General features: G+C 35.8%; 2 protein-coding genes across 6 annotated transcripts; one reads left to right on the forward strand and one right to left on the reverse strand.

Moving 5' to 3' along the window:
• Positions 1-3,439: 3,439 nt before the first annotated feature.
• On the reverse strand, positions 3,440-18,693 carry LOC105228974 (fatty acyl-CoA reductase wat). 2 transcript variants are annotated; one of them, XM_049458483.1, is made up of 11 exons: positions 18,536-18,693; positions 15,779-16,380; positions 15,580-15,708; positions 14,432-14,551; positions 13,913-14,011; positions 13,171-13,327; positions 10,702-10,891; positions 8,218-8,361; positions 6,115-6,234; positions 4,180-4,440; positions 3,440-3,723 (listed from the first exon to the last, which is right to left on the reverse strand). In XM_049458483.1, exons 1-11 carry the CDS (start codon positions 18,558-18,560, stop codon positions 3,612-3,614), a joined length of 1,959 nt encoding a protein of 652 aa, XP_049314440.1. In that variant the 5' UTR covers positions 18,561-18,693; the 3' UTR covers positions 3,440-3,611. The 2 variants fall into 2 exon arrangements, with proteins under 2 accessions (XP_049314440.1, XP_049314439.1); XM_049458482.1 differs by having other exon boundaries at positions 4,180-4,536.
• A 13,820-nt stretch (positions 18,694-32,513) lies between these two features.
• On the forward strand, positions 32,514-50,933 carry LOC105223655 (RYamide receptor). Of its 4 annotated transcripts, none has more exons than XM_049457785.1 (8): positions 32,514-32,767; positions 43,599-43,820; positions 43,879-44,081; positions 45,097-45,245; positions 45,807-45,928; positions 46,641-46,867; positions 47,708-47,899; positions 49,960-50,929. In XM_049457785.1, exons 2-8 carry the CDS (start codon positions 43,760-43,762, stop codon positions 50,470-50,472), a joined length of 1,467 nt encoding a protein of 488 aa, XP_049313742.1. In that variant the 5' UTR covers positions 32,514-32,767; positions 43,599-43,759; the 3' UTR covers positions 50,473-50,929. The 4 variants fall into 4 exon arrangements, with proteins under 4 accessions (XP_049313742.1, XP_049313743.1, XP_049313744.1 ...); XM_049457786.1 differs by having other exon boundaries at positions 32,514-32,719; XM_049457787.1 differs by having other exon boundaries at positions 32,514-32,711.
• Positions 50,934-72,089: the final 21,156 nt, after the last annotated feature.

Genomic DNA, 72,089 nt, shown 5'->3' on the forward strand with positions numbered 1-72,089 from the left:
TTTAAGTGATGTTTCATACTTGTATAACTACCAGAAAATAATATACCAACATAAACCGTATGTGGTTCGTAAGAATAAGTAAAAAACAGTGATTGATTTTCGTGATTATTTGGCTTCTGGAAGGTTATTTTGAGTCTCCAGCAATAATTTCCTAGCATTCCTGCGTTCCATTTCCTTCGTTAGCGCTTCTACCTTAAGGAAAGTCCTGGTAAAAACTCATGCCTTGATCGTCACACAGAGCAACCAAATTTTTCATTAAGAAATACAGATGAGATGGCGGAGTCTTTGCATTTTTGAGGACATACGACACCTCACAGCTTAATAACATTATTTTACATTATAAGTTCAATTATTAAGTCTTCATAATTTTCCCATCTATGATTTCCTTCAAAATTTTGGGCAATGATCTCAACATATTTCAAGGCAAGTTTTTCCTGATTATTCAATTTTGCTTCAAAGCTCTTATCCTATTTCATCTGCCGAATTGTAACCTACAATCATTTCCTCTTTAATTTTTACCTCTCTGAGCTCTTTTTCTCTTTCAGATATACATTTGGATGCTTTGACACTGGCAGTTCGGCACTATGTAAGCTTGTTAGCCGGAAACAAGTTTGTATACTAGGTGATGTGTTTGGACTTGCTTTTAGTGCCTTTCGTTTGTCTCACACAAAAATAACAATCACTTACATGATCCGTTGATTCGATCCAAATCATTGGTATAGCAAACATGTCTTGGTCTATCCATCCAACCCAACGTATTTATAATAAAATATTCCATTCACCTCGAAAAAAAATTTACATTTTTTAGTTTCTATTATATTATTATTTTTATGGCCTTTTCTTAGTTATTAACGGTTGTATTTTACTTTAACATTTTTAAAAAAGCCTCAAAGCATTTTTTCGCAAAAATAAAAATACTTCTATTTAATACATAGAATGTGCTGAAGCGTTACATTTTAGTACTAAAAACCTTAAAAACTAATAATAAACTTCTAATTTGGTAAATATTACACTCCAAAGGGTTCCTGGGAACTGACTGAGACATCAAAACTGCCGATTGATTTATATATTTGAGGAAAGTTAAATTTATCAATCACTTACCATGCATAAGTATATGTAAACAAATAACTGTATAAATAACCGCGGCAGCAAAAAAAAAAGTGAATTCATACAAATTGTGCTATTGTTTAAGTTACCGCTTAATTGCTAACACTTAATTGCTGGAATTGCGAACAATTGCGAAGCACGTACGATTCATTATTTGTTGTTATTTATGGTATGTGCTTGTGTGCGTGTATGTGCGCGTGTTCGCACGCCGCAAACTATGCCATGATTAATTATAGTTATTGGCCCAATTTGCCAACGCGTTAACCTGCTCCACCACAAAATACATTATTATTATTATTTCAAATTAATGAATGCCGGTGAAAAGAGCGATAATGAAATATGGCATTTGTAAATAAAATAGAGTGAATTTCCAGTTTTTTGTGCAAATATAAATGCAAGCGCATATATTTATTTGCCGATTGCCACACATTTAATGATCTATATATTTACGCGTACTCGTGGAAGTGAAGCAGGGGCGCTGTGAGTAAGGATATAATAATTACAGATTTATTATTACTCAGTATTAGAACTTTACAGAAATTAAAACACATTTTTTGAACAAAAATGTTTTGTAAAATTTTTAATAATTTTTCAAGACATTTTAAACATTTTATGATATTTTGCTAACTAAAACTTCAGTTTTTCAGAATATTAATAACGATTTTTTATAACTAACGAAAAAAAATGAACACTTTTAACAAAATTTTGATCCTTTTCACTTCATTCCCGCCATCGCAGTGACTCCGCTCCTGTATAACAACATAATGCACCCATAACAAAAACCAGTTACAATTTAACTTGTTTTTACAGTAACTTCCTGTCATTTGTATTGATTTGATGCGGTAAATTGCATAATTAAATTTTGGTCATTTTATTCAACGGAAATGGTATTTATAAACAATTAGTGACTTTCTCTGTAATGTAAACCGCTGACTAATGCGGTGAGTGGACCTAATTTTGAAGTGAAAAATCATTATAAAATATTAATGCATGCTACTTAGTAAACTGATTATGGTATAATGTGTAGATGAAATGGTAGATTAGCACAGTACAATGGCGAATATTAATTTTAAATTAATTTTAAAAATATCGGGCTTTTATATTTGTTAAGTCTGAGCTTATAGAAATTGAATTTTGAAATTCTACTACAACTACGAGTTTCACTGAAGCTGGATAGCATAAAGTAACCGCAAAACTGTTAGAAATTTTAATGAAATTCAAAAGGAATTTTGATGTAAAAAATGTTTAACTAACAACAAGTAGTAGGTTATAGAAGTTTTATTGCAAAAATGCAAAAGAGCGCACAAACAACTTAACGCAAAGTTTCACAAGAAATTCTCGACTCTAATTATACATATATAGCTTTATCATTAGTCTGAAAGGTTTTGTCGTATTGCACTCAAGATTTTCATAAACATAAGCGACTTTTTCTATGTCTTTAAATTCCATTAATTACCTAAGACTGCCAGTAAAACAAGAAGAGAAAATCACTTGTGAAGTGGGAAGTGATTAATGTGAATTCTGTTAAATGCAGCAGGAAACGTTGCTACATATGAAATTGAATTTGATTACTTTTGCTAAGCGTTACGTCATTATTTAAGACTGCTGATTTTCAGTTTCTTATGTAGAATGTGCTTGTTTGTTTACTTACAACAATACTTTTAATGGAAAAAATTAAATGTACAGATTTTAGCGTAAAAATATATACAAACTTTAATTTCAAAAAGCGATATAAAAAGATGTTTCAGAAGATGGGCCTCATCCCTGAAAACCTTAATTTAAATAATACGTTTTAAAGATTCTGAGAGATTCTCCATTCCAGTACCAATAATGTTAATCAAAATACAATTTCTGTAAAGTACATTCTGTAGATTATGTTTTCTCAAATCAATCCATCATCGACAGACTTGTTTTCAGTTGGGTAACTTGGAGCCATAACAATCTTTCTTTAGAAGGTTCTGTTTATCCTAAAGTGAAATAACTAATGAGCTCATGAGATGAATTTATATTTTCTGCATACATTGTATACTATTTACACATCGGTTGATTTAACTGAACCTTTGTTAAGGTCATATGAGAGCAAAGGTGTTGATAATAATCAGACTAAAGCAACTTCATTTTGAGAAATCATGTTCACAAATTGTGTGACAAATATTACCATATTAAAAAAAATGCCGAAACGTAAATAATTAATTTAAGAAATAAAATCGTCTGATAACCATTTTTCTTGGTATCCGTTGAAATTATTCCAGAAATAAAACTCTCAACTTCAATTTCATTTTAAATACTTCTTATTTATTTCATTGGTCTCACACATAAACTCGCATTTATATACCTATGATCTACTGAAGAAACTAATGCTTGTTGACTACAAAACTTTCACTTCGCCCATATTACTCTAAGTACATATGTATGTATGATGAAAAACGAAAATGAATTTTATGCCTCAGCTCCTGCTCTGCTACGATTTAAGTGAAAGTGTATTCTACTCAGCATTTCGCCAGTTAAAATGCAATTTTCGGTATAATCTTAAAAATTTTGAAGTACATCTTCAAAAAGCATGCAATTAGGGCAAGTCCAAAAGTAGTTTTGAGTAGCTGATGCAAGATTTGTAGCCTGTGAAAGGAGAAATGAGAGTACTAAGTACAAATGCGATTATTTTCAAGTATCTTCCTGCTTAAGCTAAGTAAGTGTGGTATTTATGCAAGTTCAATCAGCGAATGCTTCAAATTTTTTTCATAAAGCTACTCCTCAACAAACTACAAAATCTGTTCATAAATACCAGAAATTCAAAAAAAATAACTCACATTTAAAATAAAATACCACAATAATATTTATTGCATTGCCACATCTTACTTTACTTCGGGTCAAAAGCCAATGTGAGTTGGAATGCTCATAAAGTAATTAAAAACTACTTAAGATAAAGAAAAATAAAATCTCTTTCTCTCACACACAAAACCGCAGTACATTCCTAACTTACGTTTTTATATGCTTGCACACTCACACACTCCCATGCACACAAACACACCTACACTTAAATGAGCAAAATTATGGTTAGAGTGCTGGTCGTACCTGCGATAAAATGCACGCCGCTTCTGCAATTTATTATCATTATCCTTGAAGAAATAGCGCCGTATACCACTCAGATATGAGCGAAAATATTCCCTCCAATTAATCGTGGCCATATTGAATTGCAGTAAATTCCTTTCTTGTGTCTTGCAAAGCATCGCATCCAATTCATCAATATTATTGTGGGCGAAACGCCAGTCTTTCAGACCAAACCAAGACATCATATAAATGACGCGCGAGATTTTACGATAAGCTTTTATATAGCTGAGTAATAGCGCACACAACGGTAGCAGTAAATAATCGCCAAAGACAATAGAATGTGAAGTGGTTGAGTTGTAATGTTTGAGAGTAATTACGGTGCTTATAGATATAAAATAATTATGTGTGGGTATGTTTATGAAATTTTAAGTGGTTTTTGAGGGAAATGGTTTATATGTGTTGCGCTTACAAATATGAATGATCTTTGTGATTTAAATGTCTTATACTTATACTTATACTTATACTTATACTTATTCTTATACTTATACATATATTTATACTTAAGCTGTATTTATACTTATACTCATACTTATACAGAACTATATTCTTTAGAAGGCCGAATTCTCGCACAAAATTCAAATATTTCGAAATAGATTATACTCAAATATTAAGTTTACTTAAATTTAAGCTAAATCAAGTTACCTACGATACGAGTCTGCCCAAAAACATATATGGTCAACAAGCCATACCCATTTTTTTTAACAATAGAAAGAAGGTACGGTACAAGGATTCCTGATCATTTCAGTGCCTTCCACCCAGAAGTAGCGATAGACTGGTTAAGGAATGTCTCGACCTTTTATTTCCGGCATTGAGTTACTTCATCGAAATTTTAGGAAACTGTAAGACTGATGAGCTCGCTGGGCCAGATACTCCAGTCTTACTAGCTGAAGAATGGAAACGGGTAGGCGCTTCATCGTCTTGTCTCAGTGTGAGCTCGATATGCATTCGCAAGGTCTTGCATAAGCTGCTTGAAAGGGCATGAAATAGGATCAGCGCAATACTTCCTTCCCGTATATGCCGCCTTTGGAACTAACACATTTAGTCATCCAAGTAAAATAATGAAAATTGAATCTTTTTCGAAAGTTCATATCTCAATACCGGAATTCGTAACTAGTTTATGACTTAATGTTTGAGTATATATGTGATCTTTCGCCATCTTTGGCAAACAGTCGTTTATAGCTAAGCTAGTATTCACAGCTCAGTCGTATTACTTTCAGAGTTATAAAAGATTATTTTCATTGAGACTTCAATATAGAGGCTCGTAAGTAAATTAAAATCCATTTCTGTTTTTAATTCATAACCCTTATTAAATGTTAATGTGTATGAGCTTGTTACTTGGCTGCAACACTGATGCTTGGACAAAGCTTCTTGCCATCAACCAACCAATGTTATGGAAGCGTGTAAATTACTCCTTACTAATCAAGGTATTCCTCAGGCAACCATTGATTTGTGATTTAAAAAACGATCTCTACTGTTCTTTATAAAGAGTCGATTCCAGAATAGAGGGTACATGAACTCTGCGGACTAGATTAAACATGGAAATTGAACTCCGAATGATTATTTAGCATTACTCATTTCCTAACGGTATATCAAAAAATATTTTATTCATTTTATGCAAGGAAGGAGGTGCGAATATCAAATATATTTCTTAATTTCATAATAGAGAATATAAATAGTAAACCAAAATAAGGACTAACAAAAATAGCTAAATCGTAAAATATTATATTTATATTTGCTACCACAAAATGAGTAAATATTTGAAAACAGCTAAAGTAAGTATAATAAATATAAACCCAAATTTTACGCAAACATAAAAACAAATAAATAAATGCAAATGCAAACAATTTACAAACAACAGAGCTCAGGCCACACTTCCACACACACCGCCTTCATACTTACATGCGCTTTCGTCCCGTTACCAAGGCAATGAAATCTAATATATAAGCCGGTATATTGTGTAGGAAAAATGCAACGGCATAATGTAGTGGCTTTGATGGAATTATAACGTAAGAGAAACACCTGTGACAACAATAAAATTTGAACAAAGCCAAATGTACGGCCATTGCACGTAGTGACCATATGGATGCCAGTTGAATGGTTCGAATGCGGTCAAGTCAATTTAAATGGCCGAAATACCCGCACAATCGTTGTAAACACAAGTGTACACACACACGCACATACACACACACAGCCACATATATATAATTGCGGCGTGGTCGCATAGGTAAGTGCATAGAAGATAGATGGCAATGCGGTGTGTGGGTTAAATGTTGCTCATACGCCATGGCCACCGCATAAAAGTGGTATTTGTTGAATTGTTTTTGTTTCAGTATTTGTATTTGTATTTGTAATGTGTCGTTGTTTCGGCATTGTTTTTGAGTCAGTTTTGCGATTTTCGTTGTGTTTTTTCACCGACAGCAGCATTGCAGATAAAATGCATATACCGTTATTTAGGTTATTTTTACCAGCAGTTAAACAAAGCCATAAATGCAGCAGCGTCCAAACGGGAATGCATGAAAAATAGTTGAAGTATTAGAATTAAATATGGGCTTTTGTTTAAGAGTGTTAGGCATGAAATGCATAAAGAAGTGTTTATAAAAAAATTGTTTTGAATTTCAATGCTGAATTGTAAGGCATTTATATATACATATATACAACTACATGAGAGTGCGATAGAAATTTTGTGCTTGAATATATAAATAGTGTTTCTGGTAACTCAATATGAGCTAAGCTACCTGCAGTGATATTTTTAAGAACTCTGAAATATACTTATATTTTAAATAATCAGTATGTAAACTGTTCACAATGGATTAGGAACTGAACATAAAATATTTGTATTTTGAGGATATTTTTTTAGTAGAATAATTTCTTACAGGTTATTATAAAGGAATGCATTTCTCACAACATAAAAGGGCATAACAACTTTTTTATGGAAATTTTACTGGTGAGTTTGTATGGCAGCTATATGGTATAGTGATGCGATCTTAACAATATATGCAGAGATTATAGTGATACTTTCGAAAATAATTCGTGCCAAATTTCATGACGATATCTTGTCAAATAAAAAAGTTGTCCATACAAGAACATGGTTTTGACCAGTCAGTTTGTATGGCAGATATATGCTATAGTGGTCCAATATATGCGATTCCTACAACTTAGCAGCGTTTCAAAGAGAAAAGCACGTATGCAAAATTTCAGATCGATATCGTTTATTTATTGACTGTTTATTGAGGAAAATTTCATAACAGATAACCCAATATAATAATATGTAAACTTACAAATATGCATTTTTAATTTAAAAAAATTCTAAAAATTAAATGTTCCAAAAAACTATTTTTTTTAATTTATCAAAGATTTTTTTTTTTTTTTGTTAAAAAAATACAAATTAATTTTTTCGTAGCCTTGAATTAAAAGCAACACACTTTTTCAATATTTTTTTTCTTGGAATAATTGCTAATTTGGTGTTATTAGCAATTTAAATAAATATTTTAAAAATTCAATAATATTTTCAATCGATTTTCAGTTTTATTTCAGCATTTTTAATACAAAAACAAAATTGCGCTAAAACATCTCGCAATCATTAAACATCAACACTTTTCCCCTCAGCTAAACGTTGAAAGACAAGAAATGTTATATCCCAACTAGAAATCTTCACACCACCATTAGACTTCTCAGCAGAAAAATATCTGCGCCATTTGTCCACCCAGCTTACATACTTGCAGTTGACTTGGCAGACAGCTCACAATGGACAGAGAAAAAGAAACTGTTGTTAAGCGCTACCACTAATACAGAGATGGCCAACATGTCACTGCTCAAACAAGAAATGCACCGCCAATGCACAAATAATACTACTTACACATACATACATGTACACATATATACATATATATAACTGTAGTTACAACTCGCTATACATACACTTTATTTCTATTTTTGTTTTTGTTTTTGTTATTTTACTGCTTTTGGTTGGGTGTGCTTCTTATTGTGTGCAATCAAACTCACCACAATGCCTTGTCAAATGGCTCGTGAAATCCCTCACGCGACATGCGCATATATTGGCCCCATGTTAAATTGTTCCGATCGAAAATGTAATTGTAGACAGGTAATTCCTCCTTGGATTGTGTATCACTTTTGCGCAATAAAAATCTGTCCGAGCAACGAGAAGATAGAGTAAATAGTGAAGTAAAGTAGAGAAATGTTGCAAAGGTTAAACACTGACAATGGCGTTGCGAAATTACTCGAGGGTAAATGTCCAATTGTCGTAAGTAAATGCTGTTGTAAATGTGTGCATATGTTAACGTTAGTGCATTGGTATGTGTGTGTGTGTTTGTGTGTGGACCAACTTGGCAGTTGTAGCTATAAATTTCACTAACTGATAGCAGACGTTGCAGCTTAATTTGTTGCATGTTACATCCTGTAAGCGCGCATAAGACAATTTGTTTGGGTTCATATGTATGCATGAATGTGTGTTCGTAAGCAACTGGTATCCGAGCATATTACGAGCTTGTGTATATGGTATAGTATAGTGTATATGGTATATGTACTCAGCAGTAGCATCCTACTACTGAGTTGAAATCGTGTGGAAGAGAGGTGCGATTTAATGGCATTTAACTTAAAAACTTAAAAAAAAAATTAGTTTTTAGTGATTACTGGACGATGAGCCGAGTTCATATCAGATCGGAAGATCTTATTATCAAGTGATTATCGGAAATTGAATCAAAATGAGCCTCATATTGTATGTTGTAAGTTAAACTAGATTTTGAGGCATATTTTCGAAGTTTAATAAGACAAAAAAATTATCGATTTTAAAACTCCTAAACCTCATAACCCATGTTCGATATCCCTTCAACGGTTTTTTTTCAAAAGACATAGAAACCATTTTGTAAACCAGTAAATTTCCACAAAATCCATTAAAAAATATTTTTTTCAAATAATAAGAAAAAAATAAAGAATTGTAAGGCGGAGAACCTTCACCTTACAAATAAAAGCTCATACTTGGATAGACTTTCTTAGAGGTGTCTACGTACCTATTTTTCAGAGTACCATGCGAGCTTTTTTTCACCCTCCGTAATATGTACATATATCTTGGCATAGTTTTTTGTTATTTTATCTCTAATTGTCTTAGCAAGTTGCCTGTTCGATTCGCTAGTTTTTCAAAATTATACTTACTATCGAAACTGGATAAAGTTGAAGTTAACTTATTGGAGACTTATTTCATGCTCAAATATATAGTATGATATAAAACAAGTCAAAAATTATTCGAAACAAAGGAACATTCTGCATAAACTTCTCTCTTATATGTGGGAGTTTAAACGAACTCTGATCTCTCTTCTAAAATTTGTAAGTAGTCCAGTCTCAGCTGATATAAAGTACTACATAGTGAATATCTGACATCGCAGATTCTTAGACTTTTCAAGTTGTGTATTATTGTTAGGATTTGTTGATATCGGATATCTATATACGATTAGGACCCCGTAACCTTTGTCTACGCCAATAAAGAAGAAGTTGATGTCGAGATAACAGTACCATATAAATTAAAAAACTATCAGTTATTCTGCTCTTCGTAAAAACTTGGACGAGAGTGCCAAAAGAGTTTGATTCGCGCTTTCTATCTAACTCTTTATCCCTCGCTCTCTTTAAAAAGTGAAATCTTAAAAACTATCTCTTCATGATTTTTTTGATAATGAAATTACTAGCTTGGGCATATTTAAGACATGAATCGGCTGCAGCTGTCAACTTTTGGGTTCTCGTGTGTATTTCCAGTCAAAAAATTGCCTCTACATATTTCTTGCCATGTTTCTTATGTCTTGAACTTCCACTCAGGAAACACTGTTTGAATTTATTGGCCAAAAAAAATTAAAAAATTTAGCTATAAAATTTTTCATTGAACCCACCAAACACAACATGACTTTCAAATTTAAACCAAACAAGAGCAAACTTTCTTTAAACGTAATTGTTTCTACTATGAAAGTAGAGTCGTCTCTCTACTATGAAGTCGTCTCCATTTCGTCTACGTTTACCCAAAAGATTACACTTTAATAAACTAATGAATACAAATGAGTCTCGAATGTGTGCATGTAAGCCTCGTTGCGCTCACACTATTATTTACAGTTAATGCAACGGAAAATGCCCACTAGTTCACAAACACTTTTGACTAAAACTTCTTATCAGTTTTTGCAGAGTTTTTGTTATTTAACTACATCGTATCTTCATTTCACTCGTTGCTCTTTTTCTGCTATTTTTCTTATTTTCTTACAAAACTTCGACACAGGCAATCAAGAATCTGAAGCCAATTTGTTGGCACACACACACGTGCACATACACATACAGCAGCTTACGAATGTAAAATGTACGAAAACGCGTGTGGGTGTATGGGTGTATGGGTGTATGTGGAAAACTGCTACCCACAATCCACTATTTGCTCTTCAACTCGCAAGCACCGAACTCTTTAGCAGAAACTTGGCTCTTCGCGCCCACTCCACTCACCTTCTGGCTATGTCCCATGCACTGGCAATCATTGCATTGACACAGTAATCTGCCGGCACCATATTGGCCTTGCAGTTAGCCCGACCGTAGATGCAGCGCACTAGACCGCGCGCCGACCAAGTGCACAAACCTGATGGCCCATACAAATTATCAGTCCAGCCGGGAAATGGATCCTTGTAGGTTGACATAACTGAAAATAAATGAGAATTAATGTGTTGCTAAGAGTTTGCAAATACTTGTATGTATCACTCATATGTATGTATATATGTATGCGTGTGTGTGTGAGTACAGTATACAAAATTAAAGTGATATTTATATACGGAGTGCATGCAAGCTTGCAAGGGTGTTCCATTTGTTCATAACATAAGGTATTATGAGCTTATTTTGGATAGCCAGATTTTCAAGCTCTTGAATATTATATGTTTCCTAGAATTCTGTGAAACGAATATAGTACCATTCCCGCAATGGCGTCGATTCTGGCTCCAGTAGCCTAAAATTATGAGCGGTAATTCAAGCATTGCATCTTACTTCACTTGAAAATGGGCCAGATATCGGGTATAACCTCCTGAGGCTTTGCTGATGTAGCTTTTATCTATTCCGGTTCCGGTTGTTCACTCCGGTTTTCTTTTGAGCATGCGATCCACGATACCACCCCACCATATATTGATATGGGACGATTGGCACTTGTATTTAAGGAGCTTTAAAGGCTTATTCAAAAATAAAGAATCATGGAATGTTGCCTACGTTTTCCACAATACTGAGATCAGTAGCGATACGTAATACAACAAACTAATATAGCAGTAAACTGTTCAACAGTTGCCTTACAGAATAAGAATGTTAGAAGTATTCTTCTATAGTCATGGAAGAGAACTAAATAATACTTCCCTCGTTTTCACTTTTAATATCTGTCTTAGACTGACATAAGATACTCTCAACGTTTCAAGCGTACACCCTAATGCAAACATATATACAAGTACATACATATTTATCTCCGTTTTCTAAAAAAGTTTCAGCTAACAACAAGAGTGTAGTAAACAATAGCGATAGTCAAAACCAGACTTTGCCAGCTCAAGCACAGTTCAGTTGATCGTTTTTTTTTTTTCTCCGGAGTCCACAGCTTTGCGCTCTCCTTTCAACTCTCTACTTTTTTGCTATTCAAATATTTTCTTGCTTTATCTATTGATATTCTTTGTCATTTAGTAGTATAAAATAGTTTAACAACGCTCTGGGGAAGCAACTTGTGGCAGTGTGAGGCGAGCTGCAGCAGCAAAATGGCGGTCATTGCACGCTCTCGACTGCACCGCTTGCCCTCTGCACCGTTATTTAAGCATCAGTGATTTTTGTCACTACAAATATATACACATTTATAAACTGCATTTTGCACCTCTGCCGCCTTCACTTAGCTTCCTCGGTGCTCAAAATTTGGCGCTTTGTTTGTCTGTTTGGAATGTTGCAACTTTGAATATGTTTATCTCTGTTTATGTTTGAAGAAGTTTGTTGTGCATTACCTTGTCGATTTGGTGTGTAGCTACAACTATTTACAGATAAAGCCAAACTCTGTCCTTATTGCGGCAAATATCCGTGTACTCAAGCTACTGTGCTTGCCTTTTGTGCAGCTTTGCATTTGCGCATTTGTGCACTTTGCGATTTCGTATCTCGAACAAATGTGTCCTCTGGGACATTTATGTCATTGAAGTGTAAATGCACGAGCTTTTTCGAGAGGATTTTGAGTTCGTATCTTTATTAAGTGCAACAAAGAATTTGTTGCCATCAAAGTGTAAGGCTAAGTATTAAATATTTTCTTTTAACATTTGTGCCGCAGTTTAAAAGCTTTAACAGATGTTTAAACTTTTTTAAATTTTATATCAACAGTGACGTGCATGTCTAGTCGCGAGTGCGATGACTGTCTGTTCGATGATCAGACATATTTCGGCTTGCCCTCGTTCACTATCACTACTTTGTGCCATCTTGAGAAAGTAGAACTAATTATTAGGGATATGGTATAATCTTGTAGAAAATTCTGCAGCTCGAATTGTTTTGGAGGATGAAGCCAGTGTAGAAGTTCACGAAAATAAGCAAAGTTCTCTGAACGTTATACACTTGGGAGTGGTGAGAAACGATTATTTTATATAGCTCAAGCAACTCCCGCCTTCCTGTATAAGACCAAGTGTTCTTTTGATAGCGAAGCTAAAGTGAGTACCCTCCCCTGTGCTCCGAGAAGGTTTGGGACCCTTCACGTAGATAAAACACCTCTAAATTAAAAGAACAAAATAGCCTGAAAGACTTAGTTGAAGGAGGGAAATATACTATATCATATATATGTATTTATATGAGCCGCAGGGTCTTAATACCTTTTAACAACATACCTATGTACCAAGTCAATAAAACCGTAATATCTACTGCATAAATAAAAATTTCCAACAAAGCAAGGCATACTTTTTTTTAGACTGAATATAACATTAAACTCACCGATGGGTGGACGAAAAATACCCGCTGGCATATAAAAAGCTCGATGATTAACTAAATTCTCAGCGCACTTTTTGGTCATTGTGTATGTATTGGGCATGTCGCCGATCAGGCAATGACGAAATTTTTCCAGCGTCTCATCGTCGAAGATGCGAAAGATCTATGGTATAAAGGCAGGCATTGTAGAATAAAATGTTTTACAATGTTGTATTTTTTTTTAATAAAATGAAACATTCTGTCATATTCCAGTTGCTGGTTAGTCCTTGCTTTTATCTGAACTAGTTGCAATGTATGAAAAAAAAAAAATATTATTTTTATTAAATTTTTATTTCGTCGAAATTAAATCGTTTAATATTTGCATTAATATTACAAAAGCAATGTTATCAAGGCTTAATACATATCTGGAATAGATTATATGTTTTGCGTCCGCGAAATCATTTCATGTAGCACGTGAACAGTGTTAAAAATTAATGTTATGAAATGTTAGAACACAATTGTATGTATTCCTTCATACAAAACTACAAAACTCTATTTGTTCAATAACACTTGAAATATTTCAATTAAAATTAGTCACGTGTCGCATACTTTTTCGTAATATTTTTACGAGTTCAAGTGTTTTGCAGAATTTATGATGAAATGTGATTCGATTTGCACAAATTCAATTAAAATTATTCAATTCCCCAATTTATTGATTTTTTATTGTTTTTCTATTTTTATTAATAGTTTACATTCCCATGACAATTACCTGCATGATTTTTTCATAGCCAATATCATTTTCATATACGCGCTCCTTGATGTATTTCCGATTGCAATTGCAGTAGAGCGTTGAAATGTGCACTAGTGACTGAAAAGAAAACAAATATTTAACAAATATTACATATACATATGTATTTGTTAATTATTTTATATTTTTTAAAATATTAGAAATTATTTTCGAGGCATACTTTAAAAAAAATCCTTGATATAATAAATCATAGAAAGGAGAGAAAGACTGTGATTTGATTTTAATCGCTCCCATAGTGTGAGGCTATTGTATTGTTGTACTGTTTTGGGAACCTACATATGTATAGATTCGTTCAATTATAGAAGTACTAATGTAAACTCATTTTCAAAACTGAACTGACTTCTTCCTAACATAACAATCAGCTCGCTCCAGCTGTTACTTGCATGTCTTAGAATCGAAGTACTTTGTAGAATTGCGATTGCAACTTTAATTGAGTGGAACAAACTTAAATTGTAATGAGACCAAGGTTCAACTACTCACCTTTAGTTTCTTCATTTCCATGCATAAATCGAGTATCTTTTTTGTACCCAAAACATTGATGTCAATTGCATCGCTGAGTTTCTCATTGAACTTTACCGAAGCGACAACATTGAAAATGATCTGAAATGAAGTAGAAGAATGCTAGAAAGTGATAAAATATCATTACAATTTTTTTCAAGAAGTCCTAGCCCTAAGTAAATAATTTTCAAATATCTAATATTTCCTATTTCTCAAGTGTCTTAATCGATAATACAAAAGAATCACAAGGAGGAAGCTATAAGTTCGGATGCATACGAACACTTCATATTTTGGCAATTTGAAAAATGAATACTGGGTTGAGGAACCATTTTTTGGTTTTGGTAAAATCTTATGATAAACAAGGAATGAGGAACTATATACAAATATATTGGCACAAATTACTCAGGGAAGGTCGAGAACCCGGTAACGACAAACCACGTCCAGGACGGCCAACAATTTCAACTAATGATCAACACGTCAATAAAGGAACTGCTGCTTGAGAATCAACGATTAACAGTCAGAGATCTTACTGACATCGTTGGAATATCGGAAAGATCAGTAAAAACCATTTTGAAATAGCATTTGGAACTAAGAAAAATTAAGGCACGATTGGTTCCAAAGCCGAAGCCTGTCAAACAATGCTTTCAGATTACGAAAACCAAGATGAGCCGAAGCCGAAAAAAAAACGGTAAAAAATTCAAGGGTACTTGACAGTTTTCTTCGATTATGGTTGAATCCCTTTCGACCGGCCAAACTACCATATTTGAGTATTATGCATCGTTTGCGCGAAGCTATCCGACTACTCTTGATTTTTTGACCCAAGTAATGCACCGCCTCATACTGCGTTGATTCTTCTTCGCTCCGCGGAAACCCTTTGACTCAATTGAAGACATTACATAAACGTGAAATTGTCTTAAGCAACTATTTCGAGGATTGAAAAAACGCTGGCAAAAGTCTTCCGAGGCCAAGGAGTAATACCTTTTGAAGAATTTATAAATTACGAATTTTCTCTCATCTCACATCATAATATCATATGTAGACTTCGAATAGTTGTTATTTTCAAAAACAAATATTCGAATTGCGAAAACTATATAACTATATAATATCAAACCAGTAGTAAAAACCCTTACCTCAACCTCATCACATAAAATTTCTCTGTCCTCCGCTGAAATGCCCAAATCAATGGCACTGTAGTCCACACGAACTGCATGCACCTTACGAAAAAGCTCCGGCTGTTCCGCACGTATGGTGTCAAAAATCTGTAAAGTTATATATTTTACCAAATAACTCTCACCAAATAGAAATTTGTTGATATCTTGCTGCAACTACCGTTTCTTTGAAGAAGTTCTCCAGTCGCTCCTCCACACACATATTGTCCTTGCAACGGATGAGCATGTAAATGCGGCGCAACTCGAAAGCGCGCAACAACTTCTGTGTGAGCACTTTGCCAACGAAGCCGGTGCCGCCGGTGATAAGAACGGTGGCGTTTTGATAAAAGTCACTAATTGGTGTTGGTGTTGTTGTTGCAATGGAGCTTTCCTCTGCGGTTGTTGCTGTCGCTGCCGCTTCACTTGGCGTTGTTGCGCTTAATGCAGCTAATGATTCACTGCAATGTGGTGTTGTGTTGTAGTTGTGTGTGTGGCAAATGTTTGTCATTGTTGTTGGTTTTATCGTTCCTGCGCTTTTATTAGCATCACATGATGTGGCTGCAACGCTGCACTCCAAATTGTTTTCGGTTTCTTTGTGTGGGTGTGCAGTGTTATTGGCGGTTTGCTCAGCGCTATTGGTTGTCGCTATTGCTGTTGTTTTTGTATTGAATGCACTATTAGCAACACAACCGTTGCTGTGTTTATTCTCATCGCTGGCAACGCCATTGAGCGAATCGGTTAGTGAGGTTGCTGAGTTGATGTGGGTTTCCGAGTCGGGTATTTCTAAAATAAGAAAATGTATTAAGTGATTATTCGAGAAAAATAAATTGACAGAAGCAAGAGAAACAACACATTTAAATTCAGCAAATGTTGGATTTAAGTGTGTTGTGTTGTTAGACAGCCTAAACTATTATGAGCAGAATTACATAGATAGACTATAGAAACTCATTGATAAATGAGCTGTTTCCAAATAGTTTTTAACAGATCTTACAACATGAGTTCGAGCGTTATCAAGTCGTTAAAATATTGATTCGTGTCCAGTAAAAATTTCGGCAATCGCTTCCCTCAATTTGATAAGTTTTAGTCGGTAGCATTCCTCATAAATGATTTCACTCGGATTTAGAAATCTGTAGCAATGTCTGTGGCGATTTTCAAAAAGTGATAGTTAAAAGAGACACAAAAGTGATGGTGTTATTATTTCGGAACGAAAGCATAGAACCAAGACTCATCGCTAGTAATAATACGTTTTGTGACATCCTGCTAGTCGAATAGCATTGTTTCCCAGGCGTTAATGCGGCGCTATTCTTTCGAAAAAATTAAGTAATTTTGGATCACGGTTTCACCTTCTTAGGACCAAATGATCTTTAGAAATGATTTTAACTGATCCTCTCGATATTCCAACGATACCAGTAAGATCTCGGACTGTTAATTGTCGATTCTCAAGCATCCGTTCTCTTGTTTTATTGACGTGTTGATCATCAGTTGATGTTGATGACCGTCCTGGACGTGGTTTGTCATCAACGGGTTCTCGACCCTCTTTGAATAATGTTTAACAATCAAAGACACTTGCTGGCAACAAACAACTGTCAGCGAAGGCCTTTTTTAACTTTCTGAAAGTTTCCGCTGCAGAAATTTGATTCGGCACAAAAAATTTAATGGAACTTTTTCGTAAAAAAGTGCCAGGTTTTATGAATAGCATATTATTTTATCGAAGGAAATGTTACCTCATTATATGGCAACATTGCGTGAAAGCAAAACTGTTTATTTTCTTTTGAATTGCAATAATAATTCGATTGATTAATTTTCAAGTGATATGATATGTTTCAAAATCAAAAATCAATTGTTTCCTTGCTAAATTCTGCTCGTTTTCGCTCTTTACTTATTCTTTTTTAATTTTCGCATTTTTCTTCTTCGGCATATCTCGTAGATCTAGCACTTCTAAAACAACCCCACTGTTTTTACATTTTTACCCATTTATTTATCTAATACCACCACTTGTGTTACTCAAAATTATGTATAACATCTTGCGAACGATAAGTTATGGAATATATACTCCTACATGTATATTTTAAGGGTTAAATCTAGTTGTGTACAAGTATTACGCGATTCAAAATATCGATTTTTTTTATTATCTTATTAAATTTTACCACATCTCTAAATTTTCAGGTTTATCTGAGTAATAGTTTCGGAGATATAGCTTTAAGAACTTGTACGCGCTCCAAGCAAGCTAGGCTAAGTGTCCCCTCTCTAAAAGCGTTTTTTCTTGAAATTGTGTTTTTGAAGTCGGTTGACAAGATTTCTCGAGAACTACTCAACCTCATCTTCAGGAAATTCTACACAGGTCTTTGAGGTACAATTTTTAAAGACTTGGAAGAAGGATTTTTTTCCAATTACAACTATTTGAAAAAAAAAAATTCGCGAAATTTTCACTAAAATTTTCATTTTTTTTGTAAAAGAGTCTGACAAAATTTCTATTTTCAGTTTTTTTCTTCGTTCAAGTTCTAAGTTAAGGTTTTAACATGTATTTTTCATTTTAGGTAATCCTGTAAGGAGTTAAACTGCCAACGCGGGTGCATCTTTTCTCGGAAGGGTAACCGGAAATGGTGTCAAATGGCTGAGTGTAAAATATTTTTTTCCAAAAATTTCAGAATTTCACTGTTAATAATGTATATTTGTAACAAAAAAAATCCTAATAAAATATTTCGTTTTTATATGAAAAAAAATTGTTGAAAAAGGCTGTTTTTTACTCGAGTAAATTACAGTGGCGATTTTGTTAGTTTTATGTATATGTAGTACAACAATAGCTCAACTATAAATTTATATAATAAAATATATGTAATATACTGTCACAAAAGCCTCAGCTAAAAACTGATTGTTGATTAAATTTAAACTAATTTCATAAAACTGTTTAGATTTATTTTCATTTCTGTTTATATACCTTTAACACTATTTGTACTATACATTCTTCAAATACTTTAAAGCAACAATTTTCAAACACTTTTCTTGGAATTTAAATTTAATACATCCACCGTGTAGCATGACCGTTTTGTCACTAAATGCATTTAATAATTTTTTTTCTCATAACCGAGTTCAAGTGGCGGCAATTGCCACACATTTAACTCTTCATTCGACCGCTGAAATCAATAACTGGCAATGGATATGTTTTTAAAATTTTCCCACCATTACAAAAGTTACTCGTATTTATTTTAAGTTTTCCTACCAACCCTCAATACCACCATATACCATATACTTATGCGCCCTACGTGTAATTACACATCAATACGAGTATATGTATATATTCATACATGACTATCATAGTTGTATGTGGCTTGAAATTATGTAGGTGAGTGGACAAATGAAAGTGATACCCTTATGCCTGAATTTGGATTGCCTGATGAACCTGATGTCGAACAGGAATACTTAATTACATCAAATACATATGTATACAGTTACAAACATACGTGTGTATAGATTACTTTACTATCCCCTTCGCGGTAATAAAATTAACAATCACTCATTGATAAGAATATACATATGTATGTGAATGTGTTTTTTCCATGTTTATGTAAAATAAAATTTATTGAAATTTAGTTTTCGTTATTTACATGTATACATGCGTGCACATTTATTTACTAGATATACATATTGCGTTTTTATATGTTTTGTTTGATGAGAATAAATTTTTTTTCAGTTTCTGTATGGATTGCATTCGGATATATTTAGACTATATTTTCGCATTAACCTTTTAACAATTTTCACGGAAAACCATGATTACCAAGAATACTTATGGAAGTCGTTGACTTTTGCTTTGTATTAGAGAATTTAGATTGGTTGCTTTTTTGACAGAACTGCATATATTCTACTTTTATTGCAACTGTTGTGATTTAATACAGAAATTAAAAGCTAATTATCTAATTACTGTCTAGTTAGTTATTAAGAAACACACCTAGTGCGATTCTGAAATAAAAAGTAAAAAAAAAAACAACTCACGCGACGCTCGGTTTTCTCAAGCGAAATCGCTTGGCTCTTTGGGCTCTTGAAAAATTTTAAAAAGATCCGAACGTTTACGAGCCCATTTTTGGCTCAATAGGTATATAAACAAGCTAAATTGTCCCATTTCGGACTGAGAACAACTTGAGTAGATTCAAGAGCTGCCATTTCATCCAGAAAGATAATGGTTCGGTGTGGTTTGTGGTCCGGTGGAATCATTGGTCCACATTTCTTCAAAAATGTTATAGTAATATAACAACTTTTCCTTAATTATAAAAAATATGCACTTATAAAAATACTTAGGTCTTCTGATTCACCCTGTATAAAAGAAGAATTTACATTATTTGGATGTTCATCTGCATCAAAACACTGTAAAACCTGTTTCTCTTTGTCCAATAACCAACACCAACAGCATTAAAGCTACCATTAAAATTCACGCATGTATCGAAAAGCTTCTTTCTTTTGCTCTCAACTCGCTGCTAATACTCGTTAGAGCAAAGCTTTTTGAATTAACCTGAACATACTACTTGTCATATATATGCTGTTTAACTTTTTCCGGTTGTTGTGTTTGCATGAGCTTTGCAATCGGACTACAGAAAAGCTTTTCAACCAACATTTGCTTTCATTTTAACTAAAACTTTTGCACAGAGCTTTTTTATAGCAAGTTGTTATTGCTTATACTATATATCAATAGTGGTATAGAATTATAGCGTTTGTCTCCATACAAGCATGCTTGAGATGATATCGCTACCATTTTACGTTTTCTGGTGAAACAATTAGACGAAATAAATTTATTGAAGTTTAATATGGTATGCTTTAGAACTATAGAACGCCGAACAAGTGGTTGAAGCTTTACACTTTGTACACTTTATATTAAGTTAAGCTAGCTTGCATTCACTTCAATTTTAACTGTGGCAACACATTTATATTGCAGCCACGCCTGCTTCCCATATAACACAATTTTATATTCCGTTCGAAACTTTCACTTTCCGGTACGAAATTCAAGAATGAATTAACATATCAGAACACTGAAGGAATGGTGCATTTGAGATGTTCCACCTTATCACTGAAAATTGCGGAAATCGAGCAAAAACGGCTCAAGCCACTCGGTACCGAATATTTGGACCCTAGTACCTATAGTTGAATTTTTACCGAAAATGTCGGTCAATGTGTGGGATATGTAATTATATTTCAGATAGAATCATTTCCTGATAGTAGTATTTCTGTGTACTACAAGTGGGTTGAATCGAGTCATTACTTCCCTTAACCCTTATATATTTGATATAGAGATTTTGGAACTTCTGGTTGACATATACGAGTATTCTGCATACATCGACCAATATGGGAGTTATCTTAAAGCTTATTTGTGCTTAAAATTATTAAAACGAAACCGCCCTATACCCCAAATAACTAACAGGCCTTAGGCAACTGAAAATACTTCCTGGCTTCAAACCTTGCAAGTTTCAAGACTATGAACTGCTCGGTTATACCCGAACTAACCGCATCCTTACTTGTTCTATTTATTTTCCTACAAATAGTACAAGTTTCTTCTCTCATCCGAGGCTGTTGTTGCGTTTTCATTGGAGTGTTTTTTACGTGGTGGGTCCCAAACCCAGCGCACAACCCTATGCAGGGGATGTTTCGCCTTCTCACTTTAGCTCGCCTTCAAACGGGTGTTCTTAGGCTGCCCAGAGGATACTTAGTCAAAGACCGGAAGTCGTGAGCTGCTTGAGTCATATGTAAAAGAATCGTTTCTGGCCATTCCCAAGTGAATGGCGATCAGAGAACTTTCCTCACTTGCGTGAACTTCTACACATGACTCCATTCTCCGCTGCTGCTTTCGACAGCACGAAAAGGAGCTGTCTTTATGCCGCGATGTCTGAATTTGGTATCCCCGCAAAACTAATACGGCTGTGTAAACAGACGTTGAGCAATATCAAAAGCTCCGTCAGGATCGGAAAGGACCTCTCCGACCTCTCAATAACGGATATGTCGACGTTGCGAGTTTTCGAAAGAAAAGTTCTGCGTAAGATTTATGGTCCTTTGCGCGTTGGCCACGGCGAATATCGCATTCGATGGAACGATGAGCTGTACGAGATATACGACGACATTGACATAGTTCAGCGAATTAAAAGGCAGCGGCTACGCTAGCTAGGTCATGTTGTCCGGATGGACGAAAACACTCCGGCTCTGAAAGTATTCGACGCAGTATCCGCCGGGGGGAGCAGAGGAAGAGGAAGACCTCCACTCCGTTGGAAGGGCCAAGTGGAGAAGGACCTGGCTTCGCTTGGTATATCCAATTTGCGCCACGTAGCGAAAAGAAGAAACGACTGGCGCGCGGTTGTTAACTCGGCTATAATCGCGTAAGCGGTGTCTACGCCAATTAAGAAGAAGAAGAAGTACAATTTTCTTTAATGACCGTCGTCCATGAAGGTTTTTCATACCCTGAACAGGGTATATTAAGTTTGTCACGAGGTTCGTAACACCCAGAAGGAAGCGTCGGAGACCCTATAAAGTATATATAAAAATTATCAGTATGTCAAGCTGCGTCGATTTAGCCATGTCCGTCCGTTCGTCTGTCCATCTGTCTGTGTATATACGAACAAGTTAGTCCCTTAGTTTTTAAGATATCGTTTTAAAATTTTGCAAACGTCATTTTCTCTTCAAGAAGCTGCTCATTTGTCGGAACGGCCGATATCGGACCACTATAACAAATAGCTGTCATACTAACTGAACGATCGGATACAAGTTCTTGTATGAAAAACTTTCGCATTTGACAAGATATATTCACGAAATTGGTCATGGATTACTGCTTAAGGTGAAAATATATTCTTCGCAGAAGTTATTCATATTGGCTTACTGTATCACATAGCTTCCATACAAACTTAACACATAGTTACTAAAAGAAATGCACCTGTGAAGGGTATATCAGCTTCGGTGCAGCCGAAGTTAACGTTTTTTCTTGTTTAAATATGCGATTGCGTAGAATGAAGCGTACTCGCAATTTTGTGCTAAGTGTTAATTTAGATTTATTTTCTATAAAATACATGTACCATTAAGCTTGCTTGGGACGATTTCGGGTTCATTTTCCTTGCTTCCTTGTCAAAATTAAGTCCTTTTAGGACTCCATGTTAGCTACCTTTCTACGCTGCTTGCTTTTCCGAATGTTTGTAGCTGCTATAGTATTTGATGTTACTGAATTTTATTTTATTTTATTTTTTGACTATTTTACTTTCAGCGTGATTTCCGGTAACACAGCTTTAAGTGCTTTGGTAGCTTTTTAGTGTATCAGACTTGTTAGTGCAGCATTTCGCTTGAACGCTTTTCGTTATCCACTTTAATTTTAGCTAGCGGTCTTATTTCTCGTACAGCTATTACTGTAATTAAATTACCAAACATTCACTTTACCTTAAACACAGCAATAACCACAGAGCTTCAGATGTGTCTTATCTGCTGGTACTTATAACTACAATATATATATGTATATATTATATATATGGATAAATATAGATGTGAAGTATGTATGTTTATACATACATTTCTATTTATATATACTCAACTGCATATACATATATTTATAATACACACTTAAGCACGTATATCCGAAAAACATCAAGGAAGACCCAAAAACTGGCACATTAACAAGCTTCACATCCATTTATACTAATAATTTACTCGTATATACTTGAATTCTTACCATTTCGCACGTATTATCAATCATAACTCCTAACTAGCCAAATTATTATTAGTGAGTGGCATATGATATACACGTGTCCCAATAAAATATATTAGGCCAGAAATCATAAATTGAAAAAGCGTTTTGCGTGCGCTTATCTGCAAGCACGGGAAAATTCGCATGCCACGCAGATAGGCAGCTCAGTCGAGTATGTCATATGCATGTTTGTGTGCGTGTGTGTATATATGTATATGTGTCGCAAGCCATCTACATACATATATGCTTGCAATTAGCCTTTGCCAGACAAGTTTGCTTGTGGCTTGTATTACGGCGAATGGCGGCGCTAACAGCTAATTTGGCCGCAGTTTTGCTTGGGGCAACTTGCAAACAAACACATTGGCATTATCTATGGATATGAGTGTGCGTGTGTTTACAATTGCGCATATTTACTCATCATGGCATGCATTGGCGCTCCCGTGTGACCACATAGCAAAATTAGAGCTAAACTTAGCCGCCTTGTCAACGTTTATTAGCTGCAATAAAGCCACAATGGCTTGCTAACTTTGTTGCCCCCTCCGGTGTGGGTAAGTGGGTGTAAGAAAAATAATATTATTTTTAATGTATGTACATATTTACAATGTTGTTGTACACATATGTGTATGTTTACCACTTTAATGGACCGTGAGTGCGTAGGACGCCAACAAAATAAGTGTTCATATTTTTGTTACATAAAGGGTGATTTTTTAAGAGCTTGATAACTTTTTTTAAAAAAAAAACGCATAAAATTTGCAAAATCTCATCGGTTCTTTATTTGAAACGTTAGATTGGTTCATGACATTTACTTTTTGAAGATAATTTCATTTAAATGTTGACCGCGGCTGCGTCTTAGGTGGTCCATTCGGAAAGTCCAATTTTGGGCAACTTTTTCGAGCATTTCGGCCGGAATAGCCCGAATTTCTTCGGAAATGTTGTCTTCCAAAGCTGGAATAGTTGCTGGCTTATTTCTGTAGACTTTAGACTTGACGTAGGCCCCACAAAAAATAGTCTAAAAGGCGTTAAATCGCATGATCTTGGTGGCCAAACTTACGGTCCAGTCTTGAGATGAATTGTTGTCCGAAGTTTTCCCTCAAAATGGCCATAGAATCGCGAGCTGTGTGGCATGTAGCGCCATCTTGTTGAAACCACATGTCAACCAAGTTCAGTTCTTCCATTTTTGGCAACAAAAAGTTTGTTAGCATCGAACGATAGCGATCGCCATTCACCGTAACGTTGCGTCCAACAGCATCTTGAAAAAATACGGTCCAATGATTCCACCAGCGTACAAACCACACCAAACAGTGCATTTTTCGGGATGCATGGGCAGTTCTTGAACGGCTTCTGGTTGCTCTTCACCCCAAATGCGGCAATTTTGCTTATTTACGTAGCCATTCAACCAGAAATGAGCCTCATCGCTGAACAAAATTTGTCGATAAACACATTTCGAACCGAACACTGATTTTGGTAATAAAATTCAATGATTTGCAAGCGTTGCTCGTTAGTAAGTCTATTCATGATGAAATGTCAAAGCATACTGAGCATCTTTCTCTTTGACACCATGTCTGAAATCCCACGTGATCTGTCAAATACTAATGCATGAAAATCCTAACCTCAAAAAAATCACCCGTTAGAATTTAGTGTGGGTGCACATAGTGATTGGGGGTGCCTAATATTTGCTGTTGTTAGGTGGCTAATTAGCAACAGGTAGTAAGCACGAGTATGAGTAGTATTTATGTGACATTTGCTAATATAAATTCGATGTGGATGCGTAATTCCCAAACGTTAATTTCAATTTGAGTTTAATTTGAGGTGACATTATGAATGTATGTATGTATGATTTGACGATACCAGATGCAGTCCACTTGCAAAGTCCAAGAGGAATAGTCATCGTTTAGGATGCCTGCGCGTGACTTAAATTTTAACAAACTCTGCGGCCTTACTGTCGATACTTCCTACAGTGTATCATACTGTGGCTCCAGATGCTTCCAGCGTAGTCTTGCTAATGCGGAACAAGTGCATAAGAGATACTCTTTTGTTCTCCTGATACCCTGCTCTAAACATTTTCTGCAGTCTTCTCGATCTGTCAGCTTGATTGCTGCTTGGCTGTCTACGAATTCTAGAATTGCTGCAGGTGCATTAAAGGCCAGCTCCGCTGCTTTCGCAATAGCAAAGGCTTGAGCTCGAAATATACTGCAGTAGACCGGCAACTTAAAAGGTTGCCTGTTGCCTAACTCTGAGCAGTATTTTCCCACACCAACTCCATCATCCATTTTCGAGCCTTCCGTATAGATGTTTAAAGTGTTGCGCGTAGCTAACATACCTTTACGACAGCCGTATTTTTCTAAGTTTACTTTGAACCTTCTTTCTCAGTTAAAAAGTGGGGCCATGTAGTCGGCTGCCCATCGAGCTATGCCCGAAGGTGCTTTATGTAAGTTCTCCTGCAGCCAGTAGTCGTCCCGACGATATTGCTCTTAAACTCTTTTGAGTAGGTTGGGGGGTTCCTATCTGCCTTCGGTATGAAAACTACCCTGGCCTCTCTCTATTAGTTTGTGTTCAGCTATGTATGTGCACTTCAGGAATCCCCTAAAATTCGCCTTTAGCCATGACATGGATAGTCAGAGTGCATTCTGCAGCATTGCTGGAGTGGTTCCGTCAGTATCGGGATATTTGTATGGGTCCATTCTATTTTGCCCATTCTATTTTATTCTCAGTAGAAATGTGTTCAGGAACATTTACTGCACTACTCCCTCCACAGTTGGGACTTACCGCGTCCTTATTACCTGGAAAGTGCACACTGATTAGGTCTTCCTGGCAAAAGAATAAAATATTTGGTTGTAATGAGAGAAATTAGTGCGAGGTTGTAATGTCCGCTCGCTATCTTTCCCTCATATACTCTTGACACAAAGTTTTTGACAGTATTTTGCAGGAAACTATATTTTTTGCATAATATACAGCATAAAATTAACTAGAATAGCCGATATCATTGTGTATATGAACGATATGTGGGGACTAGATGAAAATTTATCCGTGATACTCTTTGTGCTCCAAAGCAAAGGAGATCAACAAAGTACTAATATTTTATCTTGGCTTGACGGGCGGAGGATGCTTTTACTCCTCCTCATGAAAAATGCATAATCTAAACTTCCGTGAAATCATCAAATGTGGTATTCACCTCATTATGAAATTAAACACCCGCTGTTGTGAGTTTTAATCTCAATTTAAGTTGAAATAAAGTGAAAAAGCAATGAAAATTGTGTGGAAAAATATTCACTTTTTTACCCACGGATGAGAGTGAATTCGGCGAAACTTTCAACATTTCAAATTTGGTGTTGCAGCACAGCATGCTCAAAGTAAAATAGCGCACGCTGAATATAACCGTCGTGTTATTTCTAACCAATCGCAAAAACCACGTACGGAAAACTAAAGACCAACTAACTAATGCAGGGTCAGATATTGGTTCGGAGAGAGAAAGCGTTTTTTTATTTTATTCTTTTAGTATATGTACAATAAAAATTTAATTTCTTGCAAAGCAGCCACTTGTGCACTGGCGAAAAACCACCCATGTGAATAATGCAGATTTCGCTGATCCAAAAGGATTGTTAACAATCACGCTTGAGAATTCAAATATACTGCAAAGAAATCGCAAACAGAAAATTGAAATCGTTTCAATTCGAACAACAAATCGTTCCCAATTGTCGAGCTGAAACAAACTGCTCACCGCATACCAACAGACTTACGCCTTTACTCTCGCAACATGTTGCTACAGAGTAAAATACAGGGTGGTTAATTTAGTTTATTTAACTCTCAAACTCATTGATATGTACTAGTAACTATGTATATATATATATATATATATATATATATATGTGTCAAAATTACCAATAAGAGGAGACGATTACAGATGCCCGCTGATCTGATGGTCAGCCTAAGCAAGCAATAACTTGGGTATAAGTTGAGATGTTTCATCAAAAGTGGGTCTTCTAAGGGCCACGAGAAGTGCGCCCTGATAAAAAAAATTGATTTCTGAGTGCAAACCGTATATCAAATATTATTGCGGATGAGCCCCGCAATGGTACGTAACGCTATCAGGTACCAACCAAATAATAAAAAAGCGTGGAAGGAAGCCAGCAATATCAGTGAGAGAATTCCATTGTCTGATACCCAAAGCAGTTACAATTTACGGCTACTGGAGAGAGATAAAAGATCACTTTAATGTAGCTACAAGTATTGAAACCATGAGCGATCACGATCTGAGTGCCCAAAATTCAAGAAAAGTGCTGTGTTGTCTAAAACGTATGTTGAAAGAAGACTTCGATTTGCCAAAGAAGCATTTTATGGTCGGACATATCGCAGTTTATTAAATATGGCGGAAGGGTCAATATGTAAGACGTCCACCCAATACCGATTACCAGTCGAAATATACAACAAAACCGGTAAAATATTGAAGATCTTGGTTTGGGCATGCTTTTCTTGGCAAGGTATAGGACCGATATATTGGATTAGGAAAAACATGAATGGTGATACGTATGTCGCAATACTCCAGAAAACAATGCTGCCGTATGCCAGTGAAGAAATGCCGCTTGTTTGGAACTTCCAGAACGACAACGATCCCAAGCACAATAGTTAAGGTGCTAAAAGGTGGTTTGAGGACACTCAAAGTATTGGAATGGCCGCCACAGTCCATAGACATCAACCCCATCGAACGGACGGTTGTCAAGAAAGCAGTAGCCTGTTATAAGGCGACATCAACACGCAACTATGGAAGGCTGTGAAGAACGTATGGGAGTCTATATACAACGAGAGAAGCCAAAAACTTGTTCACTCAAAGCCAAGACGCTGTGCTGCAATACTTAAAAATAAAGGTAACGCAACTAAATACTGCTTTGACATGAAAAAAATACAAATTGAAAAAAATATATATATTTTACTACTTTTTCGTCAAGATTTCGAGTTCAATGTAACACACTACTAAAGTTTTGACCGCAGAAATTCCTCATACAATTGTTGATATTCTTTTAAAACATTGAAGTTAGTTGAAGAATGAGTCTGTTTGCGATTTGTTTTGCTTACTGTTCGGTCTTTAATGGTATGAAGTATTTTTTTTTATGAAGGCGATATCGCATACTCTTTTATCAGTTCCTCTTTAAGGATTGCATACTACTCACAATTTGGCCGCAGCTGCATATATATGTATATGTAATAGTGTATTAACAAAAGCAAACGAAAGAGAGATGTATGCAGTAAATATTTCAGCATTGTTGAGTTTCACTTTCACGTCCCAGCAAAGAGCTCAGCACTGCTTCGTGCAATGAGCAAAAACAGTCTTTTATTAGATTGAAAGTTAGTTCATTATACCCTGAACAGTTTGTCACGAAGTTTGTAAGACTCAGACGGAAACGTCGGATATAACACAATTGATCAGCATGACGAGCTGAATCGATTAAACCATGTTCATCTGTCCACCTGACCGTTTGGCGATACAATTGTATAACCGCGAGCTACATGAGTAGTTGAGATTGCGGTATAGTATGTTATTATTCTGAAAATTTGCACACGTCCTTTCCTTGCCAAGAAGATGTTCATGTGTCGGAATGGCCGATATCGGAGCTGCTATACAAACTGAATGAATTACAAGTTTTTGTTTATAAAACTCTTTCATGATACGAGGTATTTCAAGAAGCCTGGCAAGGTTTATTTTTTGATCAGGGTACTGCCCGATCAAATACAGAATAAAGATATTTTTATACTCTTTCAAGCAATAAATAATGCACATATGAAGGGTATTATAGCTAGGTGCAGCCAAAGTTAACATTTTTACATTGCTAAGCAAGAAAAACTAATCGTGCTTTGCAGCGCACAAAATATACGTAAAGTAATTTTCAAATAGAACACTCATAGTGTTTTGCATGCAGGTATGCTTTAAAATACAGTATGCATACAACCAACCAACCAATTTGCCCCATTTCGTACTTTTTGATAAAAATATGAGAAAAATCAGAAGCAGCAAAGTGCTTAAATCTACTTCACAGCATATGAATATGACGTTTTATTTTACCTGTGTTAGTAACGTAATATTCAAATGCTGAATATCACACACAGCTGCTTTGCGTCTACTAAAAACGTAAAATTTTCAAAAATGCTGCAAAGCTTAAGTAGTGTATTGCAATATACATATATGTCGTTGCTCGTGAACTCCAAACTCACACATGACGACACTCGAAAGCAGACGATATGTATGCCATTGAAAGAGATAAACAAACGTGTTTGCGTATGTGTGCAGTGACTTTGTGAATGCTTACACTAAGCGCATAAACCTGCTTGTGCCGGAAATGCTTTTACACTTTAGCGAGATGATATCCGGATTAGGTATTTGCACAAATTTTGAAAATAAATGTATGTAATATATGAAAAGTTAACTGGAATGTCAAAGGATTCAAAATTTTCATTAAGAATTTCGTAACTTGATAGGAAAGCAGATTTGAACACACCTTGAAACATTAATATTGTTAAATACAAAAATATTTGATACTACTGTGGTCTGAGAGAAGATTAGCAATGAGAAAAACTGTCAATAAAAACATTAATTTTACTATACTATACCATCGCTGAAGTGCGCAATCGGAAGGTCTGCAAAATGCGATTCAACAGCCATTATGACCTCTTCATTTGATAAAAACGCTTGACACGCATAAAATTTATTTGAGTTCTGGAAACAAACGGAAGTCGCTGGGGGCCAAATCTGGTGAATAAGGTGGCTGCTCCAACAATTCGACCTATAATTTATGGATTTTAGCCATTGCAAAAATGCGCTTGTGACACGATGTATTTTCCTGATGAAAAAGGATTTTCTTTTTCTGCAAACCGGGTCTTTTTTCACAAATTTTTTCCTTCAACTGGTCCAAAAAATTGCAATAATATTCATAACTAATTACCAGTTTTTGCCTGGTTGTAAATAATCCGCCAACAAAATTCCTCACACATCCCAAAAAACTGACACCATAACCTTCTTGGCCGCTTTCAGGACACGGAGTCGTTTCGAAGCCGAACAACCAGGTTCACACCACTCTTCAGCCTCTTGTTTTGATTCAGGATCATGGTGATAGACCCCAGTCTCATTCATTGTCACGAATCGATGCACAAAATCCACTTTATCCTTTTTAAAATGTTCCGGGAAAGTCGTTTTCGAATGTCTTTTTGTTCCATTGTTAGCGAATACAACACCCATTGTGCCTTCTACAACCCAAAATTTTACTTAAAATACGAATATGGCTCGCACTGCCTTATGAGATGTGTAAAGCCTCTACTAAATCTCTCTTAGCCAATCAACGATCTTCCAAAACCATATCCTTTATTTTAGCTTTGATTTCTGGTGTTGATGCGCTTTTTGGACGTCCTTCACGTGAATCGTCTTCAAGGCTTGTACGATCACGTTTAAATTCAGCAACCCATCTTTCTCCTGTTCTAATTGTAGGTGAACAATCATTATACACTTTTAACATTCGTTTATGAATTTATTTTGGTGCTATACCTTCCAAAAATAAGATTTTATCACTGCACGATATTCAATTTTTTCCATTGTAAAAAAATTCTGTGACATGGCGACACCAAATGGTTTGTAAACAAAGAATCAATTGACAGATTGAAATGAAACTTCACATACGTTCATATGAAAAGTGACCAACAAAACAAAAAAATGTTGGCCTAGTAGCAACGCCCTCTCTTATCGAACGACAAAACTTATTGAACAACCTGGAATTCGTACGAAGTTCATTAATTGTCGCTGGCTTGTTGGCATAGACCATAGACTTGACGTAGTCTCACAGGAATTAGTTTAACGGCGTCAAATTACACGACCGACGCGGCCAATTGACTGGACTATTTCGTGAGATGGCACCTTCGCCAAACTTGGTTTTCAATAAATCGATTGCGACATTCGCTTTGTGGCTTGTGGAGTCGTCCTGTTGGTACCACGAATTGCCAAAGTCCGGTTATGATTAAGCGGTAGCGATTCCCATTCACTGTAGCGAGCCGGTCTTGATCATCACAGAAGAAGGGGGGGCAATGATGACTCATGGAGCATGTGTGGATTGTTGCTTTATCAATAATAATATGTATAATATAATATATCGACCGAAAGGTCACTTCTTTGCCCTGTTGCACGGAAACATTTTGTGCTGAGAACTCAAGATCTTCCATTAGACGCTCAACCATTGATCTAACAGAACGATTATGTCGACAATAAATGGAACGTAACGCTCTTAAGTTGGATTGTATGTTTTCCATAATAAAATGACAAGCTTTATTAGGGAAAAATGTTGAAAGAGCGGAAAAAATATGGCATCGTTTTCTGTTCCTATCGGTCTACTTTTGCATCGTCCATATGGAAAACCTCGCTAGTTTCCTTGGAACAATCACTGTTACCACGAACTCTCTCTATTTTCAATCGAATAGTGAATACCATTTGATTCAGTATCTGTAATACTAATTTTTCATCCACATTTTACTCGTAATACTTGCCTTTATAACATTTTTAGTCAGACAGTTATGGAAAATTTTTAAGTATTATTGAAGCAAGATAAAAATTATTTAGCATTTCAAAGCAGTCATAAATGCCGTTCGTGGAAATGCAAGTTTAGAAATAACCCACCCGCAAAATAATTGAATTAAAAGGCGGAAAAAATCAAAATAAATTCTAAATTCAAATACTTTTTATTAAGTAATTACTTTCCTGCTGCTGGAATGTTCAATCATCTCTCCGTTTAAATTGAAACATCAAACATTAAATTTATTAAAATTCACTGTCGATCATAAATTAACACGCGAGCGAGGACAGCGAACGCATAAACGCGGCGCAAATTTCGAAAAGAAAAAAAAATTAAAAAAAAATTATGTTTATCATTTTGAAAAATGCTATTAAGGTTGTGAAAATAAAGATTTTTTAATACAATTGCGCTTACTGCAAATTTCAATATTTGTGCGCACACGCACACACACACACAAGCAAAGCGAGAGACGCAAGAGACGCGAAATCCGCCGCTGAAAGTCAAGTGCGCACATGTGCTAAAACATCTGGCCAACGATTTTACAGCAAATTTCAGCAGTTGACGTTGGCAAATTTGTCCATTGCTAATACGCTTATCGTATTAGCGCCAGCGGCTATAGCAGCAGCTGCCCGAACACCGGCAGCGCTAGAGCCAAAGCGCTCGCTGCACAGATATGTTAGTCGTTAAGGCGCTTTCACGTTGAGTGGGCTTCAAGCGAAGCTGTTGTCGCAAAATTTCCTAACTCGAAAAAACACAAACTATAAGCCAAACAACAGTCGAGGAAAAACTATAGTGCACGCGTGGTGTAGAGTGGCGGAAACCAAACGCATCTCAACGTATGACATGGCGTATGAGTGACGTTACAGCATGTAATTAAGTAATGAATCTCCCGGCAGGAGTGACTATAAAGAGGAAAAATATTATCGTGAGAAGTTTTTGTGCTTGCTTTTTCAACCGAAAATTTTAATTTAACAGTTGCACTGGTTTAATTTCCACATCATAAAGTTTGCCATTGCCGCATGTGCATAATTATCCACAAACATGGCAGTTAATGGAACTTTTCAAACTCGCGGGTTTGAGTAGTGTGGTTAACTACAAGCCAATGTGTGCTTGTGTACGATATTTTGGCTAATTTGTAAATTAGTTGATGTTATTCTTTGGTTAAAATGATGGCCAAATGCATATTTTAAAATTTTGCATCAAATTATATTGGTGATTTTAAATTAATCAAAATAATAATTATAATAAAATAATAATTTTAATCGAATAATGTGGTATTGGTAATCAAAATAATAAAATTAGTGATAATTATGAAATAATAGTGATAACGGTGAATATATAATAAAAATAATAACCATAATAATATGAAATAAGAAATCGTTGTCATATGAAATTTAAAGCAAAAACAAATTTTCAATAACAGTTTATGGAATTATGTGAAATTAAATGTCCATTTCTAGGTTACCCACCTTTTTACAAGGAAAAACTCAGAAACTTCAAATTTAATATGGAAAGTTTATTATCATTTGAAAGAGCATCGGCATTTATGTTGTGAAGTTTATCTCTTTCAAATGTTAGCCGCGGCAACGTATTAGATGGGCCATCGTTTGAGTTCTATTTTCGATGGCTCGCTCGAGCATTTCGACTGCTAACTGGCTAATGACACGCATGATATTTAGCTTCAAAGCCTGAATCGAAACGAGATTGTTGGTATAGACTTTAGATTTTACATATTCCCACAGAAAAAGGTCTTACGGTATAACATCACACAATCTTGGTAGCCAATCGACAGGCCCAAAACGTGAAATGGTCTGCTCACCGAAGCATTCTCTCAATAAGTCCATCGATTGGTGCGATTTGTTAGAAATGGCGCCGTTTTGTTGGAACCAAATATCGCCGAGATCACGAGCTTCAATTCCAGGAATCAAATAGACGGTTCTGACGAACTATTGTATGAACGGATAATTCCAACGGCCCACAAACCACACCAAACAACCAAGGTTGCTGCAGTTTCAGTTTACAGTTTCAGTTATTGCCCAAGCTTCATTTCGTACGTTTTAAAATCTCGACAGAAACTGACCGAGTTACTGCGAACGGCGTCGAATCAAGTCTCCACGGTCTTCGTGATCACTCTCAGTTACGGCTGCTACATTTTCTTCACTGCGGGCTGAACGTGCTCTTTTCAGTCGAATATTATCCAATAAAAAATATTGGGTCTCAAGATGGGCGATGGTATTACGAATAGTGTGTTGAATAGGACAATTATGTTGAGTCAAACACGTGAAACAGATTCTTTAAAAAATGAGAATTTCCATAATAAAGTTAAACTATTTGGAAACGTTGCACAGTCGCAAGTCTTTCCATGATGAAATGCCAACCAAAAATAACATGACAGCTTAACATGACTCACGTGTGTTCTGCCAAAAAAAGGCTATTGAAAAAAGTATCTCTCCTTGGGTCACCCGTTATTTACATTTATATAAATACACAACTGTTATTAGTACTGCAAAACAGTCTCTAAAGCTAAAAGGTTTCTAGTAACTTTCCGTGAAACCCCTAACTGTACCACGAACTCTAGCTATTTTCGACCGAATGGTGTATATGGCACCAGCGTTTAATTCATCGTAACACCCGCTCATATTTGTTTTGTGCACTGTTGTATGCATTCTGCTTACTATTAGTTTTTCCATAAAAGCTTTATTTAGATGAAACTCTGTTTAAGCAGAAAATGTTCAATAACACCGAGATATACGTTCTTTCTAAGCATTAGAAGGTTCTGCCAGGAAGTGGCATCTGAAACTTTAGCGTGAAACATAGCCTATAAGTGTATAGCTTTGGACTGTTTAATGAAGGTTTCCCAGAAATATATTGCTGCTACAACCCAGTGGCTTCAGGCACAACAAAAGTTCTGTTGGCGTTTGTGTATTTCATTATATGCTGGATTCCTTATAATGAAAAATGGCTTGTGAATGTAGAATTTGCAGTCATAGGGAGTATATTACAAAGAAATACGTTTGGCAGAGGTTAAGCACAAAGTTCGTATAAAAGACAAAATTCATCTAAGTGTATTGGCTTACGAAGCTAAGAGGCTGCAATATTTTTTGAGTATTGGAAATTATGAATAACTCGTCAAGTAGCGGGCGAAAAGCCTCTTGCAAGGGCATACATGTAATTGCTGTAGAAATTAGCATAGCCGCTTTCATTGTGGGCTTGACTCACTGTGAAACAGTTTACTATTTGACGCAATTTGAACCAGACTAGGGTTCGTAGCTACGTTGTCAATTTTTGGAAAAAAAAATTTAAAGTCGACCACTGCGACGCCATTTCCGGTGACCCCTCGCAAAAATAATGCCGCCGCGTTGGCAGGATAACTCCTTACAGAATCATCTAAAGTGAAAAAATATATGTTTTAGTAAAACCTGAACTTAGAACTTGGACAAAGGAAAAAACTGAAAATTGGATTTTTGGCAGACATTTTTACAAAAAAAAAGAAAATTTCAGTAAAATTTTGAGACATTTTTTTAAAATAAATTTGTATCTCCAAGATCCATGTAAACTTTCATGAAGATCGGTTGAGTACTTCTCGAGAAACCAACCTACTCAAAAACACAGTTTCTTCTTCTGCTTCAATACAGCTTTCTGCACGGTCCAAAAGCATGTCGAACGAGTGTGTTACACTAGTCGACATATAGATGACGCCACCAGGGGGTGCTAGATTCAAAAAGTCCTGTTTACTTTGGAAAGCACCTTGTACTAGTTTAAGTCAAACCATAAGGGATCGTGAGTTTCTTTGCTCTATCACCGATTTTTCGATGAAATTGTCATCAACCGAGGTAGGTGAATGTCACGTTTTAAACAAGTTTTTGATGACTCCATTAACTTCACTTTAAACTTAAATCCTGATATACTGACGTACATATACTCCTAGAAAAATATCTCTAATACTTCCAAAGATTCCGTAACCGTGCTTGCATTGGAAACCAAAATAAGAGTATACAAACTCGTAGTTCTATTTTTTTCCCCATGAATTAGCTACCAAATGCACACTTGTTAATTTATATAGTACAAGCTTCACGCGAACACAAAAATTATTGCAGTAATCTAAAAAAAAAACGGTTAGTCCGAATCAAATTTGATCAAATGGTATATCAACCAAGCGCAAAAATTACTGAAAGCAAGGATTACCACGAAATCTTTCCTCCCACGACAGTCGGGTCTACGTAACCGGAACGGACCTGGATTTTTATCCGACTAAGGACTATCAACTCGGCGTAATTCTGTCGCTATAATAACAACTACAAAATTTATCACTTTAAAGTATTTTTATACCCTGGACAGGGTATATTAAGATTGTCACGATGTTTAAAACACCCAGAAGGAAGCATCGGAGACCCTATAAAGTATATATATAAATGATCAGTATGTTGAGCTGAGTCGATTTAGCCATGTCCGTCTGTCTGTCCGTCCGTCCGTCTGTATATATACGAACTAGTCCCTCAGTTTTTAAGATATCCTTTTTAAATTTTGCAAACGTATAGCTGCCATATAAACTGAACGATCGGAATCAAGTTCTTGTATGGAAAACTTTGACATTTGACAATGTATCTTCACCAAATTTGGTACAGATTATTTTCTATGACAACTAACGGGTGATTTTTTTGAGGTTAGGATTTTCATGCATTAGTATTTGACAGATCACGTGGGATTTCAGACATGGTGTCAAAGAGAAAGATGCTCAGTATGCTTTGACATTTCATCATGAATAGACTTACTAACGAGCAACGCTTGCAAATCATTGAATTTTATTACCAAAATCAGTGTTCGGTTCGAAATGTGTTTCGCGCGCGTGTTTTGTTCAGCGATGAGGCTCATTTCTGGTTGAATGGCTACGTAAATAAGCAAAATTGCCGCATTTGGGGTGAAGAGCAACCAGAAGCCGTTCAAGAACTGCCCATGCATCCCGAAAAATGCACTGTTTGGTGTGGTTTGTACGCTGGTGGAATCATTGGACCATATTTTTTCAAAGATGCTGTTGGACGCAACGTTACGGTGAATGGCGATCGCTATCGTTCGATGCTAACAAACTTTTTGTTGCCAAAAATGGAAGAACTGAACTTGGTTGACATGTGGTTTCAACAAGATGGCGCTACATGCCACACAGCTCGCGATTCTATGGCCATTTTGAGGGAAAACTTCGGACAACAATTCATCTCAAGAAATGGACCCGTAAGTTGGCCACCAAGATCATGCGATTTAACGCCTTTAGACTATTTTTTGTGGGGCTACGTCAAGTCTAAAGTCTACAGAAATAAGCCAGCAACTATTCCAGCTTTGGAAGACAACATTTCCGAAGAAATTCGGGCTATTCCGGCCGAAATGCTCGAAAAAGTTGCCCAAAATTGGACTTTCCGAATGGACCACCTAAGACGCAGCCGCGGTCAACATTTAAATGAAATTATCTTCAAAAAGTAAATGTCATGAACCAATCTAACGTTTCAAATAAAGAACCGATGAGATTTTGCAAATTTTATGCGTTTTTTTTTTAAAAAAAGTTATCAAGCTCTTAAAAAATCACCCTTTACATGTAATCCCCGAAGAAATTGTTCAGATCGGATTACTATAGCATATAGCTGCCATACAAACTGAACAGATAGTTACTAACAGAAATGCACATGTGAAGGGTATTTAGCTTCGGTGCAACCGAAGTTAATGTTTTTTCTTGTTTTCTTTCATAACAATTTTATTTCGGTGGTTCTGTGCATTATTTCAAATAAAAGCTTAAAGCGTCAAAAAAACGAGACTTTAACAATTTCCAACATGTAATTTTTAATAAATTTACGCACGATTTCGGGTACTTACTGTGCTCAGTTCTGGAATTGTATATTTTAGCGGAAAATTATATATGAAAAGTGGAAAAGTTTAAATGGAATTTATTATATTTAAATTAACGGCAAAAAGTTTTAAACTACACGAGAACTAACAAATAACTACGCAGCAACAATTAATTTTTGCTTTCTATGTAATTTAAAGCTACACGCATAGCAATTTAATTCTTATTAAATGCAGAATACAACAAATATTTCATTTGCAATTTCTTTGAATGGGCGCATGCGATAGCATGTGTAAAGTAAAACTCAAAAACTTTTCACACCATAATTTTACTAACACACACACAAACACACAGCAACCACATTTAGCTCACATAAACGCAGCTTTAAATTGAAAATATTTTTGCTAAGAGCACATTTCTCATATCAATTGAATTTAGCGCTAATTGTTTTCGCACACAGTCTGATTAAATTTCACCTACACATTAACATATGTATGTAGGTATGTACTGTATTTGTAAAAGTCGCGTCAATTAGCGTGTTATCAACCTCCGATAACCGTAAATATAAACTGCAAAAATATCAACGCGGGCAGCGAATTATAATTGCAAACATTTTTACATGGAACCAATAACATATGTACTCGTATATGTAACGGTATATACATGTGTTATGCGAAAAATTTTATGGCAAATATTTCCGTGTTATTAATATATCTTTGAGCAAGGAAACTAGCAGCTCAAATCGGCGGAAAAAGTCATTTTTGTGATTAATTACTTGTCAGTAGCAACTCTGTGGCATCCACTGGTCATTCCAAAAGCAAATTATAGCATATACTAAAATAGTATCAACTAATTCAATTATTTGTCATGTTGCATGTAAAACATTTATGATTTGTACTTTCAGCGAAAATTTCAAGCGCGCATTTTCGTTGATAGATTTTCATAAAAGGAACTACACTCTACAGAATTTTAGTCACAATTTAAGGTATAACTTGCCTGAATTTTACATATATGTTTTTTGTGACAAAGCAGTGACTGTTTCAAATACGTAGCAACCTAAACTATCTGATCAAATTCGACTCGGACTGCTCCATTTAGTTTAATTTACTTATCTCGTTAAGTCCTACAGCAATTATTCTTTCTGTTTACTGATGGAAGACACAGCGACACGGTTATAGTCGATTTAACAACTTCGGCCTCCTCCGCTTAGTTGTTCTTCAGACAGGTAATTGCTGTTAGAACTTTTCCTTAGTCGGGCAATGGAACGTCTGCTCTATCGTCATGGATTAGAGAATCGGGTTCGCCTTCTTCTGGCGTTATATTTTCACTGCCATTCAGCAGGCTGGAGAAACGCTCACTTTATAATTTTAGTATGCTCTGGGCATCAGTCGCTAGATCACCGTTGGGGGTTCTACAAGAGTATATTCCGGAATTGAAACCTTCTGTTAGTCCCCGCATCTTTTTATAGATTTTTCGAGCATTACCCCTGTCAGCCAGCTTGTCAAGCTCTTCATACTCACGCATTTTGCTCTCTCTTTCTCTTTCTGTCTGCAAATGCGTCTCGCTTCCCTCTTCAACTCTCGGTATCTATCCCATCCCGCACGTGTTGTGGTCGATCGTAACGTTGCGAGGTCCTCATCGTACCAGCTGCTCTTTAGCATTTTCCGAAAGCCAATGGTTTCGGTTGCAGCTGTATGTAAGGAGATTGAAATGTCGTCCCACACTTCCCTTATACCGAGTTATTGGCGAGTGCTCTCAGAGAGGAGGCATGCAAGTGGAGAAAAAAATTGTTCTGCTGTCTGTTGTGATTGCAGCTTCTCGACGTCGAACCTTCCTTGTGTTTGTTGACGTGCGTTTTTTGCTGCACAGAGGCGGGTGCGAATCTTGGCTGCAACAAGATAGTGCGGACCACGGCGATGTTAGGATCTCGAAGCGTACGCACATAAAAAAACACTAGAGATGTGTCTTCTGTCTATCACAACATGATCGATCTGGTTGGTGGTCTTTCGATCCGGAGACAGCCAGATAGTTTAGTGAATTTTTCTATGCTGGAATCTAGTACTACAGATAACCGCATTACGAGTCCCGGAGAAATAGATCAGCATCAACCCTTTTGGGAATGTTTCCTCTGGAGGCTGAATTTATCGACTGTTGTGCCAAAGATACCTTTCTTGCTCACCCTAGCGTTAAAAACGCCAAGCACGATTTTGACATTGTTGCGGCGGCAGTCCTCATAGGTGCGCTCCAAGCTCTCATAGAAAGAAGGCATCTTTGGTCACATCGTCCTTCTCTTCCATCGGGGCGTAAGCGGGATTGTGGCTAGACGTTCATCCACCAGGTTGAATGACAATACTTGGCGACAGAGTCTCTCTCACACCACAAAATCCCACAGTGCCACAATCCCTCTTGGACAGCGGTGATGGCATGATTTATGAGATGTTCAACCAGCTGAGCAGCGGCATTTTCCCAATTAAGGGACCGGACATTCTAGGTGCATGCCCCCAAATCATTATTCTTAATTCGGTTGCCATGGTAGTCACCAAAAGGAGGGTCTCTCATCCGAGACTGTTTAAACTTTTTTATTGGAGGCGTTTTATACGTGGCGGGTCTCAAATCCAGCGCTCCATCCTGTGGAGGGGATGTTTCGCCTTTTCACTTTAGCTCGCCTTCAAACGGATGTTCTTAGGCTACCCAGAGAATACTTGGTCAAGGACCGGATGTCGTGAGCAGCTTGAACCAATTGTAATAGAATCATTTCTGGTCACTCCCAAGTAAATGATGCTCAGAGAACTTTTCTCAGAATTCAGCGGCAAATATTTATGTAAGTTGTCTTAATAAAATTGAGAGAGATTGTTTTTCTAATAGCGGTTCATCTTTGTGCCTAAAGTGAATAACTGAAGATATTTCCCTGTCTTTGATACTGATAATATTTGGTTGCACCCCAACTTAGCTCTTCCTTAGTTTTTCAGTTTCAGACTTTAACAGAGATCTAGACATTTTTTTTTAATCTTCAGACACTTGTGCTATGCAAGGAGAGTATTCACTCAACGGATCTGCCCACTGCAAAATAAAAGACTAAAAATACATATTTATTAGGCAGTTAGATCATATTTTATACATAAAATATCGACCGAATAACTAATAAGTTTTGTAAAAATCTGTCTCTAAGCCTTTCAAGACCAAAAGTAACACAACACTTGTCTTTGACTTAAAAAGTAAATGCTTCTGCGAAATTCCTGAACTTTGGCGCATCACTAGTACAACCTGAAATTGCTTAGAACAAAACCCAATTTAATGGTAATGCTCTTAAAGTATTTACCCATACAACTACTAACAACGGAATATCGATTTTCTAGAGCCACGCAAAGTATGTATGTGTGTGTGCTTGCAATCAACTTGGCACACAAAGAGAGAACTTGACCTTTAAGAAGCTAGAGCGTGTACCGTATTGGAAATCTACACACACAAGCACGCATACATATCTACAGCTGCGGAGATAAATTTCTTTAAAATTCAGTTCATTTCCGTAGCGGCCCTTTTGATTGTATTTGTATTTAAACACCACTTACCTTCCACCATTGCGCACAAATGGTTCACGCTTATTGACAGAACACGCTTGCGGTTAAATAGAATAGCTGCAGCGCTTTTATTTATTTAATTTTTTTCCACAAAAACAAATGTGTGAATTATATTTGCTCAAGATTCACTAACCTTCCAATTTGTTTACTTGTCTGCATGTGTGTGTGTGTTGGTGGAATTGCATAGGCTGCTGGCCAAGTTGGTTCGCTAAGTACAGTCTAATTAATAAATAAACCAAAAGTCAACAGATTTTCAAGATACGTTGTAAATTTGTGGAATGAATTAAATAAATATTTGTCTGTGGTATTTGCCTATTTCGAATTGTTGTTCAAGAATTTGCATGCAATGTTTGAATGTTTAGTAGCAGAAAAACGTTTTTAACAAGTAAGGAAGGTGCTAGTTCGGTCACAGCTGAACATTTGATATTTTAGCAATTTAATATAATAAAAGAAGTGTGAATTCTTTCGATGAATGTGCAAGAAATTATTATTGAAGCATTTTATTATATTATAAAACACGATCAAATTTGACTATGACTGGCAAAAAATATTTTTTATGTTTTAATAAAAATCTTTATTATCGCCTTCAACGAAGTCGCTGAAAATGCCAACATTTAAACGAATTTCTCTCACTTTACTTGTTATCAGTCTCGGTTGAGATGGCCTTCAGCGAATTTTTACTTTTTCAGTCGCCATTCGCTTGATTGTTGTGCAGATTCGACATTATATCCATAAACTCACGTTTTGTCACCAGCAATAATACGTTTGATGAATCTACAATCTTGTAGACTCCTCGGTAATCATATGTACATCTCTTTTTCAATCTCGACGCTCTTCACGACGATTCAATATTTTTCATAACCAAAACATTAACCTAAATGGCTTAGTCAATCCATAATAGATGTTGAGATCCTCTGCTATCTCCTTATCGCCATTAACAGAGATAGATAGACGATTGCATGAGGCAAGTTTTCAATGAATTCAATGACTTCAATACCTTCACTGTATACCTTGTGATACTCAAATTCTTGTGTATGTGATATAGTAAACTACTGAAAACACTTCTGCAACAATTTCAGCGATTCCTTAGCGGCGATTCCATTGGAGATCACAATTTGAATTGTAAATTGATGTTCAGTTTTTTTATGGTAAAAAATGAACGTGTCCGAGTCAAATTTGATCAAATGGTATATACGCGAACTCGTCTCTTAGTTTCTGAAATACGAGCAATAAATATGTATGTATTGGTAATGGATAAAAGACCTAAACAGGGTTGCTATGTCCGAACCATTTAGCACAACTTATTCGAAGTGACCAGTGGTCAACCACTGACGTAACTCTTGTGTAGGCCTACTTTTCTTTTTATTCGCACATGATCATTATATTATCAAAGTTGTAGTCACACCAACCGTATGTGCCACTTGCAGGTCACTAAAAAAGTCCCTCCAGCGAACCGCCGCAGTCTTTTGGCATGACGGCTCTTCAACTTTTCCCATTTTTTGGAGGTACTTTTTGAAGTATGCTGCTTTGTACAGAAGTTGACTTTTCTATAAGTTTTAATCTCTTATAAGTCTGGCCGTGGTCTTGTTATTTTCACGTACTTTCTTTAGCTAACACAAATTTTTTTCTAGAAGGTCAATTGGGGTATTATCGTTTATGACTAATATTGCGTTAGTTTACACTGTTCGGTAAGCTGAAACAACACGCAGAGCTGTGGTGCGATGGACTCTGGCCAATACCTGCTTTCTTTTTTCTTTAATGAGCGCTCCAATGTTGACCATCAGTCTGCCTAGTTGGGAGGTGATTTTCGCTGACTTTCCTGTGGCGTGCTTGATTTGTACCCAGAAAGATAGTCCAGGGTTCAGCCTTGTGATTAGATAGCTAACGGCTAATCAAATAAGATTCGTCTCGCATTTCAAGTTTTATTATCTGGTCATAACTAATATTTTACTGGTCTGGGCCTGATTGACCCTTATGCTGGTCTTAACGTCACCGCTATTTGTCATAAACCTTCTCTAGACTGGCGCAGCAGTTTTCTGTTACTACTCATGTTAAGATAATGTAAAATAATTTTTTGTAATTTATCAGAACATGGACCTACAATGAAAGTTTACTAGCAAATAGGATTTTTATTGAGAGAATCGCTAGTTTCTGTAAAGAATTGAAATTAACACAATAAAATCGCTTGTAAAAATTATTTAAAGCAGAATGTTACTTTGAATTTGTATTCACCATGAATATACATTTTGTTTCATACCATATTTGCGTACTGAAGATGTGGCTTGAAATAAAGTCCTTAGAAAATCTTTACAAAAATTCACTCAAAATACTTCACCGTCTTTTTACAGCAATTTATCAAATCAATATCTCAGCAGTAATATAACAACGCAAATGTACATATGTATTTTATACATAATCACGCGTGTGTATGTGATTCTTGTTAAATAAATACAAACGCAACACGCGCATAGTATTGGTGCAGAGCTTAGCGGCATTAGCTGCTCCCAGCATGGATGAGTTCCCAGTGGTACAAGTGCCAGTCGACGAAGTGCTCGAGGAAGCGGAATTTGGTAAGGCCAATTGTTGTCAGAAAATTTTAAAATCTCTCATTTATGAATTCTCTCGCAGAGCGTCTCTATTCGGCACCCACTGGCATCGTGGTGTTACTGTCCATTTTCTATGGCACTATAAGTATTTTGGCAGTTATCGGCAACTCGCTGGTTATTTGGGTGGTAGTGACAACACGTCAAATGCGCACCGTTACAAACATGTACATAGCCAATTTGGCATTTGCGGATGTAGTCATCGGCTTATTTTGTATACCATTTCAGGTAAAAGACTTTTGTTCGAATGTTAAAATGCTTTTAACTCCAATTAACATTGAGCTGTTAGTTAATAATTTAGCATAATATCTCTTGCGAATGTATGAATATATTTTTGACGAGATACATATATACGAAATTCAGTATGGGTTATTGATTAATGCAATGGTGAAATCTCCGAAGAAATTATTCAGATCGAGTCACTATAGTATATAGCTGTCACTCTTGTATTGAGCATTTGTGTTTTCATTTAAAACTTTTATTTAATTTAGTTTATTTAAATTTAATTTAATTTAATTTAGTTTAAATTAATTTAATTAATTTATTTTATTTTATTTTATTTTATTTCAATTTATTTAATTTAAATTTATTTACTTTAACTTATTTTAATTTTATTTATTTACTTTAATTTAACTTAATTTAATTTAATTTAATTTAATTTAATTTAATTTATTTAATTTAATTTAATTTATTTTATTTTAATTTAGTTTAAATCAATTTAGTTTAATTTAAATTTATTTAGTTTAACCATATTTTAATTTAATTTGATTTAATTCAATTTATTTTAGTTTAATTTAATTTAATTTATTTCAATTTAATTTAGTTTAAACTAATTTAATTTATTTATTTTAATTTAACTTAATTTAATTTAATTTAATTTAAATTAAATTAATTTAATTTATTTTAATTTAATTCAATTTATTTTAGTTTAAACTAATTTAATTTATTTATTTTAATTTAACTTAATTTAATTTAGTTTAATTAAAATTAATTTAATTTAATTAATTTAATTTATTTTAATTTAATTTAATTCAATTTAGTTTAATTTAAATTAAATTAAATTAATTTAATTTAATTTATTTAATTTAATTTAATTTAATTTAATTTATTTTATTTTAATTTAATTTATTTTATTTAATATAATTTAAATTAATTATTTCAACTTTTTCGCGTAATTTATTTAAATTTAATTTAGTTTACTTAAATTTGACTTTATTTTACTTAATGTTTTTATCCTTTCCAGTTTCAAGCCGCTTTATTGCAACGCTGGAATCTGCCGTGGTTTATGTGTGGTTTTTGTCCGTTTATACAGGCATTAACTGTTAACGTGTCAGTTTTCACGCTCACCGCAATTGCCATCGACAGACATCGCGCCATTATAAATCCGCTCAGGTGAGTGAGTTTTAAATAAGTTCAGCCGACATATTTTGGGGGTAAAAGGGAAGAGCATAAGATTGTTCAGCGGTAGAAACAACCTCATGTTATCTTAATGTTAATTATTCTGTGAAATAGGGAAATTAAGTTGGCAACCAAAATCCTAAATTATCTATTTAAATTTGCTATTTGAAATTTAAGGTGAAGTATGCTGGCTTTAATATTTGAATTTATCAAAATTACGATTACCATTAATTCCCGACACCTTCATATCTCCCGTCGCTTAAACGTGACTATTCCACGAAAATTCAGATAACGTGACTAAGCTTGAAAAGATAATTAAATTCCTTGGCCGCAAAAAGTTGGCAAAACTGTGCAAATAAATTTGCGTTTCTTATATTAATTCAAAGCACTTTCACGGAAAGCCATTAACAATCAAATATCTTCTGCTGAAAAACGATATATCCATAAATTGTTCGTGGGAATATCGCGTTTATTTATAGCTTCTATTAATAATATCACAGCATGCTTTTATTATATTTAATAATAAATATTTATTTGTATTGTATTATTGCTTAGGGCGCGACCTACAAAATGGGTGTCCAAATTAATACTCATCGGCATTTGGCTGGCGGCATTTCTATTTGCCACACCCTGTGCCATAGCATTTCGCGTTGAAGTGGAGCATGAGCGCTACAGAGGTAAGCACGTGTTTATATTGCATTTTATTTACATACTTAAACAGGGTGGTCTATGTGGTGATTGCATTTTAAAAAATTAAAAAAATACTCAATTTTAAATACAACAATACAGAGATGTACTCGTATGTACATGTAAGCAGCAGAAATATTACGTAGCGCAGCCATTAAGATTAGTTTAGGCAACGATTTCATTGAAGTAACAGCCTCAGTAGATTTAATGATGGCATATCATACTAGCACATTTTGTTAAAAACTAGCTAATAGCTTTGACACTCTGTCCTCACGCAAATAGCGTGCTTGCCACTCCGCTTGAGGGTTTCTATCATTAATGGCTGCTTTGCTTAAAATTTCCAGTCAACACTGCTCGCGGCGATTTCATAACACTGCAGCGGCTGATTATCAAACTTGACTGGCAAACTTTCATATCAGCAAGTTTTATTAAGCGTGATGCTAGTAGAACCTCTGATTGCATAAATACCAACCGGCAGTTCCCGCTCAGGAAAGATTTGTATCTTGTATCTTCCCCACAAAGCGCTGACAGCAGAGCTTTCGGCATTTAAAGCAGCATTTTTTCGGCTATCTAGTGGCAAAGCGCTTGCGGAGTCGCATTAATGATATTTTTCTAAAAAAAAACTACGTAAAAGAACCACCCTGTAAAACAACATTTTTAATATTACTCACTACCTTCTCTTCGATGTGTTTTTTTTTGCAGAAAACGGCATTATTTTCAATGTTACCCGACCATTTTGCTTGAATAAAAACCTTTCCGAGAAGCAATTACAAACATACCGTTACACATTGGTGTTCATGCAGTACTTTGTGCCGTTTTGCGTCATCAGTTTTGTCTACATACAAATGGCGGTGAAGTTGTGGGGCACACGAGCGCCAGGCAATGCTCAGGATACACGCGACATAACACTTCTGCGAAATAAAAAGAAAGTAAGTCAGCGGAAAAGTCCACACATTTGTGTGGATTTCATTTCCTTGAGTGCGTGTGTGTGAAAGTTGTGTGTGCGTGTGGGCGCAGGTGTGGGTGTGTGTATGTAGAGCTCAAAAGCTGAAGGATTTCCGCTAGCTTAAGACCTGCAACGGGTGTTTATATTGTTATTTGTTTTCGATATTACGGTTGTTAAATACTTATACCTTGAATATGGTGTATTAAATTAGTAACACACAGAAGGAAATATTAAAGAGCTTTTAAAATTTGTACATAAATTATCAGATGTTTATTTACCTTTGTTCGTCAATCTGTTTGTCTGCTACTTCGTCTAACTCCATACGATATAAGCCAACGAGTTGCTCAAGTTTTGGAATAACGATATGAAACATCACACTCTTCAGTTTCTTCCCAAGAAAAACTGCTCATTTGTTGGAAACGCCGATATAAGACTACTATAGCATTTAGCTGCCATATTAACTGACCAATCAAAATAAGCCCTTACCTGAAAAACTTTTTTATTTGAAGAGTTTTACTCACGATTGTCAAAGTCAATGATTCAGTATCCGAATAAATTGTTCACATTGATCCGCTACAGCATATAGCTGCAATACAAACTGACCACTCAAAGTCAAGTTAAAGATCTCTTTATGCCTATTTGTGTTATTAGAAACGCACCTGTGTAGGGTATCACAACTTCTATGAACTTTTTCTCTTGTTTAATTTCCTTTTTCGTGTTTCTTTTCAATTTATCATAAATTTTCACGCTTAATCTAGTTAAAATCTAATTTCTGTATTTCTTCATTTTCTTTATTTCTTTTGTTTTGTTCGTCTGCTGACAGGTCATAAAAATGCTTATTATTGTTGTAGTCGTCTTCGGTCTGTGCTGGCTGCCGCTGCAATTGTATAATATTTTGTATGTGACGTTCCCCGAAATAAATGAATACCATTTCATCAACATAATATGGTTTTGTTGCGATTGGCTGGCGATGAGCAACAGCTGTTACAATCCGTTCATTTACGGAATTTATAATGTGAGTAAATTAAGATTAATTATTTAATTGCGTGCGTAGTCGAAAAAGTCTTTTCGTTTTTTTTCTAAAAGTTGTGGTTGAAGTCGTATATATCCAGTGCTATCAATCACATTGTGTCATACCAATATTGTTGAAAATATGAGATTTTAAGCTTCATTTAACCAAAAAAAATTAATTTCGCAGAAAGTTACAGCTGTTCAAAAATGAGTGAAAATAATGAAAAAATTCGCGATACATATATTGAAATTTTTGTTATAAAAAAGAAAGAATGCCACAAAAGCCACCAATGAAATTTGTGAAACGGAGACGATGCTGTATCAGTTCGTGTAGCACAACAATGGTTCGCTCGCTTTCGTTCTGGAAATTTTCATGTGAATCACCTCGCTCTGGTCGACCTATCGCTGAAAAAGTCAATGAAAGTATGGAAACGATTGACCAAAACCGTCACATAAGAAGCCATGACATCGCTAAGGAACTTAACATTCATCATCAAACGGCTTTGAACCATTAAAACAAAAGCTGGTTACAAAAGAAGCTCGACGTATGGGTACCATATGAATTGTCTGGGAAAAATTTAATAGACCGAATTTTTTTCTGCGATTCTTGCTGAAATGAAATGAATTCGAACTTTTTCTCAAGCGAATGGTAACAGGAGACGAAAAGTAAATCAAATATGACAATAATGTGCGAAAAACATCATGGTCCAAACGTGGTAAAGCTCAACAAATGGTCGCAAAGACAGGATTGACGCCTCGAAAGTTTATGCTGAGTGTATGGTGGGATTGGAAAGAAATCATCCACTATGAGCTCCTCCAGCCTGGTCGAATGATTGATTCTACATTTTACTGTCAACAACTGATGAGATTGAAGCAAACAGTCGAAAAAAATGGCCAGAACTGATCAACAGAATTGTCTTCCATCTGAACAATGCTAGATCACACACATCTTTGATGACTCAGCAAAAACTGGGAGAGCTTGGCTGGGAAGTTTTGATGCATCCACCATATAGCCCTGACCTTGCACCATCGGACTACCATATGTTTCGGACAATGGAGAACGCCTTTAATGGAGTAAAGTGAAAATAACTTGTCGCAGTTTTTCGTCGAAAAACCAGAAGAGTTGTACACTGATGAAATAACGTCTCTAGCGGAAAAATGACAAAAAGTGGTTAACCCAAATGGTACATACATATGTGGTTTATGATAGTTCATTATAAATATAAAACAAAATACGAAAAGACTTTTTCGACTAGCCAATATTACAAGAAAAAATAACCATAAAAATTTGTAAGATTCAATTCTTGCGCGATGTCTTAAAGTATCGACCGAGCACACTAAAAGAGACCTCATGAATTTTTATACTTGAATAGCTCTATCTCAAAGCATATTCCACCTTCAATTGACTGGACATATTCGATATCTTTTCCATCCTTTCCACCAGAGTCTTAGTTGATTGGTAATAAGAAGCTCTAGCTCGGTTATAAAACGAATGAATAATGATTATTATTAGTATTGTTAGTTCAAAAAATGAAAAAAAAAAACTATGAAGTATCTTAGGTTAAAAGATCGATCCAACAATTGATCCTACTTTGACAACTGAGAACATTCATTGAAATACCTAAATCCTTCCAAGTATTGATTGAGAAGACTTTCAGAAACTATTTCTGCCCCTGCTGGGTGGTTTTGCCTCATGTGCTGGAGCAGAATCTTGTTAGCAGAATCTATGCTCTCCATTTTTCTCTTAACTCCATTTTTCACAGAAATGTAACAGGACTGGTAACAGGCTGTCAAAAGTAACCGAACGATAAAATTAAGTTTGAGTGATGCTCCAACGCCTATAAAAGACACATCTAATGCTCATCTCAAATATAAAAAACTAGCAATACACTCAAAATAAATACATATTTTTACAATATTATGTCAATGTTGGCTTGCTTTTTGTATTTTAATAACAATAAGCCTTTATGCATAATAAAAAAAATACCTAACCCGCGATTATCGATAAATCGAATTGTGAAATCCTTTAATAACATACACTCTTTCATGCTTTACATTTAACAGGAGAAATTCAAGCGTGAATTCAATAAGCGCTTTGCCACATGCTTCTGCAAGACACACAAGCTGCTGGATGTGCCGGAGCGCACAATGTCCATGCACACACGCGTTAGTTCAATACGTTCCAGCAGTGTACCCAACTCATCCATGCGAATACGCAGCAATTTGCACGGAGGCGTAACTGGTAATGAAGGCAGCACAGTGGCGGCAAAAATGCCGACAACCACAGCAAATAGCAACGTCTTTACACACGAAATCGGTCGCAACGATAATGCCGTGTCATTAGAACTAACTAACCTCGATTCAAAAACTCAAAGTGGTATTGCAACTAATAACAACAACAACAACAGCAGCAGCAGCAACTATAATACAAATACTACCAGCAGCAATGTCTGTAGCATGCAATTGCAGGAAGCTGAAGTTATCGCCGGCGAGCACACATGTGTGGGCGAAACGGACGCATTGATAGAGCTTAAGGCGTTGTCACATAATGCGCACAATGCGGGTAACAGCACATAGTGCCGCACAAGTAGCCGCTGAGCACTCTAGCACTAAGCTAGTGTTGTCAAGCACAATGTTTATTTGTATGTGTGCGTGCGTTGTGTGAGCGTAAATGTTCCCAGCCAAGTGTTTGGGTGCTTACATTAAGATTTTAAGCCATTGAGTGGGAATTAGCTTGCTCCTGCATTTAAGTATTATTATTGCGTTTATTGATAGTTTTCACTTGAAAACATACATATATGTACATATGCTTTTGTTTAAGTAAAGTAGTTTAGTCGTAGCTAATAATTCATTGAATAGCTTGTTGTTACAAAATTTGTCATTATTTTATGCCAACAGCAACTTGTAAAATAATAATTATGCAACTGTGATCGAAATAAAATTTTTTTATAGAAATTTAAAATGAGTTTGTAATAGAAAGGGAAAACAAGCAAATGTATTATAAAATGTGAGAAAAAAATTTTTGGAAAAATGGAAAAACAACAAAAATTTTATGTAAGAAATTGTTTTGGAAAAATTGAAAATTGTTGCTAATCTCCCTTTACTTTCTGGAAAACAATTTTAGTAACACCGCGGCGTATGAGTAACTTACTGCTCAGTATTTGCGACAAACTACTTCTCCACGCATATTTCTAATTTTTAACAAAATACAAAACCAATGAATAAATAATTCGAAAAAATATATTTTTTAATTAAATATTGACAAATTATGTGCAGAAAAAAGCAATATCCATAACTTTTTACATCCAGTGTGACAGCCTAACGAAGGGATTTTTCAGCAAATAAAGGAAAAAAGCTCTTCAAAAATAAAATTATTTAAAATTTAAGATTAATAAGTAAGAATAGGAGATAAGTAAGTCCGGGTGCAACCGAATATATTATACTCTTGCAACAAAGAATCAAAGCCAGGAAGTACTTTATGACGTAAAACGTCAACCTAAGAATTGGAATGCAAACAATTTTATATATGCACATTAGGGTGTGTTTTTTTGTAACTTTTCATTTTTCCAATCCCATCATGAAATTTCCTTGGAAATACCCTAAAAAATTCCCTGAAAATTTGAGCCCTTAATATTAACATTAAGAACTGGACAGAGGCATATAAAAATTTTCCATTGAAAATTTATTGTGATTTTTTATCTTTAAATTTCTATAGCTCAGAGGCATTTTATGGCATCGCTTTGACTTTAGACACATATTCCTCAGAATTGAACACTCTACAAAAGTGCCCATTGCGACAAAGTCGAAACTCACACCGGCGAGGTAGTACGGGGCTCTAAACCTGATTTTTCCACGAAAATCGCATTTTTATGTACAAGGTCCGGCACTCGAAGTTTAACCAGCTTCACACCGTTCGCGCAGCTGTCGCACTGCAATCAGATGTTTATAAATTTGCTGAATGACAGTTCGGAGTATTGTTCACAAGTGTACAAAAGCGTTTTGCCAAAAGTGAACGCAAAAAAAAGTGATCAGCGATGGAATTCAAACGTAATAGTGTGATTGCTTTATATTTAGCTGGAAAATCACAGCCAGCAATTGTTCGTGAGCTCAAACACCTTAATGTGAATAAAGTTTTTGTTTATGGCACCATCACTTGTTACAACGGTACTGGTAGTATCGCAAAACGCCATGGCGGTGGACATCAAAAGACTGCAACATCACGCGAAATGGTTCGGAAAGTGTAGAAGCGACTTGAGCGAAATCCACGACGAAGTGCCAATCAAATGGGTAAAGAACTGAAAATATCCGACCGCAGCATCAGAGGCATATGGAAAAATGAGCTCAAGGTCAAGCCCATGATCTCACACCGAAGCAGCAACAAGTAAAACTTAAAAGCGCGAAGCAGTTGCATTGTGTTTTCTGACGAAAAAATGTTTCCAATTGAGCAATTCGTAAACCCTCAAAACGATAAGGCTCACTTGACCGACCGTGCATACGAGAATCTAAGTCATCGGTTGGCCGCCAGGAGGCAGCACCCGCCACAAATAATGGTTTGGGCCGCTGTCACCGCAGATGGGCGCTCTCTAATTGCTTTCATCGAGCCTGGCGTCAAAGTAAATGCGACATATTATCGGAAAGGTGTTCTGGAGGCTGCTTTGAAGCCGTGGGCAAACAAACATTTCAGTGGTAAACCATGGACGTTTCAACAAGACTCAGCACCGTCTCACAAAGCACGAGTGAACCAAGAATAGCTGAAAAACAACGTTCCGAACTTCATTACGACCACACAATGGCTCTCGAATTCACCAGATGCGAATCCAATGGATTATTCTCTCTGCGCCATTTTGGAGAGCAAGGTCCGTAAGTATAAAATACACCAGTCTCGAGATGCTGAAGAAAGCCATTGTCCGTGAGTGGGCCAAAATACCGACAAGTCAGATTCGTGAAGCTTGCGATTCGTTTTTTGGCCGTCTCAAGGCCATAATTAAGGCAAAGGGTGGTCATATCAAGCAAAAGCGAATTGGTTGTGAATTTATGATTATTTTCACACATTTTGTACTTTTCTATTATACATTATGACACACAAATAAATAAAGCACAAAATATTTAAATATTCATCAATATTTATTTATCGTCTTCAAAGCAATCCCCATCAGATGTCATACACTTATGCCTACGATTTTCCAGTCCTCAAAACACTTTTCATAACCTCTTTTTGGGATGATATTCAGCTCAATCAGTGAATTTTGTTTTATCTCTTCGTTTCATACCCAAATATTTAGCAAAATCATTCGAACGAACTCGCGAGAGTTGTCATTTCTTTGAAATACATTTTACTCGTGAAGTTTCTTTACAATTTCTGGGTGTTTTTTTGTCCCAATGTATAAGTTAAAAAGACGAACTGAATTCTAAAAATGCTAATATTCAATACAAGAAGATGATATATATTGATTTCTACCATTGTTGACTTGCAGTTGCCACTTATTAGGCTGATTCTGCTCTGCATATCTCTTCGAGTCATCAATTGGATGAACATACAAGCTACTATACAAAGTTTAATTAAAATTCAAATTTACATTTTCCTTAAGCAATAATAACATATTTAGAATGTTGCAGCAGGGTAAAATGTTTGCTTTATCTTCACTTTCTCGAAACATGTAAAAATAACTTCCATCTAACAACTTTATTTATTGCCACTCCCAAACATTTGAAAGGATTTCTGCTGCCATCAACAGATTTCTCACCACAAAATTTTAAATTGAAACGAGTATTTTGATTTCAAGTCCGTCGTCTATTTGGATCGCTCATCAAACAAAGTAGTCCATTTATTATGGCAGCATAAAGTAACAAAATATACACACAATCACCATAGTATTAGAATCTCAAACTAGTTAAAAATATAAAAATATGCAAATTTCTAAATCCCTTCAACTGAACTGAATATTACTAAGTAAAAAATGTGTCTGTGATTTGTATATATGTATTTGCATAAACTCTGCGTATACACACATGAAACGGTTTGGAAAAATTTTTAATTTCTTATTCAACAGCCTTTTAGGCAAAATAAATATCTCCACTAGCCCCACATCCATTTGATTTGCATACAAATAAGAAAAACTTAAATACAATTGTTATTCAATATACAAAAACATATGCCTGGAATAATGTGTTGTAACTTATTTCTTCATTTTATAAACACAACTTTGTTTGTTGAAGTGTTGCCTCTGAATCTCCGACCAAGTAAGTTTCAAGTGTGTGCATTCACACTAGGGTGATTGTTATTTCTCAAGTTGAATTTTTTTTTCAAATGCGTTCTGCATTAACCTGACTAAACCGTTCCTACACCATGTTACTTTTCAAATGTATATGACTTGGGTATTTTTAATATTTCGCTTTTCAAAAGTAAATCTACAACCTTGGAGATATGCTCTTGTGATACAGAATTCTCTGTCCTACAAGAAAGGTCTGAATAATTTTTCCATAAAACCACTCCTTTGAAAGTTATACGCACTTAAAATTATACATCTGTATTAAGCATTCACCCAGTCATTTAACCATTATGTGTTGCTCATACGACATGGTGTACTATATGTATACTTGTTGTATAGAGTACAATTGATATTTACATAAATTCAACTAAATATAACTTTTAATGGATTTCGTTATGGAAAAAAATCATAAAAAAATTTTTATAGAGCGGAAAATTTTTTTAAGAGAATATCATTTTTAAAAGTTATTTTCAGTTATAAATTGTATAGCAAAAAATTAAGAAATACTTAACTGAATATATAGAAAAAGTACGATGATATAGTTATGGCTTAAATTAAAAATAAGGAGCTTATTTACGTTAGATCTTCTTATGCAAAAATTCTAAAATTCAGTGGATATTTGCAAAAACAAAAAAAAAACAAGATTTGGAAAATAACAGACAACCTAATTCACAAGCATAAATAAAAAGCTTTAAACTAGTAAAATAATATGCAAAATATTTTATGTTTGAAATATTGATGGACTTAAGCTGAACTGAAGCAGTAACTCTTTACGTCTCCTACTTTCAGCCTCTAGTGCTCTTCGCACCTTATGTGGTTTAAAGCTTCCTGGTGTGAGATGGATGGCCTAGTTCACTTGATTGTTTATCCAATATTTTTTTCATGGCGGCAGTTAACACAATGTGCCGAGGTGTTTGACAAATGATGGTACTTAAAGTAAAAATCTGTTTTGTGTTCCTTTTCACCCCCACATATATTGCGAAAGGCCTCTCTTTTTCTCTCATTCTTGAATAGCAATCAAATGCCTAAACAACATTACTGCTTAAATCAAAGTCTCATCCACAGACAGCTGTTTATATGTATTTACATCAAGACCAAAATTGCATAACGGCACCAAATTTTTCATCAAAAATGTCGCCATCTTCCTCGCAACGTGTTGAAGTGATAAATTATTTGACTATCAATTTATTCGCGCTTTGATTTCATTTTTATTGTGTTTCGTTCCAATCTTTTTGTTTTTGCCGTGACGACCTTCTCATCCCTAAAAGTTATATACACAGTGAATAAAATTTTCCTCTTGCGTGCCTTTCATCTCTTCTTTCGTAAGTGAAAATCAATAACAATAAAATATTCAAAGCCCAGCCAGTACTAAAATGGAAAAGTTCACTGACACTTGGGCTGAATAAAATGTTTTTCTCCTCCTTCTTATTCCAAATTCGCTAGAATTTTTTTTTTTTCTCCCCCTTCTTATTCCAAATTCGCTAGAATTTTGCATTTCGGCAGAATTTTATTTATATTTAGAAGATATGCAGCCACATTGGTTCCCTGAAACAGCTTAAGTTAAAAATATGCGGAAACTCAATTCAGCCATTTAGGTTCTATACTCGTACCAACTATGCAGATGCGGCATTTATTGCCAAATATAGCGAAGTTCTTTGGGGATGAGATAAAGCATGCTTGCAATTTATAAAAAACTGGCTTTACTGCAAAATCTCTCACTCTGTGCTACTTTATAACTAATGAAGTATTTATGTAAATATTGAAACTAAAGAATAAAGGACCGAACCAATGGAAATTAAAACAAGAAAAAATGTTAAATTTGACTTGAACGAAACTATAACACCCTTCACCGGTGCATTTCATACAACATTATGGGGTATAAACATATCTTTATCTAGATTTCGTTAGTCAGCTAAGTGCCAAATTGGTCAGATATCGGGAGACCGCAACATATGCGAAACTCATTGTAAAAGTAAATAAAGTAACGAGTACATAGCTATAGAGTGATAATTCAGGTCAGAAGAAAGGATTTTGACAATAAACTAACTTCTAGTGAAGAACATATTTTCGGTCATTTTTTTCAACATAACTCACACATTGGCTGATATATTTAGTAAAAACTATATTACTATAACCAAGTACATTCTAATTAGTATATAAGGACTGGTAGAATTTATAGATCGATAACATTCATTTTCGGCCAAAAACAATCTCCAGTCCAATAGATATTCTGACGTATGGAACGACTTGGTGTATTTTGCGTCGAGATCTTAATATGAAAAGTATACAAAACACAGGTTGTACAAGAATTGAAGCCGCTCAACCTTCGAAAGCGGCATCGGGCTCTTGAAAAGTTCCAAGAAGATCTGACATTTTCGTGCCAAATTTTGTTCAGCAATAAGGATCAATAGATTTAAACGCAAGCAAAATTACCGCATTTGGGACAAAGCGCAGCATGAAGAGATTCAAGGGCTGCCATTTTATTCAGAGAAAACAACAGTTTGGTGTGCTTAGTGAGTCGGTGGCATCATCGCTTCATATTTCTTGATGATGACCGTGAGAACGTAACCCGCACTTACAACCGTTATCGTGCCATGACGACTGACTATATGCAGTCTGAAATTGGAGCTCGTGATATCGGCGAGTACATCGCATTAATCAATTTATTAATTAAGAGAAAATTCCGGAGACCAGATAATTTCACATTTCGCGCCGGTTCTTTAGTCACCAAGATCGTGTGATATCACACCGTGAGACTTTTTCCTGATATGTCTGTATGGAATTTTCATAGCATTTTTATACTCTCGCAACAAAGTTGTTAAGGAGAGTATTATGTTCACATAACGGTTGTTTGTAAGTCCTAAAACTAAAAGAGCTAGATATAGGGTTATATATACCAAAGTGATCAGGGTGACGAGTAGAGTTGAAATCCGATGTCTGTCTGTCCGTCCGTCCGTGCAAGCTGTAACTTGAGTAAAAATTGAGATATCATGATGAAACTTGGTACACATATTTCTTGGCTCCATAAGAAGGTTAAGTTCGAAGATGAGCAAAATCGGTCAACTGCCACGCCCACAAAATGGCGGAAAGCGAAAACCTATAATGTGTCATAACTAAGCCATAAATAAAGATATTAAAGTGAAATTTGGCACAAAGGATAGTTTTAGGAAGGGGCATATTTTGACGTAATTTTTTTGGAAAAGTGGGCGTGACCCCGCTCCCTACTAAGTTTTTTATACATATCTCGGAAACTGCTATAGCTATGTCAACCAAACTCTATAGAGTCGTTTCCTTCAGGATGTACATGGAAATCAGTTCAAAAATGGAATACATCGGATAATAACCACGCCCACCTCCCATACAAAGGTTATGTTGAAAATCACTAAAAGTGCGTTAACCGACTAACAAAAAACGTCAGAAACACTAAATTTTACGGAATAAAGCTGCACCCAGGTTTTTTTTTTAATTGAAAATGGGCGTGCCGTCGCCTACCATGGACCAAAAACCATATCTCAGGAACTACTCCATCGATTTCAATGAAATTCGGTTTATAATATTTTCTTAACACCCTGATGACATGTACGAAATATGGGTGAAATCGGGTCACAACCACGCCTTCTTCCAATTTAACGCTATTTTGAATTCCATCTGATGCCTTCTCTGTATAATATATACATTAGGAACTAATGATGATAGCGAAATAAAACTTTACACAAATACGGTATTTGAGCTGAGGTATCCCTTGTGGAAAAATTGTCGTGATCGGACTATAACTTTTTAAGGTCCCTGATGTCAAACACGAAGAACTCAGTGCCTAACCTAACATAATTTTTCACCGAAAATATCGGTAAATCTATCAGAATTTGATTCTAATTAATTTTACAGCAAAATAAAAAAATATGTAAATGACGGATAATGAGATCTCGATTATCACTTTATCATGCGAGAGTATAAAATGTTCGGTGACACCCGAACTTAGCCCTTTCTTACTTGTTATTACATATCGTCTATGAAAATTCTATAAAGCCTTACTTAAAAGGCCAAATATCTCGAGAAATATTAATGATAGCGATTTTGACCTTGGACCTTTCTGGTAGCAAAAAAAATTTCATACAATATTGTCATGAACATTTTTTCTATAGTTCTTGTTGTTTACGAGATATATACAAAAAAATGCGAATTTCGTGGAAAAGTCAGGTTTAGAGCCCCGTACTACCTCGCCGGTGTGAGTTTCAACTTTGTCGCAATGGGCACTTTTGTAGAGTGTTCAATTCTAAAGAATATGTGTCTAAAGTCAAAGCGATGCCATAAAATGCCTCTGAGCTATAAAAATTTTAAGAAAAAAAATCACGATTTTCGTGTATTTTCAATGGAAAATTTTTACATGCCTTTGTCCAGTCCTTAATGTTAATATTAAGGCTCAAATTTGAAGGGAATTTTTTTAAGACATTTCCAAGGAAATTTTATGATGGGACTGAAAAAAAATAATAGTTCACCAAAAATAAACAATATATATGTATATTATATATATAATTCTATACTCACTTCTATTGGATTTTTGTGGAGCAACCAACCGTTAGGTGAGCAAAACTATTATACTCATTGTTGAAATCTGTTGCGAGAGTCTAAAAATATGTGCAGCAAATCAGTGAATTTCGGTGAAATTGCTTTCGAAATTTAGCATATTATTCTCTAGACATATATAGACAAACATTGAAGCTCACACATTTGCATAATAATTAGACATGCTCCAATGTGATTCCAAATGATTTGCCCACAAATATGCGAAATACATCACTGATAGTAAATTGTTAATTAGCATTTTCAACGAACAGTGAAAATTCCCCGAAATCATCATAAATGTCTTCTGGAAATATCTCTGGTCAAATATACTGATTCAGGTCAATACCTCATCATTTTATTTACTAATTAGCATTTAATAGTAATTGAAAATACGGTTTTTATGAATTTCACAAAATTAAAAATTTAGCTTGCATAATATATATGTATGAATGTAATAGATCCGCTTACTGTTCTAGTTAAATATTGCGTGAGTAGAGTGGATAACACCCACCTACTGACTTTTTTGACATTAAAATGCTAAACAGCATTTAACACTCCCCCAAAAAATACAAACAGCAGGTGTAATTCATATGCCAATGTGTTACCGTTACAAATAAGCAATGCTTGTTTTAATTGGGAGTTTAACTGAAATTCCGCCCCTTACCCACACACACAGCGTCAGCGTATAAAATAACTTTTGCAGGAATGCGAAAGATATGTCAACCAGGACATTCCTTAAATGAAAACTTCGTGAATTTCATTTAATTAAAATTTTAATAGATGAAATATGCACACATACACCCACATACTTACACCTACTTGCTCATATGTGCACATAAACAATAAATATGTGGTGGGATGAGAAGAATTTAATAACAACTTTTAATTTCGCCCGCATTCACTTTCAGCTGTGCTACAAGGTTTTAAATGAAATTAACGTCGAAAAAAAGCATTACGTAGGACATTTGCGGGGAAGGGTCTAGAAGTCAGCACTTTTGTGGATTATTTTGGAAGGATTTTAGCTAATTTGGAAATCCAAGTGATTTGCTTTAGTGTTCATATAACTTCCGAAGAACTAATTGAATGTTTCAAGGGTGCATGAATAATATTAAATATTGTAGTACTTACATAACCTCACAATAATCAAGTGAATAATTCAAAAGCTCGACAATAACGTCACCATTTACTTCCAGGTGTAGTCGACTACAAACACCCACACCTATGTACATACTAAATAGCTCAAGAGCACGAAAATACTTTTAACTTCCTGCTTGCGTAACAACGTGGCCACACCCATGAAAAACATATAAAATAATTAACATATTTGCTTGTGTGTGTCTTTTAAGCATTTCTTAATTAATAATAAGGACCATATTACAAATAACTTGCTCCATTTTAATAGCTTAGTCTTGTTGTATTTTATTGCTTAAGTCGCTATAAAGCAGTAGGCAGCATTTTATTTATTTTTGTTTGTGTGTTAGTGTGGTGAAGGTTAAAAGCGGGTTAGCTTAAGAAGCGTTAAGGCGCACAGAATTGTGTGAGTTCAACAGCTGACACTTGCTGGAACGAATTTAATTGCTCACAAGTGACATATTCAATTAGTGCGAGTTTAAATTGCTTTACAGCTTATTAGCTGTCCCAGATGCCCGTTGCACGCAACTTCTATTTTTAAATTTTATTTTGTGAGAATAAAGCTTAAAATTATTTTTTTAAGTAAAGTAAAGACAAGTTTTGTTTTTTTTTATAATATTAGCCTAATATCTCCAGATTTAAGTATTTTTGTACTTAGTACTTAAGCACCACATGCACACTCTGTATATCCTTACACATATTCATACAATTGCTTTCTTTCTTGAGCTCCAAATAAACTTAAAAGCGAACTATATACAACAGTATTAGTAGAGCGAAGAAGAAAATGGCAATTTGGCTAAATATATTTTAATATGTTTCAACTATCCTTAAAATTATAAAATTTAATATCACCTTGTTAAATATGTTGCGTATACGCCATGTAGATTCTTAACGTGAGCAAAATTCTTCGGAAAGTACACAACTTTACTAAACAGTTGTAGTTCAGCGTTCGCCTTAGGCTAAAATAATGGCATAATACATTTTCTTATTTTATAATTTATGCATTGATGTTGACTAATCTGTGTTGCAAAGACGAGTGCTGCTGTCGAGCCGGCCGTTAATCGCCTTAAAATTAGAGAACATATATCTTCATAGATAACTGATCTAATTCTATAAATATATGACTTCCTCTTAGCTTTATTTTGTTAATAATCACTAAATTTCTTACTAAATATTGCAAATCATAAATAAATTACGTATACGCAATGTAGGTTCTGATTAAAGTAAGTTCGTAAAATGTAAGAAAAAATAGTTTAATATTATTAATTAGAAGTTTACATAAATTCAGCAAATTTTTCACATACTCGCATATTGCTGCTGATCGATAACGCATATTTTTCTTATTACCGAAGCCATTCAGCCAGAAATAGGCCTCAGCGCTGAAGATGATTTTTCGATGAAAATCCAGATAATTTTCAAGTTGTTGTTCAGCACAATTGACGAACATACGACAATTCGGGTGGTCAAGCGGCTTTAGTTCTTGCGTTAATTTGGTCTTGTAAGGATGTAGGCCAAGATCTTTTCGCAAAATTCGCCACAACGACCGATTTTAAAGCGAGTGTTGACTGGCGACAAAAAATGGCTCGCATACGACAATGTCAGGCGAAAACAGTCGTGGTCGAAGGCCGGTGAATCGTCCCAAATAGTGGCCAAGCAGGGATTGACGGCCAGGAAGGTTTTTCTGTGTATTTGATGGGATTAGAAGGGAATCATCCACTATGAGCTGCTCCCATATGGCCAGACGCTTAATTCTACCATCTACTGCGAACAACATTAGGGGTGTAGTGTTCCACCAGTGCAACACCAGACCAACCACCTCGTTGATGACTCGTCAGAAGCTATGGGAGCTCGGATGGGAGGTTTTATCGCATCCACCATACAGCTTGGACATAGCGTATAAAAAAATTTGATTTTTTAAACCGAATAGGCTCCGGAACTATATACTTGAGGGATTTTTAAAATTATTCAACGTTGAGAAGATGAACTATCTTCACCGGACATGAGCAGCCTTACACTTAGATGGCACCACTGGTATTACATCCAAGAGTTTTAGTTAGCCCTAACCTAAAAAGCTCACTTGTACAAATGATAGCTGTCGGATCATATCGCTTTAAGTAAAGCAATACTTCCGAACACTGTCCTACGAAAATCAACCATCAAAAATTGGAATGCTTAAACGTGGCGAAATGAGCACCGAGCACGATGAAGGCATTCTTTATTGGACAGCCTAAAGTGACTTTTACCGATAATAGCATGGAAAACGTTCAAAAGATAATTTGGATGACCGTAAAGTGAAACTGTTCAAGATAGCAGGCACTCTAAGGATATCAACTAATCATGTGCAACATTTCTTTCACGAGAATATGAGTATGAGAAAGCTCTCTGCAAATTGGATGTCACTTTTCAACAAAGACAATGCACCGTGTCATAAGTCAGTGAAGACGATGGTAAAAATCAGTGAACTGAGCTTTAAATTGCAAATTCTCCAGATCAGGCCACCAATAACTATTTTCTGTTCTCAGATCCCAAAAGTATCCTAGCTAGGAAAAAAATTTCATCGAATGAAAAGGAGATCGCAAAAACTGAGAGCTTTCTTAAAGCAAAAAGCAAAGCGTACTACAAAAATGGTATGGAAAAGTTGGAGCCCCTCAAGGTAGCTATTTTTATTAAAAAAAACGAATTTTGTCAAAAATATGTGTCTTACTACGGTAGACCGTGGACTTTTAATTGACCTGTTTATATTATTTATATACATATATTATATTTTCAAAAAAAAATTGTTAAAACTCTTACTAAAACGTCAATATGAAATCCAAGGCGCAAAAATACCTAAAAATTTCAAATTCAAGATGAGTTCAATAACTTCGCATAACTTTTTGAATTATTCGACTCAGTGCCTCCATTCGAAAGATATCACGAATTTAAAAATATAATTATTATAAAAAGGGCGAATGGTAAACGCGAGACCGCTCGACTAAACTGCTACATTATATGCATTGTGGTCGTCATTGGGCTTCGGCAGAGAAGTCAAATTCATGAAATTAAGTGCAGCGTGGCACACTCGCCCAATTGGCTGCCTACAAAGTGGTCGTGTGTGGAATTGAAGATAAATACAATTACAAGTTCGATGTTTATCTATCGTTACCCATATGAGCTGCACTTTACACAAGTCGGATGGCAAATGAACTGATCTACAAGTATCTTATATATTTGTTCTTGTGCCAAAAATGGTTAAAAATCGATCAATACTTATAATAAACTAAGTATAAATACTGTATATTGGGTGCAACGACATCTATTGACAAAATACGAAACAACTTTTTCGACCACCCAATATTATATTATACGTATTTTGTATGCTCATATACCTGTTTAGTGGCCTAAAATGAGAAATTAAATGGCTCTTCTCTTACTGCCAGAATCAATTTTCAAAGTTATGCCCTTTTTTATTATTTTAGACTGGCCTAACCCTTAACTAATTTCGGGGGTTACAACAAATTTTGAAAATTTAAGTTAAAGCTGACATTTATGACACAGTCGATGAGTAAAAAAAAATATACCACCCGAAGGTACAAAGCACGTAGGGTCATTAAATAACGCTTATGATTATGGATGTAATCAAAGTAGATGAGAGCAAACTTTGCACTTTCAGCACCGCCGTCAAGCGCATTTCACACGCCTTCAAATCTTGCTGTTTACGCGACTTTTTGATATTCGCTGCCATGCGAACTTTGGCATTTTGTACTTTTATCATCCTTTATTTCAAAGTTTAGAGCTTTATTTTATAATAGGAAAAATTGTAACACTCTACTTTATTAACCACGTATCCGTAGCCATTCTACTAAAGCGCTGTAATGCTTGTATATGTATATACTACAACCCAAAGCAAATGTTGTGACCATCAGTGACCAAACTGAGTGCAGCATTTTATAGCTTTCAACGAAACGCGATGTTGCTTCCGTCCGCGTAAAAGTATAATAATTTCTACTTTGTTTTCCCAACACGACAATGACTTCTCGCTGACATATATTTCGCCCTTGTATTGAGTGGTTAGCTTATGGTTTTGGCATTCCCACACACATACAGACAAATAATCTGCGACTGTATATTTTACAAGTAGTAACAGTGCCTTTTATGCAATACAACTGCTTCAACTAAATACAAACGCATATATAAATATACTTGTATGTTTGTATGTATGTGCGTCCTTTCTCATTTGTCTTGCTGCGAACCTATTTCAATTCGTTTATTATTCTGACAGGTCATGATGGCAATCATTGCGGTTGAATCAATGTAAATAGGTATGCGTGATGGTGTGTTTGTTGGCTTTACACGCTCCAACGCACACGCTCAACCGCAGCGACACTTTGTTGATAAATACATGATTAATGGTTGCCATTTTTTCCTCATTAATATGCCGTAAAGGACCTGCTGGCTAGTTGGTTTGTGAACAAAACTCGCCACAAATCTGCTCGTGCGAATGTCGCTATTTTTGGTAAATCCACAGCATTATTAAGCATTTACAGGATCTCATTAATATTATTACATAATAATAATATTTCATTATGCTTTCAGTTACTCATTTCTGTTGTTTGGTTTCCGTTAATCAATTGCCGACGCAAAACAGCGCCGAAGTCACACAAGTACCAGCTGTATAATTGAGCAATTGCTTAGCATTAGCCTGTGAGCACTTAAACGTAGTTTGCATAACAAGTTTTGAAAATGTATAAATTACAAAAGTAATTATCTTTTACTTGCTTTTGGGTTACTTGCGGTGAGCCAGCTTTGACAAGCTCTTGAATAGCCTCATTAATTTGACTAAACCGTTTAAGGAAATCAACAAAATGTGATTTATGTGTTTGCCTTTTCCATGCTTTCTTATCTAAACTGTCGCGGTGGCTTTGGGCTGACTCATTTGCCCAACGGTCCTTGCGACAATGCAATTCCCAGCATGTTTAACTCGAAATGTAAGGCAGAACGTTGAAAAATGCGAGTAATGTGTTAACCTTTTCTCTTCCTGCTGCCACGATTACGTTGGTTTTTCGGGTTACTCCCAGGTGTATAAATTATTCGCTAGCTTATTTATTTTTTAAAAATAGTTTACTGCTTTGAATATGTCCAACAAACATTAGGCAATTTGGTAATAGATGGCTATCAAATTGGTAGAAATGAGCATATAAATTAAGTCCAGACAGTGGCAATAGTATAATAAGGTCGATTCCAAGGCTAGGTTAGAGTCTTCTATAGGGTTGATCCTCACTTCAAAGAGAGTTCAAAATCTGACTATTAATCAGGTGCAAATTTTAGTTCTTTGTGTTAGCCAATCACTCCTAAAAATGGATACCAGATGCTCATAGGTTAACAACGTAATACCGCAAACTTATTAAGACCTATTAATATGAATCCTAGTCACTTCGCTCGGTTCACCGAGAATGTATCTACCGAAATATTTTAATCTCAATCTGGCAATATCTAAGTAATAGAGGAGCAAATGCCTAGATGATTCCAACTCGTATTCCTCTATGAGATTTTCAGCCGACAAGATATTTAGCTGTTTGTGAGCATTTTGAACAGTGTCCAGTCAGAAGACTTTCCAATAAGGTAAGCAGACCAGTGCTAAAAACAAGTCGTTTTTAAAAGAGATCCTCTCTCTGGGCAAGAAGTATCTCACACCTGCACTTAATGGGATTGCCTGAGTGCAAGTGGAAAACGGAGCAGCAAACCACCACATGGCTTCCAAAAAGTACCGTTGGACTTGTCAAAAGTCACACAACGCTACTTGAGGACATCGAAAAAACTACGCTCACATCAGGACTGAAGAGGTGGACCATAAACTAACTGAGCGGTCGTGAATCATCCAGTCGATGGTGTTAACTTTCCGACTGTCAATAATCCTAAATTTTTACGTGCGACTTTTGACAATTTGTGCTTCTTCAGTCTTCATACGATTATCGCCAAAGTACGCAACAAAATCCTCAAGTCGCTAGCCAGCAGCACATGGGGAAAGGGCAAAGTAACGTTGCTGGCAACTTACAAGCCAATCGGCCGGCCAGTTTTTAACTACGCCGCACCAATATGGTCGCCTAGTTGTAGTGAAACACAGACGAGGAAGCTCCAAACTTGTCAGAACACTGCACTCCGAAGGATGCCTCTTGATGTCTCCCATCGAACACTTGCATAGTGAGGCTCGTATGCTCCCAGTTAAGGAGCATAATGAACTCCTCTCCAAGCAGTTCCTGCTGGAGTGCTTTCGCAGAAATCATCCCTGTAGTCACCTGATTAGAGCGGAACCGCTTCCTAGGAGCATCAAGAGGTCACTCCTCAACTACGTCGACGACATCTTGGAGTCAAACCACCACCCATTGCAGACGAAGAGCTCGAGTTGCCACGAGAAACAAGAGTGACCCTTGCGCAGCTTCGTCCTGGATACTGTAGCAAGTTAAACTCCTACTTATCTAGAATAGACCCTAACATATCTAATATATGTATGTCCAACGTTGCATGCCATGCTAACCGTACTCATCTGACATCCTTCTCCCTTTGGTCCCTTCCGGTCGAATCAGCATGTTTCTTGGGCCTAGCATTGGATGGCGTCGATGACAACTTATCTAACAAGAAACAGAGTACTAATTCGTTTCCAATCTGGCGTGAACTCTTTGGTAAGTTCAACACCTTAGCAGTTTCTGGCGGTTCCAATGTGACCGGAGCTGCACAGCTTGACTAGCTTTGAAAGTCAGCGGGTTTAACGTCAGTATAGATGCTCTGCTATCGCAGTGAATATACAACTCTCTAAATACAACCACATCCGCTTGAAAAATATTATGGTGGTCTAGGCTACCAGACTGGCTAGAGTTGACGAAGAGCTCCCGACAAAAGACTCCACGCTCTACTCTTGCTCTAAACGCCTACTTACCCGTAAAAAAAACTCACTGTTTCTCTTCCAACCCCAGCTCCAAATCACCGAGAGATGTTTAAGAAGAGAAAGAAAATCCAGGAGAAGTAAAACAGAGGAAGCGCAACAATATCTAATCGATCTTTGCTGGAAGTAAACTTACTTAAGGCCATATCCAGGTGGAGAGCTAGTAATTTCTACTTTACACTTATTTTTAAGACTTAGGCAATTACCTGCAATAGTACCAGAAATTGAAGGACTGAGAATAAGTAGGCAGCGAATTGGAGTATTCAGCTAGAGATTGAACAATTTTTCTGAGTTGTCTTCTGAATTTAGAATTTGATTTCCAAGAACTGATCACAAACTCCTATAACTAAGCATTATCGAACCAAAACCAGGAGCTAACTGCAACTATTAATAAGCCCCAGCGCCATCTAATATACATAATTTAGCCTTAAATAAACTCTTCTGCGAATTTCCAGATTTTCTCTTCCAAACGTATTAACAACCCTTGCATTGAAGCCAACAAATAAAAGCTAGAATATGCAGCATCAAATCCCATTAGTGAGCGTATATCCCTCTCACTGTGACTTAGCGAATTTACTATTTGTTGATAAGCTGCTTAAATGATAGAATATAGCAATTACAATTTTGATAGCTTAAAATGGGCAAAGTGAGAAAACTGGAGCCCGGTAAAAATAAATAATTGAAAATACTTAGTAATGTTGCATGCAACGCATTAATGCAACCGCCATTTAGCGCGATGCGCACTTTAAGTGGTGCGTATTATTCGCTTCAAAGCATAATGGGGCATAATGAGCTACATGCCATCTACTTACCTATTCACATTTCATGCGGATGCAAGTACTATACAAAGTGCCGCCGTAATTCCTCATAAAGCATAAAAATGGTTATTCATAACAGGTTAATTTTTGCCTTAATGAATGCACGTACATTTTAAAGGGTGCTTGTTTTGAAAGTGAAGCCATTTTTAATTATGCTTGCCTTTTTTGAAGATGAATTGAGTTATATGATTATCTTTTTTGCAGAATTGTCTACCTTATCTCGCAAATTATGTCCAAATTTTGATCGTTGCTGCCTGGGTTAATAAACCCTGACACTTAGACGGCTGTTTTTAAGAACTAAAAGGCCTAAACCGCTCCGTGTAGGTTGCAGAATTCACAGTAATTTTGGTTCTAGTCTCAATTTAAAAATGTGAGCGAATAATATCCTTGACATGCAAACCAGAACGGACAGTAATTTTTTTTGGATGCGAGGTAACCTGAAGAGTTTTTTCAGATACCCGTTGTGCTAGAAAGGTGCGTCAACGAGGAGAATGCTAAATATACTCCAAGTTTGCCTCGAATTTACATAAGAAAATCACCAAAATTTTTAATGTTATTTCGTTGCAGTTTCTTCCTCAAAATACATTGAATATAATTGTCAAACACAGGTGTTAGTTTTGACAGCTACTTGCTCAATTATCGGTCTAAGAAATTAAATACCTTCAAAAAACACCCTATATAAAATACTCAATGTAAAATATAATTGAATAAATAAAAATGCTGATGCAAATCCACTTACACAAATCTGCCAACGACATTTGCTTTAATGAGCTATTTTACAAAATGGAATGAAGCCGCCCCTTACACATTACTAAATATGTATCTTCGCTTTACTCAGAAAATGTCTAAGATGTCTAATGACTTTTCATGCTTGCTTATTAACTGTCTTTAAGTCACAAATTTGAAATACATGTCATAGCTGCATATTTCATGGTCAAGCTCAGCCCTTCAGACACAGCAAATCCATAGCAACACAAAGCAGCGCACACAAGAGAATAAGCATTTTCTGACAATACGTTTACGAAATAAAGAAAACATTTTACCTTCTACTTCCTTCAATCATACTCTTATACTTTCTCTTTGGTCTACTTCGATCCGAAACCTAATATAATCAGCCTTTCTTATTAAAATCTGTATGCTTTCAACATTGAGGAAGACACGTCCCTTGCCATTCTCTGCTGTAAGCAATTTGTGTTTTGTATATTAGCAAAATATTTGCTTGAGTTGGCATTCTCTGCTAACTATCTGCTTTAAAATAAGCTTATACGGTATTATGTTTAGTGTATTTAAGCTTGACAAAAGGCCAATCAAGTAGCCAAAAAGCAAGCAAACAGCGGTGGCAATGCGAATATTTGTATTTGCGTGTTTTCAGCTGTTTGCTTTGTAGATAAATGTCTCTTTCAGTGAGTTAAGGATTAAATAAATGAAGACTTGGATGACATGATAGCAGCATAGCGGATCATGTTACAGTCGTTCCTGTGGGAGTAAAGTTAGGCTATATTCATGAGCTACAAAGCCAAAGTTGTCACAACACTCTTGGGAAACTAGTTTAGCAAGAAAAGTATGATTGGTAGGACACACTTGATTTAAAGTACTATTATCAGCAAGCATTAGTAAGATTTTGTTCATAATTTATTCTTCAAAATATTGTCTATGTCATTACCCTTGGCCCCGATACACTTGTGCCAACGTTTTCTGCAATCCTCGAAACAGTAGTTAAAGTCAACTTCCGGAATAGCCTTCAATGCGCGTTGCGATTCACGTTAAATGACTTCAATTGACTCAAAACGGTTTCGCCGGAGCGGAACTGCAATTTAGCACAGAGGATTGCAGATTGAAAACGAGGCGAGGCGTAGGAAGATGTTTTCTGGAATTGAAAAATTCTGTTCTACAAAATTTAATATTGTGATTCTACATCAATAAGCGTTCTACGTAGCGAATAGAAAATGGAATTGAATCATTCACCTGCTACATGGTTTCTCGTCCACATTCGATTCATGCGAATTCATTTCACTGTCGCCAATATATTTCTCTCAAACCTTTGAACTCCAACACGGCTTGTTTCATTATATATACAACTGTACTTATAAAGGGTGATCCATTTTACTGTTCCTTACTTTTTAAAGAAAAAACACAGAAACTTGGTACCTACTATACAGTTTTTGAAACTTCTGGGTGGCTTTAGACCGCTTATATCGGCCAGCATGTGAGTTCTTGTGCGTACTTTGATGATTCTCAGGGAACATTTTATTAGTATGTGGTACCATACCTTGAAGAAGGAATTGAAGAAAACTATCAACATAACCTCGATTTCTGACTTGCTTTAATGTGGTTTTACGAATTCAGCTCACCTTTGCTACGATATTCGCCGATTGATCGTCTGTTTCCGGGTCAGAAGCATAAGTCCAGGACTCATCGGCGCCAATATACATACGTTTCATGACATCCTGGTAGACGCTGTTTTTCGAAAATATTGAGTGACTTTGGAAAATGATTTCCACTGATCCTTCCGATATTCCAACGTTGCTGGTAAGATCTCTGACTATTAATCGTCGATGCTCAAGCTCCAATTTCTCCTCTCCCCTTGATCTTCAATTTGTACCTATTAAAAACACTAGAAAAAATATTTCGACGAATGGGTTCCTGCGCGAAATTTAAATTAAAAAGTCTGTAATATACTAGAAGTTATAAATATAATATATTGGTATTATATGTGTAATGCTCCCGTAGAGCTATAATTGCCAGTGTGACGTCAGGAACTAAGTGACGATACCTGTGTGTATTATTTGATTCATAAGTTTTTAACTGCGTTCGTGGCCATGCTGCACTTCACAAGAAACAGTTCTTGCCTCTTCAGCTCTGCTATCGCCATGTATCTAAGGAGCCATGCTCGTCACTGAAGTGATACATAGGAGTAGTCATCCTAATCTCTTAAAAACATAAATCTATCTAAAACTTATCTACTGCAAAAAGCAAACTCAGCAGTTTATCAGCAATTCAGTATTTTGCAGACACATTTCAATGTTTAAGCCAATAATTCCTCACATTTAAATACATTTATCATTAAAATAAAATGTTCCATTTCTATTTTACTTGAGTACGGCAATTTATATGAATTTGAAAATAAAATCCCCTTCAAAAAGTACTCGTACATACAAAAACCACGTGTTAGCCCCAACTCTTATAATATCTGAAAACTTTTCAGCACCGCAACTCAAATACCTAAAAAGCTACTTCCTGCCAAACGTGCTATAAAAGCTTATAAGCCAGAGCTAACGAAACGTGCCACGTGTAGCACTTGGAATCCACGCACCACTCCAAAACATTACACAACTCCAGTACCGATATTGTTTACACCCAAAAACTTTTCAGCTTCATACCTTATTCAGCGTACAGATCCATCAAGCATTTCGGCTCAGCTGAGAGATAACCCAAATCACTACGCAAGCAACAAGTGTCCAAAAGTTAGAACTTTCACTTTTTCTGCCTGTTTATTTACCAATGAATAAATAAATTGCTTTCCAATATCTGATTAGAAAATAGCTCGGCTGTCCAATAAATCTTCACATAAATCATTGTAGTATTAAGAAAAATTTGTATAATGGGATTTATTTGATTTCAATGCAAATATGTAGCAACGGACAATGACGAGCTCACATAATGACCACATTACCCAGTAAGCGTACACTTTGAAGCGAGAAATTATTGCTAGCTGTGCTCGTTTTGACAAGTCTGCTAGTATGGCATACGAGGTATGACAATTAAGTAATGAGACTGATTCCATGAAAAACGTATATTTGAATATAATTCTACAACTCTGCCATCCCCTTCAAAGTAGTCCCCTTGGGCAGCTATATAGCGATTCCAGCGCGTTTTCGATGCTTCGTAACATTTCTGGAACGCTTCGACTGGGATGTCCGCGAGTACGCTCGTCACGGCCGCCTGGATGTCCGTAATCGACTAAAAATGGGTTCCTTTGACCACCGATTTTGTTTTAGGAAACAAAAAAAGTCACAGGGTGACATGTCGGGCGAATAAGGCGGCTGTTGCAACACGGCGATCCCTTTAGAGGCCAAATACTGGGACACGCTGAGGGCGGTGTGGCACGGCGCGTTGTCGTGATGAAGGATCCAGTTACGAGCGATGTCTGGGCGCACCCTGTTGACTCGTTTTCGCAATCTTTCGAGTACTTGGCAATAGTAGACTTGATTCACAGTTTTCCCCGGTGGAACGAATTCTTTGTGGACGATTCCATGGCTATCAAAAAAGGCAATAATCATCGTTTTCACCTTCGACTTGCTCATGCGAGCTTTTTTCGGGCGGAGGGCGCGCGGAGATAAACATTGTAAGCCTGGGCACGACTAAGAGCACTATCACTCAAAATTTTATCGTGACGCGTTGCTCTTGATTTCGTTTTTCCATTTTCGTGACGAGCACTACAAACACACGTCTACTCAACTTGACGCAGCAAGCGAACTAAACAAGCTGGGGCTA

This window comes from Bactrocera dorsalis, chromosome 5, assembly GCF_023373825.1.
Source record: "Bactrocera dorsalis isolate Fly_Bdor chromosome 5, ASM2337382v1, whole genome shotgun sequence".
Taxonomy (NCBI): Eukaryota; Metazoa; Arthropoda; class Insecta; order Diptera; family Tephritidae; genus Bactrocera; species Bactrocera dorsalis.

What these genes read in the sequence shown, in the direction of transcription:
- LOC105223655 (XM_049457785.1), top strand. Translation starts at nt 43,760, where the DNA reads ATGGATGAGTTCCCAGTGGTACAAGTGCCAGTCGACGAAGTGCTCGAG. An exon ending in GGAGCATGAGCGCTACAGAG is followed by an intron (nt 45,929 to 46,640) that starts GTAAGCACGTGT and finishes TTTTTTTTGCAG; the next exon opens with AAAACGGCATTATTTTCAAT. An exon ending in TCATTTACGGAATTTATAAT is followed by an intron (nt 47,900 to 49,959) that starts GTGAGTAAATTA and finishes TACATTTAACAG; the next exon opens with GAGAAATTCAAGCGTGAATT.
- LOC105228974 (XM_049458482.1), bottom strand. Translation starts at nt 18,560, where the DNA reads ATGTATAGTACAAATAGTGTTAAAG. An exon ending in GTAACGGGACGAAAGCGCAT is followed by an intron (nt 4,537 to 6,114) that starts GTAAGTATGAAG and finishes TATATCTATAAG; the next exon opens with CACCGTAATTACTCTCAAAC. An exon ending in CGGCGTGCATTTTATCGCAG is followed by an intron (nt 3,724 to 4,179) that starts GTACGACCAGCA and finishes CTCCTTTCACAG; the next exon opens with GCTACAAATCTTGCATCAGC.